The following is a 72,089-nucleotide window of genomic DNA, read 5'->3' as shown; positions in this document are numbered from 1 at the left end:
AGAAAATGTTCCTGCTGTTGGTTAGTTAATGTTAAAGCACCATGAAGCCATGCAGCAAGCAAATGATGTAAAAAACCCAAGGAAGTGAAAAGCAGAGTGGCCTAGTCGAAGTCTTGGCTTGAAGGTAAGAGAAACTGTCATCTTGCCCATGCAAGGCAAAGTGATAGTGTCTTTACAATGCCCTCTTCCCAACCCTGGTATATTTTCCTTACCAGCGCTACCCTTACGTTTCATCCTTCTCCACAGAGTATTGTAGCAGGCTGTGGAGAAGAATGAAGAGGCAAGGAAGCGCTGGTTAGGTGAGTATTTAGGGGTCAGGAGAGGGAAGGGGGGCAATATCTTTAAGCACCTTCAAACCATATAACATTCTGCATCTTACTTGTCTGGGTTTTTGGCATCATTAGTGTGCTGTTTAACTTCATGGTCTCTTTAACCTCCCTGGCGGTATTATTCTTTCGGATTTTAGGTGCTGAAAGCGGTACAATTATTTTGCATGTAATTCTTAAGAATGAGCAGCCCAAACCAACTATTTACATATGATTTTTTTTTTACTGTGCGTTCTTCTTTATAACATCTCAGGTATGATAAAGTTTGAAACACAAAATCATAAATTATAATATAATAAATAACTATAAATAAGTTAAAGTATGTATGTATGTATACATACTGTATATATATATATATATATATATATATATATATATATATATACATAAAAAGTACAGTAAAATTGCAAGAAAGGGCACTGGGGGGCAAACTAATGTGAATTTATTTTATTTTGTACTGTATCAGTGTTTTTGGTGTGTTTTACTTTTGAATTTTCCGCCGGCTCCACCCCCTGCGAACGTCACGTCGCAGGAGACGGAAGCCGGGGCACAGAGAGCATCGGGAGGAAGATCCGCCGCCACACACCGCAGGGATACATCGCTGGATCCCGGTGACAAGGTAAGTAACCCCTCTACCAGGATCCAGCGACCTTCCTAGCGGTACCCCGAGTGTGGCTCGGGGTTACCGCTTTTGGCACTGAAATTTAACACCGAGCCACACTCGGGAATACCGCTAGGAAGGTTAAAGCTCTACTCCAATCAAAAGAGGGAAATCTTTTTTTTTTTCAGCACACTGGGAAAAGGTTATAAATTCTGCCAGGTTTATATTGCATTCCCAATAAAGGGACTCAAAGTGATGAAATATAAATTTTGGGTGGACTAACCACTGAAGCTTTACTTTCCTTGTCTTCGCTCCCATGCTGTTCTGTAAAGGACTAAGCGCTAAAAGAAATACCTGGTACTTTTGGGTAGGGAGGAGCATGAGACTTACTCCATGTGACAGTGCTGGACTAGTCAGTGTGACATATGGGAATTCAATAGCCATGTATAGGTTAGGTCTATTCTAACTTGTAGCTTATACAGGGCTTTCCATTGTTCACAGTAGCTCCCAGATCACTTTAAAACCAAATTCCAGACAACATTTTTTTCTCAGTCTTGGACAGTGGGGAATGGATACATACAATCTATGTAATATCCTAATTTGCAATCTTTTTTTCACTGGGGATAGGAACAGGAAAGGATGGTGAGTCAGAAGAAATCTCTGCAACAGGGTAATGGATAGCCAGAAAAATTTGACAGAAGTATTTAGTCTTCCTAAGGCCAGTTTCACAATGCTGTGCTGCAGTTTGTGCGTGTATTCACAGGTTTCCCATGTTTTACCTGCCTGTTTTAGCCACAGTCCCATAGACTTTCTATTAGGGTGTTTTAGTGCGTTTTCTGAAAGTGCACCAAAGATGCAGCATGCAGAACATTTGATTTGCTTTCATAAAACCTGCCAAAATTGTGTGACCTAATAGAAGGTGACCATGGCTAACATCATAGGTAAAATGCGTAAAAACCTCGGATACACCCGTACTGCGGCCAAACTGCAGTGCAACAGTCAACAACTGAGATAAGTCTATCTAAAACTAAAATGAAAAAAAAAGTTAACACTGGAGTTGTACTTTAACCTTAAAGGTTTCACAGCCAGAGAGGAATATTTAAAGTGGTTCTAAAACCTTAAAGTGGAGTTCCACTAGTTTTTAAGTTTATTAAAAGTCATCAGCTACATCAGTGTAGCTGCTGAACTTTATTAAACACACACTCACCTGCCCCAGGATCCAGCAATGCGCCTGCCCGAAGACTAGCTCCTCTCTCTTGCTTCTCCCCGGCACTGGCATCACAAATGTGGGCACCCGGCTGTGACAGCTTGCGGCTTCACAGCCAGGTGCTCACTGCGCATTTGCACTGTGCCTTTGCAGTGGCCAGGCAATCTTCTGATGTGAAGTGTCCCAGAAGATTGCAAGGAGGGAGGGGGAGAGGAGAACTTTCACTCGAGTCACCTAGGCGGCCCGAGTAGAATTGGGAGCTGGGTACCTGCCAAAACTAGGTACCCGCTCCCCCCAAAAAACAATGACATGCCAAATGTGGCATGCAAAGGGGGGTGAGGAGTGCTCAAAATGGAAGTTCCACTTTGGGGTGGAACTCCGCTTTAGGGTTTTTTTACCTTATTGCATTCTATGCACTAAGGTAAAAAACCTTATTTGCTATGGAAGTGCTACAGGATCTCCTCCTCATCCCCCTTATACTTCCCTGAATCCGATTTCGATCCAGCACTGTGCCCAAAAGCAGCGGCTCTCTCTGTTCTCAAATCCTGGGACGAGGGAGTGAGATCAAGCCTGCATGAGTACCACTGTAGAAAGAAGATTTCTATGGGGCACTCCCCGAACAGGAGGAGCGAGGAGCACTGGTGGGGGACCCCAGTAGAAGAGAATCAGAGCTGCTCTGTGCAAAACCATTGCACAGTGCAGGTAAGTATGACATGTTTATTTAAAAAAAATAAAAAAATTAAATCTTTACAATCACTTCAAGGTAAAAACATACTATTATATGCTGCAGATAAAAGAAGTACTGACATTTGAATATTTGCCATTTAGCTCACTTTTATTTTCTTTCTTTCTTTTTTTTTTCTCCAAAAAAAAGCTTTTATTGATAAATAATTTGTTACATACAATCAACATCTTTCTTTTGTCCCCATCTAAAATACAACAGTATTAGATTTTGCACTAAACATGTAGAATGGATTTGACAACTGCTTGGCTTTAACCTTGCCAATTTTGTAACAATATTGGATATAAAAAAATCTAGCAGCCTTTAATAACAATGTAGACAATATATTTTAATTCCTGATCTGACATTGAGTGAAAGAGAATAGGAAATTTGTGTAACAGTGTATACAAGTCAAATGTCTACAAGCAGTACAGAGACTGAAACAACACAGGAGGAGATCTCCTTGGATAGAACTGTATCTGTTCTCTAATGGGATCATTGTGCATATATGATCAAATTATTAGTGCACAAACAGTTCCCCTTTACTACCACTTTAAAATATATATTTTTTTTTTTTATTGTAAGGTGTATTGAAATGCTAATTATCTTATGTGTACTGCTTTATTTAAAAAATATAATTTTATAATTACAAAATGTACCCATTTGGGTCTATTCACACTAGCGCGACTTGTCAGACGACTTGGTCGCCTGACAAGTCGCGGTCGGTCGCTCGCCATTGAATAGTACAGAACCCGTTCTAATAGGAGCGACACAAGTCGCTCCGACTTAGAAAAAAGATTTCTGTACTACTTTGGGGCGACCTGGAGGCGACTTGCATTGACTTCAATTCTATGAAGTCCCTGCAAGTCGCGCCAAGGTCACGGTGCACAGCTTCACAGGTCGCCCCAGCAAGTCGTGTCGCGCCAGTCTGAATGGGCGCTAACTGTAATTTTTACCATTCAAACGTAACTTTTTGTTTAGAAATAAATGAAAGCGAATGTTGTTTAAAGGGAATAGCTGCCTGGATCTTCATGACGTAAACCAAAGAGAAATATGCGCAAAGTGCAGTAACTCCCTGTAACCAATCCCACTGACCACACGAAACTGGTGAAAGCTTATATTTGAATATTTGATCGATTCCCACTATCTTGTATCAGTAAAACAATAAAGTCAATTACACTGATAACTGAATTACTAAGAAAACATACTGTATAATATACAGTGTGCAATGTGTGTGTGTGTATATATATATATATATATATATATATATATATACACACACATATATATATATATATATATATATATATATATATATATATATATATATATATATATGTGTGTGTGTGTGTGTATATATATATATATATATATATATATATACTGTATATTTATTTATCTATTTATTTATATATTATAGATAGATTTGCATTCATGGATATCAGCTGTTCTCGGGTATGCTATGTTGTATTTCTGAAAGTACTATATTGTTATTACAGTGTGCTGCCTACATTTTCAAAATTTTACTTGACTGACTGGCTATCTCTAACTTTAATACTTTTAGACTTTGACCTGGAACAATCATGCAGATTAGAAAACCAGGATGAAGTCAGAACTCCTCATCTGAAATCTTGCTGCAGGTCAAAGAGGTTTGCAGGTTTGCTAAAGGCTTTGCAATTGAATTTGCCCCAGAAATTAATAAATAAGGTGAGGCTCTGTTGACCTCCATCGTCCAATTATGTGGAAGCAAAAATTCTGTTTCTTATTATTTTCCTTGCACGTGATTGGATATTCTTTGCAAATTGAAATTTCACCGCATTTATTAGGCTCTGAGGCATAAACCCTTGCAAAGTGAATCAACCCCAATGCCTTGAAAAAAGTATTGAAGCTTTAGGATCAGCATGACAACCAGGGAATGAGCTTTTACAGAATGGAAGGTCAGCAGCAGAAGCTTATATAGTGAGAACTACATTTTCCCTGAGCAAATTTGCATGTAACCTCAGCAATTCTGCCCTCATTATTACACTGTGTAGCAGTATTCCACATTATCACTCCCAATATCCCTATTGGCCCTCATTGCTCAGAAAATTACCATATTGTTTTAGCCCTGGCAGAACAAAAGGCTACTGGGTTAGAAAGTATATATCTGTATACAATTAATAATAAATATATCTTTGATGTAAGTTGGTTTACGCATATAGATGAACAGAAGAGTTACAGGACAGGTTAATGTATACATTTCCAGCTAAATGTTAACTGCTGAAGTTAGAGCTTTCTTGTGATTGGGTCACCTCTCTGCCAAATTTGGTGAGCTTTCTTTGTATCCATTGTCAGGCATTGTGTATAAATAACACAAGCACTGCAGGACCTCAGTACAACCAGACGGATGGTGGCCAAGATCTTTTCTGAAGTACAAACCAGCCTTACAGAACATTTGCAATTCTTATTGCTGCTGACTTTTAAACTCATTAGCCTTCGGCATTCATTAAGAAACCACTTTTGATAATGGATTCAGACTGTCAGTCTAGCAGGTCCTCTTCACCAGAACTGGAGAGAAGCCAAATCCTCAATTTCAAATCTGGGCCAATGTTCCAAAAACTGTGTGTGGGTCAGCGCATGCCCACCCGAGGAAAGGTGAAATCCAGGAGAAGAGAGAATCAGGAGAACCTGCATGAGCTGCGTATGAAGGTGAACAGTCGTGAACGACAAAGAATGCATGACCTGAACCAAGCCATGGATGGTCTCCGAGAAGTCATGCCATACTCCCATGGACCCTCTGTGCGTAAGCTCTCAAAGATTTCAACTCTGCTGCTGGCACGTAACTATATTCTTATGCTATCCAACTCTCTTGAGGAAATGAGAAAATTGCTTAGTGAAGCTTATGGAGTTCACCGTCTGCCTGGCTGTACAAGCTCTTTGCATCAGCCACATATTGCACTGCCACCCCAAGGTATGACCGCACAGCCACTTTCAAACATCAGTGGTTACATGGGACTAATGACACCAGAAATCCATCACACCCCTAAAGCTGCTCCTCAGCATTTTCCAGGACCTCTCTGCCCTTGTGTCACATGCCAACCCTTCTCACATCAACTAACAAGGTCTGCTCCTAGTTTACCATTCTCAAGAACCAGAATATAGACCTATTATTTCATTTGAGGGACATTTCAGCTTCATATTTAATTAGGAGGATGCCACAGGAACATAGAACATCTCATGTAAATATCTTAAAGACAGTCTAAATAATTTTATATTTGACACCATGTTTTTAACTCATAGACATTATAGAGATTATATTTTTCATTCTATTTCAATGTCATTATTTTCTGTAAACTAGAAGTTTTGTGCTGTGTATATGTTTATTCTGACTATCTTTAACTTTTCAAAAGATTTTTTTATATAAATATGTTTGTTTTTAATCAAATTAAAACAACATAATCAGAGTAGGATTGTATTTTAAGTATATATACAATATGTATATATACAATGAAACATGGTTTTCCTGATATTCATGTCTACTACAATAATAAAATGTATTATTGAAATTCAGTTAGTAATACTGTATTGACTCTTTTATGTTGGGGATTTTGGAAAAAGGTGTATGAGAGATGAATATATTTATTTTTTATTTTATTTCAGGTACTTGTATAGCGCTGTCAATTTACGCAGCGCTTTACATATACAGGCATACCCCGCTTTAAGTACACTCACTTTACATACACTCGCGAGTAAGGACACAGCTTGTTCAGCTTGGCATGACACTACTCCCGATTTTTAACATTGGCGTCCATAGGAAATCTTGGTCAGCTTGACATGGCACTGCTCCCATAAGTGACAGGGATACCACCAAACTTAGGGAGCACCGAGAGGGGACCCAGGACTACAACATATCCTGTTTGTGGCTGGCCAGCTTGCCTAGGTAATCTACCATGTCATAGTCCTGGATCCCCTTAACATGCTCCCCAAGCTTGGTGTCTTTGTCACATGGTTTGGGAGCAATGCCATGTCAAGCTGGCCAAGATTTCCTATGGAGCTAGTGTATTTACATGCATTGAGAAATGAAAAAAGGTATTGCTTCACTTTAAGTACATTTTCGTTTTACATACATGCTCTGGTCCCATTGTGTACTTAAAAGTGGGGTATGCCTGTACATTGCACATTCACATCAGTCCCTGCCCTCAAGGAGCTTAAAATCTAAGGTTCCTAACTCACATTCATACACAATAGGGCCAATTTTTTATACAGGATCCAATTAACCTACCAGCATGTCTTTGGAGTGTGGGAGGAAACCAGAGTACCCAGAGGAACCCCACGCAGGCACAGGGAGAACATGCAAACTCCAGGCAGGTAGTGTCGTGGTTGGGATTTGAACCAGCGACCCTTTTTCTGCTAGGTGAAAGTGCTAACCACTACACCATTGTATATGCACTATCCTCAAAAGTTTATGGAGGTCAATGCATGGATCAAATAACTAAGACAAGAAGGTAAAGGCATGGGCATTTTAAATTATGATTAGAAGAATAAATTATCATGGCAAAAGCCAATTGCTTGGAAACATATAACTAAAGAGTCTGAATAATCTACAACAATAATTTTGCTCAGTTTATAGGCAATTTAAAAGTATTGTATGTTTTTCTGTAACTAGCAAATTTAAGTTCTTTAGTCTTAGAACACATTCGCCTGTAAGATCCATTTCCCAATATACAGGCTTGGTCCACTAAAAAATTATTTTTCCAGAAACAGTTGGGTTAACTTACTAAAACTGGAGAGTGCAAAATCTGGTGCAGTTCTGCATAGAAACCAATCAGCTTTAAGGCTCGGTTCACATTAGTGCGATGGCAGACATTGCATGTGATTCGGAGCGCACTGCTCTGAAAATCACATGCGATGTTTGTGCGATGTGAATTCAGCCATACAGATTGTATGGCTGAATTCGCATCTGATTCGGCACAAACACGCACAGGACCCTTTTTTGGGTCCGCACCAGAATCGGTTTGCATGGTGGTTCCACTTATGCGATCTGATTCATGTCCGTATGTCAGTTCGTACTGCGCTATGTGAACTGTCTCCGCTGACATCCGCTTCCCCATAGGGATGCATGGAGGATCCGGTCAGATCTGTCTAAAAAACTGACAAGCGGATCTGATCGGGACGCCCGTGTGAAAGGACCCTTAGAGCTCACCTGGGACAGCTGCAGCATACCGGTAAGTATGCATTTTTTTTTTTTTTTATGTTTATAAACTCTATACCTCTCCTTTTAATCAGCTGCTAAAAGCGCTTAAAAAACTGAGGATTCAGTGCCGGTTCACACTTCTGTGGTTTGCGAGATCGCATGTAATTAGGAGCGCACTGCTCCTTCATTACATGCGTTCTCATGTGCGGATGCGAGTTCAGCCATACACTTTGTATGGCTGAATTCGCAGCGCATCCACAGCAAACACACACATGAGGCTTATTACACTAGTGCGATCCGATTCTGTGGGAACTTGCAGATCGCACTGCGATATGTGATCGCGACTGGGGGTGTCGTTAACTTTTAATTGACACCCCCTGCGTATCGCATATGGCAGTGTGAACTGCCAGATGTGCGGATGCGATGCGGGAACACGCTGCATATTCGCAGCGTTCCCGCATCGCACAAGTGTGAACCGGCACTTAATATCACTTCAGAGAATAAGACAATCACTGCTGTATCACTTTATGGACAATTACTGCTGTATTGCTGTTGAGATATCTTAGGAAACATTTCTACAACTACTTTTAAAGATGAACTCCGGGCACAAAAACTTTCATTTAAACATAATTTTCAGTAGCCACAAAGGATATAAATCCATGTTGTGTGTAAAAATGCCTTTACAAACCCTGATATTACTTTGTTAAAGTAGCAGTGACATCATATTACAGGAGGGTTGCAGATGCAAGACCAGTCACCCTGCAAAAGTAGAGAGAGCAGCAATGAGCGGTCTTTACACAGGAAACTTCTGCAAAGAGGAAAAATACACCTTTGTATTCAGGCAATATTGACTTTTTCTTGAATACAGTTAGGGATTTGCTGGATTTATTTAGGTGGGGTTAACCAAAAAAAATGTTTTCCAAGTGGTTCTAAGGGCCAGTTCATACCACATGTGGTCTAAAGGGGTTTTTTTTTTCTGCATCTAAAACACATGGAAAGTAGGTTATATGATTTTCAATGGCATAGTTCACACCAGTGTGGTCAGTTCTAATGCTATCCAGTTCCAGATAAAAAAGTTGAACATTCTACATCTGTACTGGAACGGGGTAAAGCGCGTCAAAAACACCCTGGAACGTCCAGCTCAGATCGCCGTGGTGATCTACGAGCATATTCAGCCCCTCCTCCTCCCCCCCACAGTCTTCTGGGACACACACAGGATTCAGAAGACTGCGGGACCATTCACAAATCGCAGAGCCACTCATGCATGCGCAGAAGGAAACCGGCTGTGAAGCTGGAAAGCTTTACTACTGGTTTCCCTTACTTACAGTACCATCGCCTACACTCGAAGCCGACATCATTGGATCCCTAGACAGGTAAGTGTCCTTACAGTATTTGTAGCTGCTGACATTTAATTTTTTTATGTTCAAAATTGTTGTTCATTTTAGCATAGAAAAAACAGCAACATGGCAACAATGTCACATTGTCCAAAACAACACACGTAGCATTACTCCAGAACACAATGGTGTAGTTTCAAAATTACAGTCATGAGAAAAGAGACCTGAGTTTAAAACCAAGAACCATAAACTGGAAGCGAAAAAATGCATGGTAATGTGTATTGAAGATCTTGACTGAGCATGCTACGAAACAAGTCATTCTACGAAACATGCTAAGAAACAAGTAATTCTTAAGGACCTACCAATCAGTGCAAAATACTATTGGTCACCATCAAGCAATAAAGATAAAATAATGGTTATCAAAGGGGGTAACAAGGGGTCAAAGAAGAGGAAGAATGAAAAGAGAGAAGGAAGTTGAAAATCAGGAGAAAGGAGAATCCAGAAGACACAAGGAGACCTAGGCTGGAGAGGAGGTTGGGGTAGAAGGAGATGGGTCCCGTGTTTGTACAGCACCAGGTGTCAGGGGCAGTGGTATGTGTATATAGGTCACCCAAGGCTCCCAGGTCTGGTTAAACAACTTACTTTGATCATTAATAATACTTGCAATCTTTTCATGAATCATAATCCAAGAGATTTTGTGTTTCAATCATCTAAAACATAATGAGGGTGTCTTCCATGCTCCTGCTATAATAATCTTAGCTGCTAGCAGAATAAAGAAAATCAGGCGTTTCAGTGGACGAGGCCACCCAGATGGCAAGTCATCAGGTAATGCTAGATGGGGGTTGTTGCTCAATAGAGAACTCTGTTACTTTCCGGAGCATCAAAAACACCCTATTCCAAAAGGTCCTAATTTTGGGGTACTCCTACCAAATGTGAAGCATGGAGCTTTGCAAATTAAAACCCCTAAAGAATTTTGCGGTGGCTGTAGTATACATCCTAGCCAGGCACGCAGATACTAGATACCATCTGGTCAGTACTACGTTTAAGATGCCTTTGTAGGAACCTTGAAGTCTGGAATACCAAGACTCAGATCTTCAGCACAGTTAAGGTCCCTCTCCCAGGTCAGCATGTATGGTTATTTCTTTTTTTTTTTTTAAATCTTTTTATTTGGGTTTTTTCAAAGAAATTGAACATTCAGAAACATATGAATACAATGGTAATAATGCAACTGAAGTACATTGAGGTACAGAAATGAACATGCAAATTCAGTTTACGGCTTAGGATAAGACCTACCATGAGAGGGAACCACTCAAGTGCCAGACCCTCCGTAGCGATCACTGTCACATTTCAATCAAGTAAGTACAAAACCGCCCGGGGGGGGGGGGGGGCAAGGGCACCATGCATGACACCCGTAGCTACCAATTTACAAAAGTTGCAGGAAGGAGGGTGCCCCAAAAGGGGAACATACTGCGCCCACCTACTGAACCGTACCCCTACCTCACCCCCCTAGGGCTCCATCAAGTTCACCATTAGTATCAAGCAGAAATTAGTGGGGACAATGCTTCCTGACATACTCAATCCAAACGGACCATCTGGCCTGAAATTGTTGTAGTTTAAAGGCCGTTAACGCTAAGGTTTTTTCATATACATACGATTCCCCCACTATTTGGATGACTTCCCTCTTGGATGGGGTGTCATCACTTTTCCACTTGCGAGCAATGGACAACCTTGCAGCAAACAAGATATTCTGGACCACCGTCCTAAATTGTGGAGGGTATGGCCTGTTCCACTGACACTCTATGTATGGTTGTTTCTGAGGTGGAGTGAGCAAGGACTCGTATAACATAGAAATACCCCCTCTGGAACCCTGATCTTTAGTGCACCATTGCTCATATGCTGTTAAAGCGGAGTTCCACCTAAAAGTGGAACTTCCACTTTAAGTGCTCCTGGCCCCCTGCATGCCTCATTTGGCATGTCATTTTTTGGGGGGGGGAGTGGGTACCTAGTTTTGACAGGTACCCACTCCCACTTCTGCTCGGGCCGCCTAAGCGGCTCGAACAGAGGTTCTCTCCCCCTCCCTGCAATCTTCTGGGACATGTCACAAGTACCAGAAGTTTGCCTGGCCACTAAGGAAGCACAGCGGGACTCGCAAATGCGCAGTGTACACCCGGCTGTGAAGCCACAAGCTGTCACAGCCAGGTGCCCACACTTGTGATGCCGGCCGCATTGGGAGAAGAGGGAGAGAACTGGATCCTGGGACAGGTGAGTGTGTGTTTATTAAAAGTCAGCAGCTACACTTTTTGTAGCTGCTGACTTTAAATAAACACAAAACGGGTGCAACTCAGCTTTAAGGAAGGAGAATCCTTTGAGGGCCATATTGAAAGTAAAAAATTAGCTATTTAATTAAAAACAGAATCGGTCTGTTGGAGGAATCTCCAAGACCGAGGAACAATGGGAGAGTGAAGGGACCGCGGTGAGTAAAAAAGTGACCGATACAGTATAGGCCCCCAATCTGTCCACCACTTGAATGCCCCAATGTCCATACCTGGAAGAAAATCCGGGTTATGAAATATATGCGCTAGAGGGGTAAATGTGGAGGTCAGAAAGAGATTAAAATGCAAATGGTCCCATAGAGCAAAGTTATAGAATAGCGCGGACAACTGTATTAACGGTCTCTCTTTGAGACGGCGCCACAAAAGGAAATCGATATGTGCCTGCGGTACCATGTACTTGTATGAGAAAGTATCCTGTTATCTTTGTATTGCTTCCTTTGATGTGAAATCCCTGGTGTTCCTGCCAGTCCCTCTGCTTTCCTAATAAGAACTGACCACACTAAGCAGGAGAACTCATCTATTCACTGGGAAGCTCATTGTACTGGTGTTTCTCCTACCCCCAGCTCTTATGCAGCTGAGAACAGAGGGAATGTGATCATTTAGAAAAAAGGGTATTTATCATTTTTTTTATATCCATACACAAATGTTTTATATTTCATTTCTATTTAAACTGAATGGGTTGTTTTACACTGTGATTGTTTACAATCACTTACCTCTAAACTGGTAACTTGTAAAGACTTTTAAAGCTAATGATAATTTATTGTACTGTAGTTTATCTTGGTTCCACAGGCATACGCAATTTTTAAAGTGTGACATGTTAAGTATACATTTACTCAGTGTAACATCATCTTTCATAGTTTACCAAAAATGTGTGTGTTTGTGTGCACAAAATTTGTGTTTGAGAAACCGCTGTGCAACTATTGTGCGACAAGAAATTGCAACAACCACCATTTTATTCTTCAGGTACTTTGCTTTCAGAAAATATATACAATAATGTTATGGGTTCTAAGTAATTTTCTAGCAAAAAAATGCAGATTTTTTTACTTGTATGTGAGAAATGTCAGAATTGCCCTGGTAGGCTAGTGGTCAAACATTGTTGTAAAATGCAAATCATTATCACTGTAGTGAGGAGGGTGGACTGCAAGGAGCAGCACTGCAGGAAGGAGAGGAGAGGTGGATGTGAATGACAGTACACAACCATGATGTGATAAAAGAACCAATTGTCATGCGTCACTTTTATTTATTTGGTGCATAAAATGTAAAATAAATGTCTATTTAAAAACTGCTGCATTATTCTCCATGGAGCAATCTTTGCTGATTGTGACTCTATAGCAGAAGGACATTTTATCCACTTGCTGACCATAGGCCATCATATGACGTCCCTAGGTTTAAGTGGATATATCTGAATGGTACCTGCAGGCATCATTCAGAAATCTTTTTTTTTCAGCCGGCGATTCCCTGCAATGTAAAAGCTATCATAGTGGCTGTTTAGCCGCTTGATTGCTTTTACAAGTGGTGGGAGGGACAAAGTGTTTGTTGCATTTGTAAATTTCAAAAACCAGTAAAAAAGGAATAGTAGTGGTTTGACTAACATTTCTTTTCATATAATTCTCCTTTAAGGGGACGTGGTAGGGGGTGTGTCCTATGCCTATATACTTTTGCTAATAGGTGTCCCTAGTTCCCATTTTAAAAAGTTGGACGGTATGGGTTTGCAATAGAGCGGCCCTTTGTATGACCCTTGGAGGCAGGAAGGGGCGTCATGTCTCTTCCTGCGCCAGCAGATGTAAACACATCCTTTTTTTTTTTTTTTCGCTGGAAAGATGATTTTTTTTCAATGTCAGGCTTTCCAGCACAGAGAAGAGATGTGGGAACTTATAGACCCCAGGTCTCTCCATAAAGAGAACCTGTAATGCCCTATTCCTATTACAAGGGATGTTTACATTACTTGTTAAAGGAAATTAAAGTGATTAAAAAATAAAAAATTGAAAAGTGTTTGTTACCCTAAAAAACAGATCCTGTTTCTTTAAAGTATGTTATACAGCACAGTGTAATTTGGCCTCCTGTATCACCTAAAAAACCTGGATGATCCTGCCAGTTTCTGCCCTGCTCCCTGTACACTGACCACGGTGTATCATGGCTGCTGAGCCCTGACACCATGGTCAGTTTACGTGCCTCTGTCATCCGCAGCCCCGCACTGTCCTTCTCTGTCCTCTCTACCCCCTCCCCTCTCTGCCTGTCTGCTCGTGTCAGTGCCTGCCCCCTCCCCTCCTGCTGCTCTCATATTTAATATAAAATGATCCCATCCCCTCTGTAATATAACAATAAGTGTCCTTGTGCCTGTCATATAGAAAAAAATATGTGATCTGTACCTATATCAGAGTGGCTCCCGGTGATCATATGACCAGCCAGCTCTCTCTCTCCTCCCCGACTGACGTTAACAGCAGTGCTCGGCCCCACCCACTGGAGCTGTGAGGCGGGCAGAGAATAGAGCCAATGAGCCAGCTGAGCGTCAGGAGCCACTCTGATTTAGGTACAGATCAGCATATATTTTTTATAACACAGGCACAGGGACACTTATTATATTACAGAGGGGATGGAATGATTGTATATAAGTGGCTTAACAACCACTTTAAGGGAAAGTGTAAAAATAAAATAAATAGCAAAAAAAATCAAAGCGATCCATCCTCTCGTGCTCGCACGCAGAAGCGAGCGCATACATAGGTCATACCCGCATATGTAAACAGCGTTCAAACTACACATGCAAGGTATTGCTGCGAACGTTAGAGAGAGAGCAATAATTCTAGACCAAGACCTCCTTTTTACCTCTAAACTGGTAACCTGTAAAAAATTTTAGAGCGTCACCAATGGAGATTTTTAGGTTAGGTTTTTAGGATCATACTTTCGCCATTTCTTCCCAGCAGGCTCTAGGTTCCTCCTACACACGGCCCAGGATCTCCCCAACAGGCTCTAGTCTCCTCCTACACACGGCATGGGATCCTCCTAACAGGCTCCTCCTACACACGGCATGGGATTGTCCCAACAGGCTCTAGGCTCCTCCTACACACGGCCCAGGATCTCCCCAACAGGCTCTAGGCTCCTCCTACACATGGCTCCTCCTACACACGGCATGGGATTGTCCCAACAGGCTCTAGGCTCCTCCTACACACGGCATGGGATTGTCTCAACAGGCTCTAGGCTCCTCCTACACACGGCATGGGATTGTCCCAACAGGCTCTAGGCTCCTCCTATACATGGCATGGGATCCTCCCAACAGGCTCTAGGCTCCTCCCACATATGTCATTGGATCCTCCCAACAGGCTCTAGGCTCCTCCTACACACAGCCCTGGATCCTCCCAACAGGTTCTAAGCTCCTCCTACACACAGCCCAGGATCCTCCCAACAGGTTCTAAGCTCCTACTACACAGGCCTGGGATCTTCCCAACATGCTTTAAGCTCCACCTACACACAGCATGGCATCCTCCCAACAGGCTCTAAGCTCCTCTTACACACAGCCTGGGAACCTCCCAACAGGTTCTAGGTTCCTCCTACACATGGATCCTTCCAACAGGTTCTAAGCTCCTCCTACACACAGCCCAGGTTGCTCCCAACAGGTTCTAAGCTCCTCCTACACAAAACCTGGGGTCTAACAAACAGGCTCTAAGCTCCTCCTACACAAGGCCTGGGATCTTCCCAACAGGCTCTAAGCTCCTGCTACATACATTCTGGGATCTTCCTAAAAGGCTGTTGTAGCCTCCTCCTACATACGTCCTGGGGTCCTCCCAAAAGGCTCTAGGCTCCTCCTACATAAGTCCTGGAATCTTCCTAACAGGCTATAGCCTCCTCCTACTCACGGCCAGGGATCCTCCCAACAGGTTCTAAGCTCCTCCTACACAAGGCCTGGGATCTTCCAAACAGGCTCTAAGCTCCTCCTACATACGTCCTGGGATCTTCCCAACAGGCACTACGCTCCTCCTACATACATCCTGGGATCTTTGTAATGGGCTGTAGCCTCATCCTACATACTTCCTGGGATCCTCCCAACAGGCTCTAAGCTCCTCCATACATCCTGGAATCTTCCTAACAGGCTATAGCCTCCTCTTACACACAGCCAGGGATCCTCCCAACAGGCTCTAAGCTCCTCCTACATACATCCTGGGATCTTCATAATGGGCTGTAGCCTCATCCTACATACTTCCTGGGATCCTCCCAACAGGCTCTAAGCTCCTCCATACATCCTGGAATCTTCCTAACAGGCTATAGCCTCCTCTTACACACAGCCAGGGATCCTCCCAACAGGCTCTAAGCTCCTCCTACATACATCCTGGGATCTTCATAATGGGCTGTAGCCTCATCCTACATACTTCCTGGGATCCTCCCAACAGGCTCTAAGCTCCTCCATACATCCTGGAATCTTCCTAACAGGCTATAGCCTCCTCTTACACACAGCCAGGGATCCTCCCAACAGGCTCTAAGCTCCTCCTACATACATCCTGGGATCTTCGTAATGGGCTGTAGCCTCATCCTACATACTTCCTGGGATCCTCCCAACAGGCTCTAAGCTCCTCCATACATCCTGGAATCTTCCTAACAGGCTATAGCCTCCTCTTACACACAGCCAGGGATCCTCCCAACAGGCTCTAAGCTCCTCCTACATACATCCTGGGATCTTCATAATGGGCTGTAGCCTCATTCTACATACTTCCTGGGATCCTCCCAACAGGCTCTAAGCTCCTCCTACATACGTCCTGGAATCTTCCTAACAGGCTGTAGCTTCCTCCTACACACGGCCTGGGATCCTCCCAACAGGCTCTAAGCTCCTTCTACACAAAGCCTGGGATCTTCCCAACAGGCTATAGGCTCCTCCTACACACGGCATGGGATCCTCCCAACAGGCTCTAGGCTCCTCCTGCACACAGCCTGGGACCCTACCAATAGGTTCCTCCTACACGTCCTGGGATCTTCCCAACAACAGGTTCTAGGCCCCTCCTAGACACGCTACACTCGTCCCCGGATCCTCCCAACACCACACTCTTTCCTTCGTCACCCTCTAGACTCCGCCTAGCACACTCTAGGCACCTCCTACACACATTCTAGAATGCGCCCAACATACTCTAGGCCCCTCCCACATATGTTCGGCTTTCCTTCAAACTCTATACTTTTCTCTCAGCACTCTCTCTGCTCCTCCCAGCACCCATTGGGCACCTCCTACACACATTCATGAACGCGCCCAACACTCTCTAGGCTCGTCCCACACACGTTCTGGGTTCCTCCTTCCTATGCTCTAGATTCCGCCCACAAACTTCCGGCGTGATGGCCACAGGCGGATGTTCGGGGTCAGAGGTCGGTAAATATTGGTGATGTCACGGAGCCAACATGGCGGAAGGGTAAGAGTGATGTAGTAGGATGAGAGAGGCTGGAGACGGTGATTTGTAGTACCCGGGGCGCCTGTGTTCTCCTGCAATGGAGGTGTACTGAGCCCCTTCACCATCTATGGAGCACTGTAACCTGTGCGCCCGATGTCTGCCCTGTCCGGCTGTTCCATATTTAGCACTGAGACACTTGTTTATTCCTGTCTCCCTCCTCCCTGTATGAAATACACACGCCTAGACAGGTCCCCGGCAGCCTGAGCTCCTTACACATCTATTAGATTGCTGGAGAGCTCCGAGTATGTTCTTCTTAGAACCAGCCAGGGGTTTCATAGGTTAAAGCCAAAGATTTAACCCAGGCACGAAGGTCTCACATTAGCTTTAACACCTTCATGTTTTTTTAAAAGTCATTTTTAATATTTGTACATTTTCAGTTCAAATAATATCTGGCGATCCAGCCATGAAGATGCTTGTTTGGGCACTTGCTCTCATAGGTGACAACGATCGGTCCCAAAAGGGCGTCTGCATTGTTACCTTGTCACATGGGCTTCTAAATGAGAAAATCAACCCACATTATACATCAGGGGTCTCCAGACTTTCTAAACAAAAGGCCAGTTTACTGTGCATTAGACTGGGGGAGGGGGCCGGACTGAGGGCAGTGGGAATAGAAAATTTCCTGGTGTCAATGAAAGTAAACAATGCCCCATTGTTGGTGTCAGTGGGAGGAATGGTGCCCCATCACTGGTGTCAGTGGAAGGAATGGTGCCCCATCACTGGTGTCAGTGGAAGGAATGGTGCCCCATCACTGGTGTCAGTGGAAGGAATGGTGCCCCATCACTGGTGTCAGTGGAAGGAATGGTGCCCCTTCATTGGTGTCAGTAGAAGCAATGACGCCCCATCACTGGTGTCAGTGGGAGGAATGGTGCCACATCACTGGTGTCAGTGGAAGGAATGGTGCCCCTTCATTGGTGTCAGTAGAAGCAATGACGCCCCATCACTGGTGTCAGTGAAAGGAATGGTGCCACATCACTGGTGTCAGTAGGAGGAATGGTACCCCATCATTGGTGTCAGTAGGAGGAATGGTACCCCATCATTGGTGTCAGTAGAAGCAATGACGCCCCATCACTGGTGTCAGTGGAAGGAATAGCGCCCCCATCACTGGTGTCAATGGAAGGAAAAGCGCCCCATTGCTGGTGTCAGTGGAAGGAATAGACCCCCATTGCTGGTGTCAGTGGAAGGAATAGACCCCCATTGCTGGTGTCAGTGGAAGGAATAGACCCCCATTGCTGGTGTCAGTGGAAGGAATAGTGCCAGATCAGCAGAAAGGGCAAAATAACCGCTCCAGTGATAAGGTAATCCCAACCATCAAAAATAAGGTGCAGCAAGGATCCGCAGTCCAGGCAACTATAAAGTATAGAGAGAAATAGCCACACTCCAACTTGAAGGTGAAAAATATAAAATCTGTTTTATTCGTATCCAAAAGATAAAATCAATTTAAAGTGTATCCATAATATAGTCAGAGACAAGAGATGAACACATAGTAGTTGACGCGTTTCACGGATAAGCGTCCGCTTAGTCGTAACGGTTACGACTAAGCGGACGTTTATCTGTGAAACGCGTCAACTACTATGTGTTCATCTCTTGTCTCTGACTATATTATGGATACACTTTGAATTGATTTTATCTTTTGGATATGAATAAAACAGATTTTATATTTTTCACCTTCAAGTTGGAGTGTGGCTATTTCTCTCTATACATTATGGAAGGAATAGTGCCCCATTGCTGGTGTCAGTGGAAGGAATAGACCCCCATTACTGGTGTCAGTGGAAGGAATAGTGCCCCATTGCTGGTGTCAGTGGAAGGAATAGACACCCATTACTGGTGTCAGTGGAAGGAATAGACCCCCATTGCTGGTGTCAGTGGAAGGAATAGACACCCATTACTGGTGTCAGTGGAAGGAATAGACCCCCATTACTGGTGTCAGTGGAAGGAATAGACACCCATTGCTGGTGTCAGTGGAAGGAATAGACCCCCATTACTGGTGTCAGTGGAAGGAATAGACCCCCATTACTGGTGTCAGTGGAAGGAATAGACCCCCATTACTGGTGTCAGTGGAAGGAATAGACACCCATTGCTGGTGTCAGTGGAAGGAATAGACCCCCATTGCTGGTGTCAGTGGAAGGAATAGACCCCCATTGCTGGTGTCAGTGGAAGGAATAGACCCCCATTGCTGGTGTCAGTGGAAGGAATAGACCCCCATTACTGGTGTCAGTGGAAGGAATAGACCCCCATTACTGGTGTCAGTGGAAGGAATAGACACCCATTGCTGGTGTCAGTGGAAGGAATAGACCCCCATTACTGGTGTCAGTGGAAGGAATAGACCCCCATTACTGGTGTCAGTGGAAGGAATAGACCCCCATTACTGGTGTCAGTGGAAGGAATAGACCCCCATTACTGGTGTCAGTGGAAGGAATAGACCCCCATTACTGGTGTCAGTGGAAGGAATAGACACCCATTGCTGGTGTCAGTGGAAGGAATAGACACCCATTGCTGGTGTCAGTGGAAGGAATAGACCCCCATTGCTGGTGTCAGTGGAAGGAATAGACCCCCATTGCTGGTGTCAGTGGAAGGAATAGACACCCATTGCTGGTGTCAGTGGAAGGAACAGTGCTCCATTGCAGATTTCATTGGAAGTAATAGTGTCCCATCATTGGGAGGAATTGTGCCCCATTTCTAGTGTCTTTGGGAGGAATTGTACCCCTCCATTGGTGTCAGTGGGAGGACATATGCCCAGTTGTCGGTGTAAATTGGAGAACACATGCCCAATTGTTGGTGTCAGTGAATGGAGTAGTGGCCCCTAGGGCCAGAAGAGCAAGCAAAGGGCCACATCTGGCTCCCACTGTTATATAGGCATGGTCTACTGTGGTCACCATTTATAAACCTGCCCAGAGAAATGCTATGTAGCCATCACAACATACATGTAGACAGGAAGTGCTGCAAGAGATCAGCAGTGTCGAAGTAAAAAACATTGCTAAACTGAGGGGCCTGTTTATAGTGGAGAGTGGATCCACCGGACACCATAGTGTTATCATACAGCATGGCCCGCATTTTACATGCTATTCCTAAAATGCAGGCAACCACATCCCAAGGACTTAACTTTGCTTAAAGGATGTGTTTCCCTATCTTACCTAACCTGCCTCTCTACAGATACATAGATCCAGCGACCGCAGCCTCTGGTGATTGTTTATATCCAGTGATGCAAGTCCCATTCTCCTGACTGCGCCTGCGCATTACAGCAACATAAACTTCTGTGGGGTTGTCTCCTGCGGAGAGTGAGATTTGAAGCGCTGGATGTTAAGTCACCACAGGCCATGCCTGTCAGATCGAGGTAAGTATGTATTTGTGGAGGAGGGAGGGTGGGTTAGTTTAGGTCAGGACAGAGGGACAAAATTTTGTCTTAAAGTGCACTTATCCTTTAACACTGTGCGGTAGAGGCCAGTCACGATTGTCTCTCTCCTCGCCTCTTCAACATTCTAAAATAGGAGCGAGTTGTTCTCATGTAGAATGTAGAACTCTTTGTTCTGAATTGTAAATGGTGATATCAGAAAGTCTTTGACTGGCAGAACAGTGAAGGTAAGCATCTTCACCTGTCGCAGGTTGTGGTGGAAGCCTGCTAGAGCAATAAAAGTATCATAGCCTATTCTCTACCTCGAGACCTAAAGTGTTACTAAACCCACAACATTAAAATCAGTCTGTATATGCAGTAAAGCATGCTTGCTATACTCACTGTGGAAGCTTATCCACTGGGGTTAATCCTCTGCATTGTGTAAAAAGGCGGTTTGATCCTGTCTTCTTAGACCCTCCCCTTCTTCCACTGTACCCAAACCCACTTCTGATAGAACAGAGCCTTGGAGGCACTCTGCACATGCTCAGTTTGGTGTGTATTGCTAGAGTTTTTTTCTTTCTTGGGAGGGTGCATGTGATCAGCACAGTCCAGACAGAGGTTCAGGGGTCATGCAGCCTCATAGGACAGTCGGAGGAGAATGAAAAATCCTCCTACAAGCTTTAACCAGTGCTCGGCCGGACACTGATAGAAGTCACAAGACTGCTATATACTGCTGATGAGAAAAGGTATTTAGCAGTTTATAGGTATTACAATAATAAATGCGTTTCCATGTTCTGTGTACTGTGGGAGACCAGATATAGTGAATACAAGGTCCTGGGTTTAGTAACACTTTAAGCAGCTGTCTACACCTGCCAAATATGACTTTCTTTGCCCATGTACAGTAACCTAAAACTGTAAATGATGTTTGTTTCCACTGATAGTAAATGAGTCATGTTTCAACTGCACTGGCTTTCAGTTACAGTATGCTTCTTCCATTGTGGTATAAAACCTTAAACACTGATAATCGAAATGGCCACTCTTTTTTATGTTATTTTCCATTGTAACAATAGTAATCAGCCATTTTCTCAACCTCCGTTATCTGCCTTCTCTATTGTAATCACTTGGACTTTATTAAAGGAACACTTTGTTGAGGAAGTATGGAGACCACCAATGCTGAACCTCTGAAAATACTAGTTACCTGTTATTAGTTATTTTTAGCATCACCATTTTTATGTGCGATATCATTCACAGGTTGATACAACAGCTTCTTTTTTGTTGCACCTACCTGGCCTTAATGCTGATCTAATAACTCTGGTGTTTTGATTCGCTAACCTGAAATTTGCATGTCCATCAGGATTTTGGATTTTTTTCTCACTTCATTTGTTTATTCTAGGCTAGGGTAAGATACTCAGAAAATGTTGAATTTAGATGACCTGCATTACAGACAACCAGAACAGAATGAGGGTAGCAATGGCTGTCCCCACATTTTGCTCAACACATTGTTCCTTTGCTCCTGCTTAGTGGAGTAAGTTGCTATGCACATGCTTGCACATCAATTTAGCCTTGCAGTACAGTGCCCTAGGGGGCTACAAAACATAGGATGCTCTAGTATGCAAATAGCAGTTCAGATACTGTGACCAAGAGCTGGGCACTGCCTGGTTTGTGAGGTCTTCCTTCATAGAGATGGGCTAGTAGTGAAACGATAGATGGCAGGCCCTAGGTCTCCAACATGAGAAGTGCTTGCTGTTTGCATATCTGTGTCATGGAGTTTGAGGCATCTGGGGTGCTCTGGAAGATAGTTGACTGACTTGAAGGCATCTGGAATAGCTTAGTTCTCTTAGCACAGCCTTCCTGATGGAACCAAAGGTCGCAGCAAGTATTGGGAGGTCACACCTGGTATATTTATAGGGAAATCTCCTGGGGTAATTGTCACACAGCTGCTTATTACCTCCGTGCACTCTCAGCGGACTTGCACCACTGTACCCAGCAAGGGTCCCTATATACGCGTCAGCAGTCTTTGTCTCATTGATGGCAGAGTGGAAGGTGTTCAGAGGGTGAAGGGTCCCAAATACATTCCAAAGGTAGGGAGGAATGTGGATACTGCTCCCTATGCAGTGTGTCCTCGGGGAATTATTATTTTTTCCCTTTTTGCTTTGACTCCTTTCCCCTATCTGGTATTTCCACTACTATTTGGGCACCTTCTTCTAGTTCCTTTGAAAAAAAGGGAGGAATTCAAATCTGCTAAAAGCTTTCCAGAATATTTGCCCGTGTGGCCTACCTTGGTCAAAACTGGAAGCATTCCCCCTCTCCTCCCCTCTCCTTATTAATCGGAGGCAGAACCAGTAGGAACTGGTAGAAGGGGATGCAGAAGAATCCTTATCTAAGGAGTCTACTGAAGAACCCTAGCCTAATGCCTCGTACACACGCATTGATTATTGGCCGGGAATTTTCGGCCAACGTCCGATCGGCCAATTTTCGGCTTGTTAGTATGATGCTTTCGACAACCGACTCTGACTTTTCGGCCGAATAAAATCTGGTGTGCAGGCTATAAAATTTTTGTTGGCCGTCACCACAACGGCTGATTTTCCGTCAGTCAGTACAGATTTCGGCAGACAAAAATCTGATGAGCAAGACTGGGCATGCTCAGAGAAGAAAAAACACACGGAAAGTAAACCAGCACATGACATCACTTCTGAAGTAGATTTTTGTTGGCCGAGAAAATTCGTATGAAGTCTAGGCACATTCCAACCAACAAAACACCACAAAATTCGGCCGATCGGTCGGCCGATAATCGTTGCGTGTGTACGAGGCATAAGTCATGGTTTATTTCAGACCCAAAAGGTCTTTAAGTTTTCTTGCAGAAGTTGGAATAGGATTACACACAGTATCCTCAATCCTTCCTTGTACATCCTCATTAACCACTTTCTGTCCAAAGGACGTAGCCGTATGTCCTTGGAAGGGAAGGGTGATATCTCAGTCATGGCATTTTTTTTAGAGTCAGCGTTTCCCTTAAATGTAAAAGTAGTTCTAGCGGCTATAGAGCCGAACAGGACGACAAAGTAGTTGAATTCCTCAATGTCATTAAACCCTAGCACAAGACATTCTCCGTACTGGTGGTTTTCCTCGCGGATGCTGGAGATGGGGAAATCATTCCACCCTTTATCCTGGAGGGTGCTGATGACAGACGCCAGCCTGATGGGAACTTTTTTGGTCCAGGAAACGTGGTGACTTCAAGAAAGCTCATTGCCCATCAACATCTTGGAGTTGAGGGTGATTCACCTTGCCCTACTGCATTGGTCAGGCCTTCCTATAAGTGTTCAGTTGGACAATGCTATGGCAGTGGTGTATAAATGATAAAAGAGGCACCAAATGTTGGGCTGCTCAGGAGGAAGTTGATCTCATACCTGCCTATGGTCCACCTTTGAAGAGAGGAAAATTGGCAAGCAGATTTTCTCAGTGATTATCAACTGTCTCTAAGGGATTGGGCTCTTCACCCAGAGGTGTTCAAGGCATTTTGGTGACAGTGGGGCACCACAGATGTGAATCTTTTGACATCCAGGTTCTGTGCGGACTGGACAGGCTCATCTACAGGACCAGGAATCAAGTGTTTGCAGCAGATGCTCTGTAGACATTGTGGTGGCAGTTCTTTCTAATTTATGCCTTCCTACCATTACAACTTGTCCGTTTTGCAACATTCGAGTAGAAAAAAATTCTGGTGGTTCTGATGGCCTGACCCAGGGTAACTTGATACTCCAGCATTTTAAACATGTTGGTGGGTGACCCTTGGATCCTTTGGATTTACCTGACCTTCTTTTGTAATGTCCAATCTTCCATACGTTACGGCAGTGGAAGCCATGGTCTTGAGAGACAGATGATTCTCTAATTTAGCCTTTCTTACCCTACTAAAGGCTTGGAATACGACTTCAAGGAAGATTTACCATAGAACTTAGAAATCCTATTGTGCTTTGTCTGAGGCTAGGGGATTTCATCCTCACAAGTATGTCATAGGTCATATCCTGTCTTTTTTCCAACTTGAAGTTGATCTGGGACTGAACTTGAGTTTGAGTACAATCAATGGGATTTGACCTTAGCAGTCCTTTTTTAGAGACAGGCTGCTTCACATTCCTTGGCATGTGCCTTTGTGTAAGGCATCTTGTGTGGTGTTCCACTGGTCTGGACTCCGCGGGACCTCAACTTGGTACTTCTGACTGGGAAGGCTATCTTTCTGGTTTCCATTACTTTAGCTTGCAGGGTTTTGGAATTGGCTACCCTTTCCTGTAAAGAACCCTTTCTGGTGCTCCACTGTGATAAGGTGGTTTCTTTATTCCATCTCAGCCAGGACATTCTGTTGCCATCTCTCTGTCACAAGCTGCAGATGTGAGGAAACAAGGCTCTTCACACTTTGGATGTGGTTTGTGCTATAAGGTGTTCGCTAGAGTCAACTGCCGCTATTTGTCAGTCTAATTCCCTCTTTGTGCTTCCTAAAGGCCCAATAAAGGATCACACAGCTTCCAAGGCAACCATTTCTCAATGGATCTATCAGTTTATTTCTCAGGCTTATGATCTAAAGGGCACAATTCCATCATTTTCAGTGACCGCTCATTCCAATAGGAGTTCTGGAGCTCCCTGGGCTATTTGAATTCAGGCTTTGGTAGTTGAAAGTGATTGTAAAGCTTGGCTTTTTTTAAATTAAATGAAACATGTTATACTTACCTGCTCTGTGCAATGGTTTTGCACAGAGCAGCCCTGATCCTCTTCTTCTGGGGTCATCCATCGGAGCTCTGAGTTCCACTCTCCGCTGAGTGCCCCCAAAGCATAGCAAGCAACTTGCTCCATAAGACACATAGAATGAGGCCCTTCCCCGAACCAACTCTTTGTTACTGGCTCTGATTGACAGTAGGGGAGACTCTGTATGTGAGCCAATGAGGACCAAAAGAGCCTCGGCTCTCGTGCACATTGCTGGATCGAGATTGGGCTCTGTTTTGTAATTAGGGGGGCTGCAGAGGAAAGCAGCATGCAGAAGGCAAGATAAAAAAAAAACCTTCTGCCTTTACAGCCACTATAGATTTTTAAAGCTGCTACTTGGTCTCCAGTTCATACTTTTATGACATTTTATGGTGACTTGAAAAAGTATTCCCACCACTTTAAATTTTCCACATGTTTTATGTTACAACCAAAAACGTAAATGGATTTTATGTGATAGAACAACAAAAAGTGGCACATAATTGTGAAGTGGAAGGAAAATGATAAATAGATTTCAACTTTTTTTTACAAATAAATATCTGAAAGCGTGGCGGGCATTTGTATTCAGCCCAGAGTCCATACTTTCTAGAACTACCTTTTGCTGTAATTACATATTTTTTTTTAACCCAACCCCGCTTTAACCACTTGTCGACCGCCGCAAGTACATATACTGCGGCGGTCAGCCCCGACCAGGCAAAGTGACGTACCGGTACGTCACTAGCCTGTCACCGGCTTGTGAGCCAATAGCGGGCGAGCGCACGCCCGCCCCGGCTCGTTCCCTAAGAAGTCAGTGCGTGTGACCGGCGGACCCGATGTCTGCCGGTCACTCGCGATCGTTCGCAGGGAAGGGAGAAAGGCAGGCGGCTAATGTAAACAAAGCCACCTGTCATTCTCCCCTGGAGATCAGACGGTTCTACTATGTAGGACTGTTGATCTCTGTTTTTACAATAGTAGACCTGTCCCATCACAGTTAGAAACACGCCCCTAGGACACACTTAACCCCTCCCTCTCCAATACAGTTAACCCCTTCGCTGCCAGTGTCATTTTTACAGTAACAGTGCATATGTATAGCACTGATTACTGCAGTAATGTCACTGGTAACCCCAAAAGTGTCAAAAATGTCAGTCAAGCTTCCGATCTGTCCGCCGCAATGTCGCAGTCCCACAAAAAAAATCGCAGATCGCCGCCATTACTCGTTTAAAAAAAAAAACACCAAAAATGACAAAAATCTTTCCCTTTGTTAGTAAACGCAATAACTTTTGCGCAAACCAATCAAAATACGGTTTTTGCGATTTTTTTTTTTTTTTTTTTTACCAAACATATGTAGCATAAAACAAATTGGCCGAAAATGTTAAAAAATTTTGATTTTTACATTTTTTTTTGGGGGGGAATTTCATAAAAAAAATGTGAAAAATATTATTTTTGAAAAATTTACACTCTTTTTTTGTTTATAGCGCATGATCAAAAAATCGCACATGTGATCAAATACCACCAAAATAAAGCTCTGTTTGTGTGGAAAAAAAGGACTTCAAATTCATTTAGGTACAGCGTTGCACGACCGTGCAATTGTCCGTTAAAGTCACGCAGTGCCAAATTGCAAAAAAACCCCTGGTCAGGAAGGGGGTAAAATCTTCTGGGGCTTAAGTGGTTAAACTTCTCCACAACTTTATCCCTGACCTGTCTGGTGTGTTCCTTGGCCTTCATGATGCTGTTTGTTCACTAAGGTTCTCTAACAAACCTCCTAGAGCTTCACAGAACAGCTGTATTTATACTGAGAATAAATTACACACAGGACTCTATTAACTAATTAGGTGACTTCTGAAGGCAATTGCTTCCAATAGATTTTAGTAAGGGGTATCATAGTAAAGAGGTCTGAATACAAATGCACGCCACACTTTTCAGATATTGGTAAAAAAAAATTGAAAACCATTTATCATTTTCCTTCCACTTCACAATTATGTGCCACTTTGTGTTGGTCTATCACAGAAAATCCCAATAAAATACATTTACATTTTTGGTTGTAACATGAAAAAATGTGAAAAATTTCAAGGGGCATGAATACTTTTTGAAGACACTGTAATGAGCTAGTGAGGATGCCACCTTTGTTCAGGTTTTGCAGGCTGCTGCGTCAGGTTCTAGCCTATTCTGGTTTGGTTGTTTGGGCCAGTTAGCTTATTGACATGTTGGCCTCCCCTCATATGCAGTGCTTTGGGACATCCCTATCATCAAGGATCTGAAAATGTTCTGTGTTTTGTAATGTGCGATAAAGAAAATGGGATCCTGACCCTTTTCATTTTTGGTTCATAACGTGCTAAAAAAAACCTGAAGCCTTGTCTAATGCCTTGTTATACCTAGTAGGAAATTTTCCTTTTTTGCCAGTATCCAATCACTTGAAGGTGACAGCGTAACCTCATCGTCATGAATATGAAAATGCTTTGTGTTCTGTGATCTACTTTAACCACTTACTGACCATGCTATATCCAAATGACGGCTACAGAGTGGTCATCCAGTTCTGGGAGGGCATCTATTGATGTCGTCCTAGAACCACGCCCCCCTGGGTGCCCACTTTGCACACAGCTGATCACAGATCAGGATTAAGGGCCATTCACAGCAGCCATTTACCACGTGATCAGCTGTGTCCAATCACAGCTGATCACAATGTAAGCACAGTTGCCAGTTATCTGCATTCCTTTGTGACAGCGTGAGAAGAGATCCAGTAACCAGTAAAGTGTGAAAGGGGAAATCTACGCTGATAATCAGGGCACTAATCATGAGTGTTCTGATTATCAGTGCAGTTCCAACAGTTGCCCATCAGTGCAGCCTCATCAGTGCACGTACGAGAAGGAGAAGAATTACTTGTTTGCAACATTTTTTAACAGAAACTAAGAAATTTTTTTTTTTTTTTTTTTTAATTTATGGTCTAAAAAATTTATAAAAAACCCCAGTGGTGATTAAATACCACCAAAAGAAAGCGATATTTGTGTGACAAAAATGATAAAATGTTCATGTGAGTACAGTGTTGCATGACCGCGCAATTGTCATCCAAAGTGCAACAGCTCTGAAAGCTGAAAATTGGCCTGGGCAGGAGGGGGGTGAAAGTGCCCAGTAGGCAAGTGCATAAGAAAAGGATTTTACAGGTAAACAACCCATTTATTTTGAATAGCGTATGGAAGGGTTAGCATGCCTTTATTGCTGCCATTGAACACCTAGAAAGCAAGCGATTATAAAAAAATTTTGAATGTATAGTAGTTCCACTTAAAATTATTCTTCATTATGTAAAGGGTGAAGGCAGCTTACTGTAACTATATATTTTTATCTGTTCTGTACTAACGCAAACCTGTATACACATGAATTTGTATGTCTTTCTTGCCAGGGAGGATGGGGGCTGGTGGAGAAGCTGGCTACAGCAGAGTTACAACAATGTACGAGACAAGGTAAATGCTGAATCTCATGTTTCTGAACTCATGTAAAGTTGTAAATAGCAGTTGTTTTTAGAATAGTTTGTCAGGTATTTTAAGGTCTTGCAGCAAAAAACAGACTATGTCTATACACTTTTACAGTGATTCTATTGGCTCACCTTTTCTTGTATGGTTGCAACTTCAGATGCCTGCTTGTTTGGGTTGGCTTATCTTAGAAGGGGAAATGGCAGGGGATAGTAGGGGACAGTTAATGATTTGCTGATATAGCGATCTCTTACAGCTGTTATATATAGAGATCGACCGATTATCGGCAAAGCCGATATATCGAGGGCCGATCTGCACTTTCCCCGATATATCGGAATCGGCCCCTGAATTTACCGATATTGCAGATATTTTGGGAAAGTGCATGTACCGGAGTGATGCCTGCAGCTAGAGGCATCACCCCAGTACATAGCCGACGGTCGTCTGTCTTGTAATGACAACCGATGCCGCTGTCATTACAAGGAGTGGGAGGGGACGTCCCCCCTCCCGCCGCCTTCCACGGCTCACCCGCGTCTTCCGTACCACCGGGAGGCCCGGGCAACCAGCCTGCATGGCCACCGAAGAGAAGACCCGATCAAAGCTGCATTCGGCTCTGATTGAGTCTCCATGTAATCTCCATGTATTCTGCGCCTAATTTAAAACAATTACAGCATTCAAAACAGCCAAACGTGGCATTTTGAATGCTTTTAAGTGCAGAGGAGAGGTTTGGGGTCTTTTAAACCCCTAGATCCCTCCACAAGAGTACCTGTCAAGAAAAAAAAAAATTTTTTTTAATGTACGAAAATATCGGCCGATACCGATATGCGATGACCAAAATGTCGATATCAGCAATAAAAAAACTATATCGGTCGATCACTAGTTTATATTAGTATTTTTTCATTGTTTCCACAGGTTTGCTTAAGCCGGTGTTCTGTCAAAAGAGCCAACTCCTCAAAATCTCCAACCACGTCACTTCCGGTGACTCTCCAGCATCAGTAATTGGAGATTTCAACAAGTTGGCTGTTTTCACTGAACACTGGCAGCATATACACTACGGTACATGACGAGTTGGCAGTTTTGAGGCTCGGGTGATTGAGTACGCATAATTGCTACGACTCATTGTTTATTCTGACCACACCGGTCATGGTGGTTGTGTCTGCTCCTAACAAGTATCGGTTTCCTGCTTCCCACCCAGACAAATCGCCTAGACTTTTTATTTTGTACTTGTGATAAGCTTTTTTTTTTTTTTTTTTCTTCGTTCCTTTCATTGTTTATGTATTTGTAATTGCTCCCAAGTTGCATTTCTTTGTCTGTACTTTGTTTTATCTTCAATAAAACTTTAATGGATAAAAAAAAAAAAAAAGTTGTCGCTGCCTTGTAGACGGCCATGTTGTTGGTTACTAGCGAGCGGACTAACTGTCCATTCATTATATTGTGTACTGTAGTGCAGTGGTCCTCAACCCTGGCCTACAGGGCCCACTAACAGGCCAGGTTTGCAAGATAACTGAAATACATCCCAGGTGATATCATTTGCTGCTCAGTGATTGCAGTACTCTAGTCTGCATCTCCTCAAGGTAATACTTAAAATCTGGCCTGTTAGTGGGACCTGAGGACCGGAGTTGAGGACCACTGCTGTAGTGTATACGCTGCCGGTGTTCTGTCAAAACAGCCAACTCGTCGAAATTTCTAATTACTGATGCTGGAGAGTCACCGGAAATGACGGGGTTGGAGATTTTGACGCATTGGCTATTTTGACAGAACACCGGCCATACATGGATCAAAGTTTGGTCGGTTCAGCAGGGACCAGCTGAATTTCAATCCATGTTTAGGCACTACCGTTCTACTTCTGTACATTCGTCCTGTTGGATTTTTCCCAACTCAGTTAGTGCTACAAGCTATGACTGGCAGCGCTGATTAGTGTATTTCAGAAAAGTCTATCTGCTGTTAGAATACAATAGCTTAGCAGGAGGATTCCCCCGTCCACATCGAGTGAATGGGTGGAGTAATATAGTCAGGTTTTTTTCAACTCGCTGGTTAAACAAAAAAAAAAAAAAAACTGACTCCTCTATGGTCTGCCTTAGAGAAATCGTAATGTCTAAGGTTAAGTGTACTTTACTCAGGCATACATTATAGAAAGGAACTGGTACACATCAGAAAACATTATGTCTTTACTAACATGACCAGGAGCATACAATATGTACGTAAAAAAATAGACTGGTTATATTATAACATTGAACCACTACATGAGTTAATAAAAACAACAAGATATAGCTATTTGCACAGATATTGAGACCAACTGCACATCCTACGAATTTGCAATTAGTACAAATACATAACTGATTGCCTCTTTCAATAAAATAAGGTGAATCCTTATGGGTTGATGTGTTTCACATTTTCTACTTTCTCAGGACTCATGAAGAGAACAGCAGTGGTCACTATGTAAGACAGATGAAAATTAAATACAACCAATTTTTTCTCATTAGTCATATATTAGTTTGCAGCAATCATATGATTCTGTGTCAGTATCCGAGGTGCCAAGATATTTTGGCTTATGGTACCTAGCATGCTGGCTTTGGGTACTGTCTGCCATTAGCTACAGAATACAGTGCTAGTTGTAGGGGTGTCACTTCACTGTGTGTGATGTATACAAAGTTATGATTTGCCTGAAAACTGCCATCAATCAAGGAGTGAAGCAGTGACAGCTTTCAGTATTGGATGGAGTCTTATCTGTAATGTAAAGCAGGTGCCATAAGATGTTCCCTTCAGCCCATGTATAAGTTGCATTTTTTTTTTTTTGGGAGTACACAAACTTGTTTCCATTTGGATGCAACTAACCAATTCAAAACCGATAACATGTAAAGTGTGTCTTTTCTTTCATTGGGAAACCCATACTGACTTTACTGTGTGCTTAGTCTGCAGAGGCATTGGAGTTTATGAAAAGAGATCTATCAGAGTTTTCCCGGGTTGTGCAGCATGACACAGCTTGCACTATTGCTGCCACAGCCTCTGTCGTCAAAGATAAACTGGCGGTGAGTGTGAAACAATTCATGACAAGAATAAATAGTTATTATAAGCCGTTACTTAGTATGCATGTATTTACTGATCACTTTGCCTCAGATACTGTACCTGATCATGCGGCAACTTTGTACGATTAGGTGACAGATAGTGAATGAATAGTTCATATTCCCATCGCACACCATCCTGGATATAGGCACATGAGTGGTGGGTGCTGCAGCGATCACCAGCTGAACACTGGCTCTATCACAGATACATACATATTCGCCAGCACACCAAGGATTTTGCACAGCAGTCCGGTGAAACTTTTTATTCCAAAAGGATCACATCAGGATAGGTGCAACGTTTCAGAGTCACGCAGGACCCCTTTTTCAGGCATGCCTGACGAAGGGGTCCTGCGTGACTCTAAAACGTTGCACCTATCCTGATGTGATCCTTTTGAAATAAAAAGTTTCACCGGACTGCTGTGCAAGATTCTTGGTTTGCTGGCAGATATGAATGTATAGGTGACAGATAGGTCTTCAAAATATAATTGTGCAAATGTGTGATTATTTCTTCTATTTTCTATTGCTTGGAAATGGCAAGTAGCACATTTTGTGTTTGCAGGTGGAAGGATCTTCAGGCACCACGGAAAAAGTGAAGAAAGGTCTTTCAGATTTTCTAGGAGTCATTTCTGACACTTTTGCTCCATCTCCTGATAAAACAATTGACTGTGATGTTATTACACTGATGGCCACACCTTCTGGAACGACAGAACCATATGACAGTACTAAGGTATACATAATTGTACTTTTTTTTTGTGGTGAGCATGAGCAGTATTACCATTTTTTAACATATTTACATTTTTTTCTCTTTTCAGGCACGTTTATACAGTTTGCAGTCTGATCCAGCAACATATTGCAATGAACCTGATGGTAAATAATTCAAATGAAAGTTTTGACTTGAGAAATAGTGACCCAAATACTACCTGGATACACATTAGCAGCTCAATACAATCTCTAACTTCACTAAGGGATAGTTAAAGCTGAATTCCTGTTAAATTTTGACGCACATAATAACGTAGTTATACATCTATTATACTTAATAGGTGGAGGGGGGGTAACTATAGGAGCGAATCAGGTGTGCATGCATACGTGCTTACAAGAAATATGTTGACAAAGGGGCAGATCAGAGTGAGCAGCGATGGGAGCTGATTCTGCTCCTTCACTGTACAGTCACAGGCTGGGGACAGAGAGGCAATCTAGCTGTAATGTGTAACTACAGCGGAAAAAACATCAGGTCACTAGGCTGGCTGTGCTTTGTGGCAGGGCTGTGTAAGTTTCAGGGCTGGATAGACCGAAAAGAAAAAGGTTTTACAGGTAACACAATTCTCATATGTATTTTAAATACTTATTTAGTTATTTGCCTAGTGTTCAGTTTTAAACATCAACAAAAGAGCTTGAACCTGCAAAGTAGTTTCAGTTCATACTATTTAAGCTCTTTAAATGTATTTATCTGCATGGAATCCAGCATTTAGACTTTGCTTCCAAAAGGACCAGACCACCAAGCTAATAAACAGTGAGCTGAAGGAGTTCCAATGTTGTGTTTTCTTGCAAACCATAAGAGCATGTATAAAATATTCACTTACAATAGAAGGTGCCCCCTAATGGATATACTATTGTGCTGGAGTGGATACCAAGTGAAGCTTTTCACCCTCCAGGAGTTTCCTGCACTGTGACAGTGACTTCAGTTCCGGCTTTCGGTTTCCGGTATTCGTGCAATGTGGCACATGTCCCTTCTTGCTTGCATTGGCTCTTCTGATCTCACCTCCTCACGTTTTGCTTGTGTTGTTCTTCCCCTCTCTTATTTGATTGGTCACAGGCTAGGACACTATGATTCATCAATCCATAGTGGCAGCACAATAGACTATCCATGAGGGGGCACCTTCCAATGTAAGTGAACATTTTTGTACATTCCTCTATTGTTTGCAATAAAGAAGGCAGAGCATTGGAACTCCTTTGGTACACTGTTTATCAGCTTGGCAGTCTGGTCCTTTTGGAATCAATATAGTGTTTCCAATAGCCCCCATAATAGGATGATATGGAAGAGCAGTGACACAGAGACTTGGGTTTTTGGTTCATTATATTTGCTCCACCTTTACCAGCATTATACAGGTTGTCCGCACATACAGAGGATCCAGTATAAAACACTTCCACTAGACTGGCCCATTTGAGTTCCTTTTTACCGCTCCTGACGCTCCTTAGTTATTGCCAGCAGCACCAGTACAGTTGCTACTGTTTTGTTTTTATTTCATCTTGCACAATTTTGTCATAATTGTCTTTACATCATCCTTTACCATTGCATTCTGTTCTTTGGTGCCATTACATCATTTGTGTAAAAAATTGTTAGCAGTTGTCTGGCAGACTTTGTATATCTCTTTGTATATCTCTATATAGGGGATAAGCCTGACAGTGTTCAAGTATGCTCTAAATACTCGCACATTATAGCAACTTCTCTAGGAGTCATGCTGCGGATTAAGTTATACATCAATGGCCTCATAACAGAGTATTTTCTCCCTAGTAAGGATACCTGTACATACTGTAGTTAAGATGAGGACTTGTAGATATTCCAGCATTTGGCAGCACATAAAGACATAACCTTATGCAGATTGCTTAAACATCTACAAAGTGAACTGTGTTAAAAGGGAGTTGACTGTCCTGTCTGAGCACTGGCACAGTAGAGGAAGCTGTGAAGCAAGTTAGCTGTGACCAAGTTTGGATTTTCAGGTAAAAGAAGGGGTAGCTGTAAGTCACAAGCTAATCTCTTGGCTGGTTGAAAAGCAGAGATAATTTATTACAGCAAAAGGATATGGTTCAGATGGAATGTTCTGTCATTTAAGGGTTGGACCTTATATTGGTACAATTGTGCTGCTTAACAGCTTTTGTTACTTAGGGACTGGGTAGAATATACAGTATTTTGTGCAATCTATATGATATACCTTTGGTATACTTCTGGATTTAAAAAATATATACTTTTCTAAGGCTGGCAAGTTAAATATAATGCCTCATGACTTGACCCTGGTTACTGACATTTTGAGAAACTTGTCCAGACTTGCGTGAAGATTACAGCTCTTACAACACATCATTTCCATATAACAGGGCCTCCTGAGCTGTTTGATGAATGGTTAAGCCACTGGGACCCGGAGCAACGGAAACCAGAAATATCCGAACTTCTAGTTTCAAGCCCATCAATCCGCGCACTCTACACCAAAATGGTATGTGTGTTTTGTAGTTCTCTGTGTATGCCATTGTACATGCAAACCACTTGCTCAGCAGTTTTTAAACAGGGGAGTTCATAGACCTGCAGAGACATGGAGATTGTGGCTAAAACTCTTAAAAGCGACTTTTTTTTCTTGTTCAGAATCCTACTTACCTAGGTGGATGCAGTATCTGTCCCCCACCAGCTCTAACACTGAGAACGGAGCGATCATACACCACTGGTCACTCGGTTCTCAGGGCTCCCTGAGAAGAGAGCCGGTGATTGTCAGTCAGCTTTCTGCTCTGCCATATTTTGCTTTTTTTTTTTTTTTTCTTCTTACCAATATACTGTTTGTAAATTGTATTAGAGTAGTGAGCAGTAATTTTGTGTAGTATGTCAGGGCAAGCGTTACGCATTCCTCTTTCATTAAATTGACAACATGTGAATGATATCTAGTTGTTTTGAAATACTGTATTTTAAACATCATTGCCCTTTACACTGCCTTATTGAAAAGTTAGAATATTTGCTAATGTGTCAGTTGTCATATATTTTCCTTGATGTGTTCATTGATGTCTCTCAGGTTCCTGCTGCTGTTTCTCACTCTGAATTCTGGCAAAGGTATTTCTATAAAGTGCACCAGCTCGAGCAGGTACGTGTGCATATCTTACAATAGAGCAGTGGTCTCCAAACTGTGGCCCAGGGGCCAGATGCAGTCCTTTGCTTGCCTTTATCCAGCCCTTGGGGCATTATTCCTCCCACTGACATGAGACACTATTCTGCCAACTGAGATGAACAATGGAGCACCATTTCTCCAGCTGACAACAACAATGGGGTACTGTTCCTCCCTATGATACCAATGATGGGGCACTGTTTCTCCCGCTAATACCAAATGTGGTGATGTTTACTCCCACTGATGCCAGGAAAATTTCCACTCCCGCTGGCCACAGTCCAGCCACCCTAAAGTTTGAAGGACAATAAACTGGCCCTTTGTTTAGAAAGTTTGGAGACCCCTGCAATAGAGTGACACAAGCAGCTTATACGGACAATGTTGTTCTGTTTTCTCCCTAATTGATACATTTTTGTTCAAGGAAATTGTTTAAGGTGTGCAGTGTAATACCTGTATGATAGTTAAGTGACTGACATTTATACTGCAGTGATGGTGGCTGAATGGTAGACAGAGAGCTCTGATTTCTAGGTGATCAGGCCAAGAAGATTTTTCAGCTAATATTGCCACATTTTACTCAGTGATATTCAGGGGTTCAGGGGGATCACACCACACAGGCTTTAATACAAAACAGGTTTTATTCAACTTAAATAGTTTGTTAGCCGCAAAATAACAGGCCCAAACAGCAAACAAACTCAAAGGCTTCTCTTGAGGTTAGCATAAATTCAAGATAAACAGAACTATGCTTACTTCAGCATGAAGGCCACAGAAGCCCAGGAGCCCAGCCAGCAGCAGAGGTTTCCCATAACTCCACACAGGTGCACACTTCCAAGCTCTCTCCATTCCCTCTATATCAGCTCTCTGGTGTGTTAACCCTTACTGTTTCTCAAAGGGCCCAGAGCATACTGAAAAAAAAGTGAGGGTATACACAGCTGCCATCTAAGATGCATCAATACAACCTTCACAATATCACCACTGAACAACGCTCACACACCTGAAGGCACAGAAGATTAGGTCATAGCATGAGTGCATTTTTAAAGATAAGATTACTAATATTGCTTCTGTTAGGGATCATTTATTTTCTTCCCTGTGGGTTAGCAGTTTGCCAGTAGTCTGTGCTGGGAGATCCCTGGACCTCTGATATGGCAGATTGCCCAGCCTGCTGAAGGCCAGTGTCAGTGCAGGTGGTACCACAATCGTTGCCTGAGGTTTGGAGACCAGGTTGCAGCAGACAGATGTACTTCTTCCATCTCTGAATCCAGCTCCAGGGAAGCAGCCACTGAGCAGGTAATTTGGATACAGAAAGTTATGTTTCCAGCGCAGCCATAATCTCTGAACAGAAAACCATGCTAGTGAGCAGATTCTGAGACCCAGGAAACTGCAAGAAGTCCTGTGCTACTTAATATGAGCTTGGAGGTCATCTATGTTAGTGGTGCTGTAATGGGCTGCACAGTTTTCCTCACCTTACTATTTAGTGGCTAGACTAGAAAAAGTATATCCTTCAAAACAAAGTCAGAATTGAATCCGCACCAGTGATTCATTCAAACAAAAATGTACATCACAGATTTCACAAAGCAGAAGTTTACAATAGGACTGCTATTCTAAATGGTTTATATTGTAGGCGCTTGCACAGATACACAAGACCTGGTATAAACCGTGCAGAACCAGGATGTGTGCAAAGGAAGTTTAAAGATTATTATCTGATGTTTCAACCTGTACCAAACACTAAGGCAGGCCATTGACGGTGCAAAGTTCTTTCCTGCAACCATGGGTTGCAAGAAAGAAATTTACACTACTCTCCATCATCAAAGACAGTGTTGACAGGGTATTCCCTCCTGCTGAGCAAATATTTGCTCCCAGTGGGGGAAGACAGCGATTATGGCTAGCGCCTATAGCAGCCGTTTGTGCTAATCGCAAGCGAATCCGGCAGGCTGGATGTACCCAATTTGCGATGAACTTTGTACATTTAGCCTGCCCATTAATGGTCCAAATCTTGGCCGGTTCACAACTGATTCCAACCATGAATGGCCGGCCTAAGACAGGTTTATGTTTGGAGAGAGGCAAGTGATGCCTTCAACACAGAGTCTGTTGTGAGCTATTATGGTGGGAGACCTATGCTGGTATAGGCAATCATATTGTAGAACATATTATTCCTGATGACTGCTCAGGATAGTTTTGTAAAGGTCAAGAAATAAAATGTTTTTTATAGGGCTCTTTCATGTAACCACTGTTCCCTCCTGGTATCTCTATTCTTGAAGGCTTTTGTAAATGTACAAACTGTTATGATTTCCCTTATGAGTTTCCTAAATTGCAGGATGTTAATACACTCTCCCATACTGCCAAACTGTTTTCATGAACAGTTCATGAAAGTAACCCTGTGAACATCCACATCCACACATCACTGAACTTTTATGGGAAATTCTGGAATGCAGAGTACAATGTATTTTTTAGCTTGTTCATCCTTTAATTAACCGGTGGCTTCCTTTTTTTTTTTTTGGTTCAAGGATTCAAAATACCCACACCACCTAGGTAGTTCAGGATCTGCATATCCCTTCAAAGTTAATGGAAGCAGTTGTGAAGGCAATGGTGGATCCTACTCGATATTATATATCCTTGGGTTTCTGTTATTTTGTCAAATCCCTGTAAATAAAACAAAATAGGTTTCACATTCTTTATTGGTATATTTTTTATTTCTAGTAAATTAAGAAAATGGGGGCACTAATCATGTAAACCTAATATCAGTGTATGAATCTAATGAAATACTGTATTTTCTGGCGTATAAGACTACTTTTGAACCTCAAAAAAATCCCCCAAAAATGGGGGGTCGTCTTATACGCCAAGTATAATATCTCCAAGGTAACCTAAGTATAAGTATTACCGGTAGATGAAAATTAGGGGGGTCGTCTTATACGCCCAGTTGTCTTATACGCCGGAAAATACGGTATTTCAAACAATCATTTGCTAAACAAACATAATGTCCGTTTGAGAACCTCAAGGAGTGAGAATCCTTTTGAGTGAATTATTAATCCTTTTCAGTGATGGAATAAAAGTGTATATCCATGTTCATAAAGGAATCCAATAATTATGGATAGGATTATGCAGGTGGAAGAGATACCTATGCTGTATTTGCAATAGCTATGGGCTCCCCTCTCCAATGCCATTTTCTGGTGTGATGCCTTATGTTTCTATATTATGCCTACTAGGGGGTGAATTGCATTGTGGGTGGGATGGTGGTGGCGACTGGACAGTCTTTGTTAAGCTGGATACACACTATACAATTGTCTTTAGATTTTTTTCCTTTAGATTTTCCCAAACCACCATATAAGAAGAGGTCAAACCTAAACACTTTCAATTTGTATGCGATCTGGCTGGCCCTTGCACTACATAGTTGAAGGTAAATATAAAGGAAATCAAACAACAAAAGTTGTATAGTGTGTATCCAGCTTTATGTTGGCCATTGGCCACTTTGTGAGTTGTATCGTTTCTGTTTTCTTTTGTTTACTTTGCTTTATTCCATATCTCTTTTTATTTTTTTACCTCTTGGTTTTCTCAGTGTCACTCGATTCCATTGGGCACTTTTGTGCCACTTTATGTTATTAGATTGTGTCCGTAACTAGCTTGTAGTGCCATTGACATTGCTCTGCATTATAGGCTACATTTGGGACGGTGTAATGTATTCCTCGTATGCTTTTACTTGAAATGTACACCCCAAGCTTAACTTCAATGTCTTCATGGTAATGCAGTGTGATTTTGTTTTATTGTTGATGTAAGTTTATCTGACTCAATAAACCTTTCTCTGATTTAAAAAAAAAAAAAAAAGGAATCCAAACAGAACGGTGCTCAGACAAATGCCTTCACCACGTATACACACCGCTTACCAGAAATTGTGGATCTGAAGTTATAGAGATCACACACGCCTTAATTTATCTAGATGGACTCAGCAGCCAAGCTGGGGAAGATGTCTGTTCCACTGGTGTTCATAAGTATAGTTCCATTGAGTCGAATGGTAAGGCAGTCAGCTGGTAATAACTCCCCATGTGCATAGATAAAAGAGAGAAACCTTGTAGTGTAATATGTTTAAAAAAGCATTTATTAAAAAACACGGGCTACACTTACGAGAATGAAGATTCAAATCAGCGTTGTTTACACATTAGTAACACACGGCGGAGGTCAGCACCAGCCTGCTCGTGTGGAATGATATCATAAATATGGCTCCGCCCAACCCGTTTCTCCGTTACAGGCTTCGACTGGGAAAGGAGACTCAATTATGGTAAGCGGTGTGTATATGTGGTGAAGGGATTTGTCTGAGCACCATTCTGTTTGGATTCCTTTATGAACATGGATATACACTTTTATTCCATCACTGAAAAGGATTAATAATTCACTCAAAAGGATTCTCACTCCTTGAGGTTCTCAAACGGACATTATGTTTGTTTAGCAAATGATTGTTTGAAATATTTCATTTAGAGTCTTAGACCCCGTTCAGACATGGGCGACCTGTGCACCGCGACTTCGGCACGACTTGCACGGACTTCATATCATTGAAGTCAATGCAAGTCGCTTCCAGGTCGCCCCAAAGTAGTACAGGACCCTTTTTCTAAGTCGGAGCGACTTGTGTCGCTCCTATTAGAACGGGTCCTGTGCTAATCAATGGCGAGCGAGCGACCCACCGCGACTTGTCAGGCGACCAAGTCGCCTGACAAGTCGCGCTAGTGTGAATGGGGGCTTACACTGATGTGAAAGTTTACATGATTAGCGCACCCATTTTCTTAATTTACTGGTTTTATGGTTCTTGTGTTTGGACTATATTGGTTGCAGCTTTTCTAGATATTTTTTTAGATATTTGTATCGTTTTAATTGTATCACAGGTTAATTGCATCACTGGTTAATTGGTTTATTTGTGGCGGATAAGAGTTTGTACTTTTTTATATTTTTTATTTCTACTTTAATGAGGCAATGGGGATGAAATGTGTTACTGCTTTTCTATTTATCAAGAGGATTAAAGACAAATGGTAATTCTTTCAGGGCATCGCTAAGACACCGTTACTATTTCTAGATGTTCCAGCAAGATGACATAGCGTCACCTTTTGATTTTAGGTCCACTTTAAAGAAGAGCTGCCTCTGGAAGCTGTGCCCAAAAAATAACGTGCAAAGGATAAATGATTAGTCATTAATATTGCCATTAATCTTATCTTGTTACTTACCATGCCTTGTTCTGCACTGTTCTCTGATTTACTTCAGATATACAGGATGCACAGAATTGCCTAGGTACCCTCACATACCAGGAAATACACTTCCAATTTTTAGATATTTCCATTTTTAAATTTTCCTTTTAAGATAGCAAATCTCCACTTTTGAAGTTGACAAATCTGCCGATTTAAACAAATTGAAATCAGGTTTGTACTGAAATAGGTGCCTGGTAAATTTCCCAATTTCCAACATATGTGAGATTTAGAGGTGTTTAAATATCCTGTGTATTGCTGTATCTCTGAAACCAACTTTCATTTTATATCACTTTCCCAGGAAGAAGCAAGGAGAGATGCTCTGAAGCAGAGAGCAGAACAAAGTGTACATTCCGAGGAGCCGAGGTGGGAGGAGGAAGAAGGTGAGCGATACGGCAATCCAATACCTAGCAGACTTTTAAAATACAAGTTTGTGTATCTGTCCTTGTGGGGGTTAGTTCAGTGTGTAGTGTGAAGAGCAGGGATACACAGTAACCAGTGAGAAGTACACATATATTAGCTTTCAGTGGTCTGCTACCTCTAAATTTTTGAAAGATGTTTATTGACTGATTGCTGAGGATTGCCACATATCATAGGTTTTTGCGCCACATTAACTGTTTATCCAATATGCTTTTAGAGTGGTTTGAAACGTGATTAAAGTGCTTGTTACCCTAAAAAAAAAAAAAAAAAAAAAGGTTCCTGTTCCTTAACCACTTAAGCCCCGGAGGATTTGGCTGCTCAAAGACCAGGCCATATTTTGCGATTCGGCACTGCGTGACTTTAACGGACAATTCGTGCGACGCTGTACCCAAACAAAATTGACATCCTTTTTTTCCCACAAACAGAGATTTCTTTTGGTGGTATTTGATCACCTGTGCAATTTTTTTTTTTTTTTTTTATTGCGCTATAAACAATAAAAGAGAGACAATTTTGAAAAAATAATATTTTTCACATTTTTTTATATGAAATTCTCAAAAAAAATGTAAAAATATATTTTTTTTAACATTTTAGGCTAATTTGTTTTTTGCTACATATGTTTGGTAAAAAAAAATCGCAATAAGCGTATTTTGATTGGTTTGCGCAAAAGTTATTGCGTTTACTAACTACGGGAAAGATTTGTCATTTTTTATTGTTTTTTTTTTTTTACTAGTAATGGCGGCGATCTACGATTTTTTTTTTTTTTTTTTTAATTTTTTTTGCGGGACTGCGACATTGCAGCGGACAGATCGGACCCTTGACTGACATTTTTGACACTTTTGGGAGTACCAGTGACATTACTACAGTAATCAGTGCTATAAATATGCACTGTTACTGAAAAAATGACACTGGCAGGGAAGGGGCTAACTTTATTGGTGATCAGTGGGTTAAATGTATCCCTAGGGGCGTGATTCTAACTGTGGGGGGGGGGGGGGGGGCGCGTGGCCTGTGATGTAACCACAGAGACATACGATCCTACATAGCAGGATCGTATAGTCTCTGCACCTACATCAGGGAGAATGACAGACGGCTATTTCCCAAAGACAACCTCTGGATATGAAGCGGAGAACGTGCACTCTTTGGTCGACCGTGGCGAGGCCTGTTCTGTGTGGAACCTGCCCTGTTAAACTGCTGTTTGGTCTTGTCCACTGTGCTGCAACTCAGTTTCAGGGTCTTGGCAATCTTCTTATAGCCTAGGCCATCTTTATGTAGAGCAACAATTATTTTTTTCAGATCCCCAGAGAGTTCTTTGCCATGAGGTGCCATGTTGAACTTCCAGTGACCAGTATGAGAGAGTGAGAGCGATAACACCAAATTTAACACACCTGCTCCCCATTCACACCTGAGACCTTGTAACACTAACGAGTCATGTGACACCGGGGAGGGAAAATGGATAATTGGTCCCAATTTGGACATTTTCACTTAGGGGTGTACTCACTTTTCTTGCCAGCAGTTTAGACATTAATGGCTGTGTGTTGTGTTATTTTGAGGGGACAGCAAATTTACACTGTTATACAAGCTGTACACTCACTACTTTACATTGTAGCAAAGTGTCATTTCTTCAGTGTTGTCACATGAAAAGATATAATAAAATATTTACAAAAATGTGAGGGGTGTACTCACTTTTGTGAGATACTGTATTTGTATGTTAGTTTTTGTATGTACCCGTAGTACAGCCCAAAAACAATAGTGCCCATTTTTTTTTTTTTTTTTTTTTATCCTAACTAAAACACACTGACACTAATTGACACTGATACTAAAAAGAAAAAAAAATACTGACCCTGACCTTGACCCAAACACTAACCCTGGCACTGACCTAGATCAAAACTTGATCAAGGTATCTTTTCTTTTTTTTTCTGCAAGGAGAAAGAAATACAATGCATCGCTCTCCTCTATTCACAGAGAGAAAAAAAAACTGGGGCAGGCTCCACAGTGACTGATCACTGTGATAGCCAATCAAAGGCTATCCCGGGTCCCGATCGTTAGTATGGGGCCTGGGGCTCTCCGGCATGCTCCCAGCACAAAGGGAGATACACAAATATGCAGCCCCGTGAAAAAAAAGCCCAGTCCAGTGGGGCCGCATATTTGCGTACGGTCGGCGGAAGGGGTTAAGCTAGTTATACTGCAGAGAGAACAAGAGAAAATCAGGAGATTCCCCCATTCTGTTACAGTGGATGGAGAAATCTACACTACTGGTTATTATATTCAAGCAGCCTCAGCACCCTGCTGTAAATATGGCCTGTAAACATTTAGAAAAATCAATTTTCCTGTCTTTTTTCCCCAGAGGACTTTATTGGATCTGGATCACCACGTGTTTCGAATATTGAGGAGAAGTTTAGGATATCTTCAGCTGCCATTCCATCCCTTAATGTGCAAAGCAGCTCTGCGGAGCCAAACATACAGTGCAAAGAAACTGTTTGTGTGACAAGCCCCTCTGAGAGCAGTGAAAGCATCTCCCCAATCACTCAGATTGACAACCCTGCTTACCATGGACCCAAAGCTCCAGCTGAATCCTCTGCCATTCCAGCTGCAGTAACTGATGAGGTACAAGAAGACAAATCAGATGTGAACTTAGTCCTAGACTCCGAGGAACATTCAGTGGCCAAAGTCAATACACAGAGCTCCATTCGAAAAGAAGATCAACCCTCTGATCTTCGTGTGTTTGAACTTAACAGTGACAGTGGCAAATCAACGCCTTCTAACAATGGACAGAAAGGTGAATCTAGTAAAACAAACATTTATTTGGAGTTATATTATAAATATAGCCATGTAGCAGGCTTCTGTTTTAAGTAATCATTCCCAGTTACCTATGTTATTCACTTTTTTGGGGTTATGCACTTGTGGGTTCCAGTTAAATCGTTTTCATCTCTATTCTCAGGGTCCAGTACGGACGTCAGTGAGGACTGGGAGAAGGACTTTGATATGACAGAGGAGGAGGTACAGATGGCCTTGTCTCGTGTAGAGGTGTCTGGAGAGGTGGGTATATACTTACAGATATTGTTAGGACATTGGTGTATGACAGTGTCTTTATATATAGAAAGTAGCATTACATGAGAGATATATTATACTGATTCTGAAAAAAAAAAAGAACCACACACATACCTGTTTCAAGTGTCATTTTCACATTTAATAGATTGAGGATAGTATACGATAATTAATAAATAAATAAATATAAAATATATATAAGATTTTTTTAAAAGCCATACTGATATGGGCTGTAAAATTGTTTTAGGTGTTTTATTTATTTATATATATATATATATATATATATATATATATATATATATATAGTATTTTTTTTTTTTAAATATATATTATTGTGTTAAAAAATCCCTCATAGACCCTCTGATAGCCTTGTTGGATTGTATTCGTCCCTTGCTCCCTTATGTTCTTTTTCACCTGGCTTTTTTCTTTTCTTTTATATCTTTAAACAGAAGGATTTCATCTGGCTTTTTAACCACTTGCCGACCACCGAAAGTACATATACTGCGGCGGTCAGCCCCTCACAGGCAAAGTGACGTACTGGTACGTCACTGGCCTGTGAGGCTCTGGGAAGCGGGCGCGGTACGGACCCCCCCCCGCGCGTGTGAGCAGCGGACCCGATGTCCGCCGCTCACTCACGATCGCCCGTGACAGCGGGAGAAAGGCAGGCGGCTAGTGTAAACAAGCCGCCTGTCATTCTCCCCTGTGTAGAAACAGTGATCATACGGTTCTAGTATGTAGGACCGTTGATCATTGTTCCTACACTTCAAGCCACAGCCAATCACAGTTAGAATCACGCCCCTAGGGACACACGCAGCCCCTCCCTCTCAAATAAAGTTAACCCCTTCACTACCAGTGTCATTTTACAGTAACCGTGCATATGTATAGCACTGATTACTGCAGTAATGTCACTGGTAACCCCAAAAGTGTCAAAAATGTCAGTCAAGGGTCCGATCTGTCCGCCCCAATGTCGCAGTACCGCAAAAAAAATCGCAGATCGCCGCCATTACGCGTTAACAAAAAAAAATAACAAAAATGACAAAAATCTTTCCCTTTGTTAGTAAACGCGATAACTTTTGTGCAAACCAATCAAAATACGCTTTTTGTGATTTTTTTTTTTTTTTTTTTTTTTTTTTTACCAAACCTATGTAGCATAAAACAAATTGGCCGAAAATGTTAAAAAATTTTGATTTTTGCATTTTTTTGGGGAATTTCATATAAAAAAATGTGAAAAATGTTATTTTTGCAAAATTGACGCTCTTTTTTTGTTTATAGCGCATGATCAAAAAATCGCACAGGTGATCAAATACCACCAAAAGAAAGCTCTGTTTGTGGGAAAAAAAGGACGTCAAATTCGTTTAGGTACAGCGTCGCACGACCGCGCAATTGTCCGTTAAAATCACGCAGTGCCGAATCGCAAAATACCCCCTGGTCAGGAAGGGGGTAAAATCTTCTGGGGCTTAAGTGGTTAATTCCCTTTTAGTCACATGTTGTTCAGGGGCCTTGTGTTCATTCTTTGTGTCAATTGACATTGTTCATATAGGACAGCTTGTGATCCCTTCAGCATACTCCTCTCTCAAAAATAACAGTGTTTCATTATATTTCTTGATGCCCTTCCCGTCACAATGAAGTGCCTTATGTCATTTTTGGTGCCTCTCACCTGTATTGCTACCCTGCATCTCTTAATTTCATTACAACTACCTGTACCTCTGATTTTTGAATATTTGATCTTAAATTTTCTTATGAGATTGTCATTTTTCTACCTTTATTATCAAAGCAGACTTTTGCTTGCATTTTTATATGTGTTAACCTCTCTTTGTATTTTTTATTAAAATCAGATTGAACTAAAAAAATCCCACATAGGTTACAAATTCCCATTGATCAAAAAACTACTCAAGATCAGGATATGAAATATGAAATTCATTTACGAGATCCCATTAATAGTGATGGGTCCAATTTCTTATTAAGAAACCTGTTTCAAATATGTTGGTCCTAAACCCTTTCCCAAAACAGAGGAGTATAATCCAGCTAGGTTAACCAAAAAGGAAAAATAACTCCCTGTAAAAAGCGTATTAGAGGCTTTTTTTATGTGCAAAACACACACACTCTCTGACCATCTGTGTGTGCTTATATGGTTGCTTGTGTTTTGTAAATGGCTATCCTATTTCTTTTTTCTTTTTTTTTTTTCAGTTGGAAGACGAAGATTGGGAAAACTGGGAATAACTAGTGTAGAGAGATCACTGCTAATTCATCATGATTACAAGGGATGAGTCTAAACCTTTCACCTCCTGACCCTCATCTACCTGTCAGTCTCCCAGATGTAACATGTACCATTGACCCACACTCAGCTCATGAACAGACAAGACCACATGTATCATCTGGATTGCACTGGCATGGCGGGTCTTCTAGGACATGGCTGATTTCTTTATTCTGTTCTCTTTATTCTTTTGCTGCCAGAGTCCTGCAGTTCCATTTAATTTAAGGAAGCTAATTCCTGTATGACCTGTTCCTTGCTGTCTGGGTGTGATTGCTTGCAGCCACTGTGTCTTTTGGCAGGGCTGCGTTGTAAATGCTTTTTTTTTTTTTTTCGTTTGTTGTACAGATTTAGATGCACTCATCAATTCAAGAACTAAGCAAAGTTTTAGTCACTAATGTGGCCATATATTTAGTCTGCCCTGCTGCCCTGAATGGCTGATTCTGGTGCAGGTGCAATTTGCATTAAGACTTTTTTGTCCAATTGCTGTGTTAGCTTAAGGTAAATTATGCAACAGTAGGCAGAACAGGTGTCAGTGCTAATGGGTGCACCTGTGTTCTCCCATAGCAGTGTAAGTAGAAGCTGTTCAGCCCTTTTCTAATGTGTGCTGGACTCGATAGGAAACATACTGTGTAGCTCAGATTCAGCGCCAAGTGGAAAGCAGTAAACTACACAACTGGGGTTGATTTACTAAAACTGGAGAGTTCAAAATCGGGTGCAGCTGTGCATGGTAGCCAATCAGCTTCTATCATTAGCTTGTTCAATTAAGCTTTGACAAAAAAACCTGGAAGCTGACTGGTTTCTATGCAGAGCTGCACCAGATTTTGCCGTCTCCAATTTTAGTAAATCAACCCCAATCTGTCAAAGTCTTCATAAGGAAATCTGTGAACCCTGCAGTATTGTCCATTCTGCTGCAAATAGAGCTGAACATAAACAGCAGACATTCAGAAGGTTCACATGTATACACATACCCTAATGTAAGCAGGACGCTTAAGTTACCTTGGCCCTTTGCTTTCAGCATGTTCTATTATGAGGATTGTCTGGTCGGAGGTAACTGTTGATTCTGCAAATAAGATGAATATACCAGTCTGTGTCCTCAAACGGTGTGACCGGTTAGGAGTCCATATGAACCAGCTATGAGGAGTTCTGAGATAATAGCTGGATGGATTAGTCTCTTAAAGGATAATTCCACTTTAAAGTAGAAGTGCTGCTTCAGAGCCCCATCTCCCCATGGTGACAATTTGTTATATAGTACACTAAATTACCAAAAGTATTGAAGCACCTGCCCTACACGCACATGAACTTTAATGGCATCCCAGTCTTTTTCCATAGGGTTTAATATTGAGTTGGCCCACCCTTTGCAGCTTTAACAGCTTCAACTCTTATGGGAAGGCTCTCCACAAGGTTTAGGAGTGTGTCTATGGGAATGTTTGACGATTCTTCCAGAAGTACATTTGTGAGGTCAGGCACTGATGTATACTAGAAGGCCTGGCTCACAATCTCTGCTCTAATTCATCCCAAAGGTGTTATTTTGAGTTGAGGTCAGGACTCTGTGCAGGCCAGTCAAGTTCCTCCACCTCAAACTTGCTCATCCATGTCTTTATGCACCTTGCTTTGTGCACTGGTCCGCAGTCATGTTGGAACAGGAAGGGGCCATCCCCAAATTTTTCCAACAAAGTTGGGAGCATGAAATTGTCCAAAACGTCTTTGTATGCTGATGCCTTAGAAGTTCCTTTCACTGGAACTAAGGGGCAAAGCTCAACCCCTGAAAAACAGCCATAATCCCCCCTCCACCAAATGATTTGGATCCGTGTACAAAGTAAGGTCCATAAAGACATGGATGAGCGAGTTTGGGGTGTAGGAACTTGACTGGCCTGCACAGAGTCCTGACCTCAACCTGATAGAACACCTTTGGGATGAATTAGAGCGCAGACTGCAAGCCAGGCCTCCTCGCCCAACATCAGTTCCTGACCTCACAAATGTGCTTTAGGAAAAATGATTAAACATTCCCATAGACACTCCTAAACCTTGTGGAGAGCCTTCCCAGAAGAGTTGAAGTTGTTATAGCTGCAAAGGGTGGGCCAACTCAATATTGAACCCTACTGACTAAGACTGGGATAGCATTAAAGTTCATACTTTTGGTATTAGAGTGTATACATTTACCTAAACCTTGGGTGATCATTGAGGTGCATTTTTCATTCATTTAGGTGGAAATCTGTCAATGTTTGGAGATGGGCATTTCCTTGAAATGAACTGAATCTGTGGTATGCATTATCAGAGGATGTATTGGCCTGCTGGATATATTTTAAATAAAGCCATGCATCCTTGGGAAGCTGCACAGTGAAGATTACATGAGACTGGGATTTAGGTGAAGTAAATCCAGTCTAACAAATGTCACCACAGTGAGATAGAGCTTTGAAGTGTAAATGCAGGAAATGTGCACTTTTCCTTCAAAATCTACGTGGACCCCAGGCTGAGAAATGACGGCCCTTGGAGTTCTGTGATGACAGGTTTTGTTTAGAGACCCTTTCGTATATCATCATGGAGGAGTTCATCCTTACACACACCTAACGTTCTGGGGTATGATCAATGGGGATTTCATCTATAGTACTAAAGCAAGCATTGTAGTGTGGGGCACCTATTGGATATGACACTCAATTGAAGTCTTTTCGTGCTAAGGACAAACTAATTTCTCCAAAGAAATATAAACACAAGGAGACTCACATTCTGCTGCTGCTTGGGAGGGTTGCCATAGGTTGGGAGTCTTTCATGTTACTTTATAAGGAGGGTCTGAATTATGAGTCTATTTTTTAGTTTAAATTGGAAAACCCCTTTATTTTAATTGCAAGTCAGATCTGTGCTGCATTATGCTGTGAGATGGATTTTCTCAATACTAGTAATGTATGCTGGCTCTTATTAGGTTCTGCTCCCTCTCTTATTTACTAACACATCCTTCATTCCTGTCAGTTGTGTGTGCAATATATATTATCTATTTAAGTTGTGTGGCAGCAAGGAGGATGAGAGAAGGCAGCAGTTTGGGGGAAAAGAGAAACTTCACATTAAATCATACATGCTTTCTTTCTCTTTTATAACTATGATATTCTCCTGGACCTTACAAATTTTTGCACTTAGCTGCTATGAAAGAAATGGTGGCATGATCTCTTAATTCTCCTTGTGTATACTGCATAGACATCCAACAAAAAATGCTCTTTATTTTATAGTGAATAAATTACATTCTGCAACCCTATTTATCTGTATGTGATGTTTTTATTGATTCTAGTTCATCAAATCTAACTAATTTAGGTTCCTATGAATATAAATATGTAGAATGGTGCAAATTTAATGTAAACAACCATTTTTATTGGCTTTTGGGGTGGATCCTGACTGCAGATAGAAGTGAGTGATATGGGGTACCGGAGTTTCCATTCAAAATCCTTAAAAATATTAAAGGAAAGCTTATACAGAGGAAGCATGGAAGCTTTTGTTGCTGTCTTTTCCTCCTGAAGATGCAAGTTGGGCTACCATACTGATCCTGCAGCTTAAATACTTTTATACGCACTAATCCATGACAAATATGCAGATTAGGAGCTTTGCCATGCCTGCCAGCACCTTTCAGGGTTTGTTTTTCCAATGTTATATGAATAAAGCCGGCACACGAAAAGTCTTCTTCCAAGTAAAATACTTTATTCCAACATGGATAGCGGTGACAACATGACAAATTGACGCGTTTCGGCTTTACGCCTTCCTCATAGCATTTGTTTTTCCAATGCACCCTCCTTTTTCTTTTTCTTTGCACCTCCTCTGCACCCAATTTAAAAATTCCCAGGATACATACCTTAAAGAGTCAATGTAGTCACTTGACGAGCCTGGGTCCCTGTTTGTTCTTTTCAGCATTGACAGCCCTCTGCTACATAGGAGAAGCGTGGGTTGAATAACACTGGACATCCTAAAAGGAAGAGCATATGTCCTGGAAGATGGTGTGGTGTGTTATGAGGAGCATTGGGTTTGTCAGCCCATTAATTTTGACTGAGCCCCCAATGTGCAAACAAAAAACAGTTGCAATGCATTGTAACCCCATATACAGTATGTTGTCCTAACCCACATCATATGGCATGTTACCATATGCCCTACAGTGTGAAGAAGCATTTAATCATTGGGTTTTGTGAATTGCTTGTCCATCATACTTATCCTTGGCTTCCCTCACCCAGACTAATGTAAAAAGCTTGGAATTCCACCTTTTCTGACTTGTTCTCTCTAAGTGACTCACTGAGTAGTGAAGATAAAGGTAATTTCAGTCAAATAGCAATACCTAAAAAAAAAACTCTGCAATGGCAGAATCTACACCACCCACCTAATATTAAGTAGGCCCTCCTTTTGCCACCAAAACAGCCCTGACCTGTCAAGTCATGGATTCCACTTGACCACCAAAGTTATGCTGTGATACTCAGCACCAAGCCGTCAGTAGCAGATCCTTTAAGCCCTTGCTGGTTTTCCTTCTTCCCATAGTGCATCCTGGTGCCAGCTCTTACCCAGGTAGGAGATTCACACTCACCCAGCCATCTACATGATGTAAAAAAACATAATTCATCAGATCAAGCCACCTTCTACCTTTCTTGCTCTGTGGTCCAGTTCTGATGATAATGTGCCCAAGGTAGGCGCCCTTGGCTGTGGACACGGTTTGGCATGGGCACCCTGACTGGCCTGCGACTGTGTAGCTCCATATGAAATAAACTGCCATACACTGTGTTTTGGCACCTTTCTATTAGCAGCAGCATTAACTTTTTCAGCAATATGAGCTACAGTAGCTCTTCTATTGGATCAGACTACACGGGCCAGCCTTTGCTCCCCACGTACATCAGTGAGCCTTGGCCACCCATGCCGCTTTTACCATTTCTGCTTCCTTGGATCACTTGGTAGGTTCTGATCACTGCAGACAGGGAACATCCTGAAGCTGCAGTTTTGGAGTTGCTCTGACCCAGTCGTCTAGCCCTTGCAAATCTGGCCGTTGTCAAAGTCCCTCAAATCCTTACACTTGCCCATCTTTTTCTGCTTTCAACAAATCAACTTCAGAGGCAATATGTTCACTTGCTGCCTAATATATCCCACCCACTTTGAGGTGCCATTGTAATGTGATAATAAATGTTATTAACTTTATCTGTCAGTGTTCGTAATGTTATGATTGATTGGTGTACATTTCTTACAAGACAAGGGTGTCTGTTTAATAAGCCTCTCTATCAGAGCTGAGTTTCACTGCTGCTCTGAGGCTGTTTAAATAATGGTAAAGTGTATCTTGAGCTCTGTGAAGAGCTGTGATACCCAGCAGTGAGTCTTCAATGTTATAGAGAGGGGAAGGTTTAACTAGCTGCACAGCAGCCATCCTGTGTGGGGAAACCTATGACTCAAAATAAAGGATCACAGATTATTCTTCAGAACTGTTTAACAATAAAAAACCCCATGTAAAAGCACATGCACACCCTTACTAATTCACTGCTCAAAGAAATTAAAGGAACGCTTTGAAAACACATCAGATCTCAATAGAGAAAAATCTCATGCTGGATATCTATACTGATATGGACTGGGTAAAGTGTTAGGAATGAAAGGATGCCATGCCATTTGATGGAAATGAAAATTATAAACTGACAGAGGGCTGAATTCAAAGACACACAGAAAATCAAAGTAAAATAATGATGCAGCAGGCTAGTCCATTTTGCTGAAATTTCATTGCAGCAACTCAGAATGGTAATGAGATGACGGATGGTGTCCTGCGGTGTTTCCTCCCAGATTTGGACCAGGGTATCACCGAGTTCCTGTGATGAATAAGCACATGGTGTGAAACGCGTTTGCTGCTATCCTATTTGTCTTGCACATGTCGATGTTGGACTTTTTGATTTGAAGAAATAAAACTCAAGTTTCTTCTTTCCTGAGACTGGAAGTGCCACTTTCTTTCTACATGCATATGGACTTCTTAGGTTGCGGACCTTGGTGAGCACCCAGTCTTGCAGGACTACTACAGTTTACTTGGGAATCCTACTGGCCCAGCTGTCAGCACTTTGAGCGGTGATTTGTTTCTTTGCTCCTTATCACCGAGTTCCTGAACAGACTGAGGTTCAACCTGGCGGCATCGGATGGACTGAAACCTAATGTCCCAGAGGTGTTCTATTGGATTAAGTTCAGGCGAGTGGTGGGGGCCATTCAATGGTATCAATTCCTTCATCCTCCAGGAACTAGTCATGCTGAACGATGTTACAGGCAGCAAAATGTTCTCTGTGGCTTCTCCAGACCCTTTCACCTCTGTCACCTGTGCTCAGGGTAAACCTGCTCTCATTTGTGAAAAGCACAGGGCGCCAGTGGTGGACCTGCCAATTCTGGTGTTCAATGTCAAATGCCAATCAAGCTCCACGGTGCCAGGCAGTGAGCACAGGGCCCACTAGAGGATGTCGGGCCCTCAGGCCACCCTCATGAAGTTGGTTTCACACCAGAGACATTTATTCACACCAGTGGCCTGCTGGAGGTCATTTGTAGGGCTCTGCCAGTACTCATCCTGTTCCTCCTTGCACAAAGGAGCAGATACTGGTCCTGCTGATGGGTTAAGGACCTTCTTCTACCCTGTCCAGCTCTCCTAGAGTAACTGCCTGTCTCCTGGAATCTCCATGCTCTTGAGACTGTGCTGGGAGACACAGCAAACCTTCTGGCAATGGCACGTATTGATGTGCCATCCAGGAGGAGTTGGACTGCCTGTGCAATCTCTATAGGGTCCAGGTATCGCCTCATGCTACCAGTAATGACACTGACCCTAGCAAAATGCAAAACTAGTGAAAACCAATCAGAAAAGGTGAGTAGGGAAAAAAAAATGTCAGTTACCTCTACCTTTAAAACCATTCCTGTTTTGAAGGTTGTTTCATTCTAGTGCACCTGTTCTTAATTTCATTAACATCAAAGCAGCTGAAACTGATTAACAACCCCCTCTGCTACTTAACTGACCAGATCAATATCCCAGGGGTTTAATTGACTTTATGCTATACTCTGATTAAAAAGTGTTACTTTAATTTTTTTGATCAGAGTATAGCATAAAGTCAATTAAACTTCTGGGATATTGATCTGATCAGTTGAGTAGTAGAGGGGGTTGTTAATCAGTTTTTTCTGTCGCTCATTGACAGACGTAGTCCTCGTTGATTACTAACAACTCGGGTTATGCTGCCCTCTACAGGAGTAGGACTAGACAGGAAAGAAAACATTCTTGCCACACCTTAGGGGCAGTCCCAGAGGGTATATCCTCTCTCTCTCTGCTACAGCAAATCATTTTTTTTCTGTCTAGTTAGGAGTAAGGACCTAGATGCCTTGCTAGGATCTTCGGTCCTGGCAGGATTTTTTTCTTAGAAGGATTTTTTAGACAGCTTTTTTCTCCAGTGTTCCTGTGAGATCTTCAAGCAAGAAAGCTGGAACTGGGCGACGGGCTGGATGTTGAGATCCAGTGGTCACCCCAGTTCAGCCTACGAGCGCGTGCAGGCCATAGCTCCGCGCTGGGTCGGCCGCGACATAGTCCCACTGGACGGGGACTGACCCTGCGAGTTAAACGACTTGCTTAAACGCCAATGACCATGAGTCACGGCGTCCGTATTGGTCGACAGCCCTCTCACCCCGGTGGAGAGGGGTACTGTCAGGAGTTGGCGCCCGCCTGGTTCCGGTATGGTGAGTAGTATGTTCCCCCTTTTCCCCCTGACGGGTTTGTGGTGAACGCGGGCCCCTCTCTGAAATGGTAAGGATGGGTCTCCCCTCTATCCTATAACATGTCACAGATCCCCCTATTTGAGTGTGATTTTTGTGAACAAGAAACCAGGAGACTTGGTTTGGGAGCTGACAATCTAATGTCATTTCAAAACTGTAAAGACTGAAGTCAGTGGCAGTACTAGAATATTACTGTGATAGCATAAGGTATCCTACCTGTCAGAGGTGTTCACAGGGCGATGTCTATGCATGTATAACTGCAGTCCAGATCGCATTCCTCCAGCAAGGGCAGGCTGCCTTCCGACTGCCCACGGACCGCATGTGGCCCGCCAGGGTCCGGTACCGCAGCCCAGGCTGATCACCATTAGGGTGAAGGTTTGGGGGGCGAGATACTCCCGCAGGCCGTCAGACACGCCTTTATCCTGTACAGGCCGCCGCCATTGTCTGGCAGATCGCACGAGGCCGCCGTATTGGCGTAGCCTCCTGTCTCCAGCATGGGGGCGGCCATGTTTGAGGTGACCAAAACACCTCGTGGAGCTAGGGGAGGCGCCGGAAGGCGTGCAAAGGGGCGGAGCCGCCTCCTTTTTACCCGGGAAGCCAGCCAAAGACTTCCTGTCTGTTATAGACAGTGCTGAAACAAGTTGCATTTGAAACTCTGAGCATCAAGTGGTGAGCCTTGGGGTCTATCTCTCTCTCTCTCTCGCTCTGTAGGGGTCCCTAAGCAGGTAACACTGAGGGGCATTGTGGCGCTGGGGGTCTGAAAAAAAAAAAAAGTTTTATTTTTTTTGGCAATTGATTTTTTTCCGGGTAGTGTCTGGAATATCATGGACCCTGCCACACAGGTACCCCCACCTGTTTCCCTCGAAGTGGCCGCGGGACCCGCCAGTGCACAGAGTATGGATGCATTTACAGCAGTTTTGGAGTCTTTGGTGGCTCGGGTGGAGACGGCCTGTCAGGAACGGGGGTCAAGAAAGCGACCCCCGCCTACCCCTATATCATCTGATACTTCAGATTCTGAGATGGTCATTGCAGCTGCAGGTCCCTCTGCAGGGGCTGTTGTCTCAGGTAAAGATCCCTCAGACAGTGAGGAGGACGTTCTTGCTTCCGCCATAGCACAAGAAGAAGCATTGGTGGACGCACTAGTTGTGGCGGTTCGGGAAACCTTAAGACTTGAGGTTTAACCGGCAGAGGCAACTGAAATGGAAATTCCCTTTGGTACTAGCAAACCTACCAAGACGGTGAAGGTTTTTCCTTTACCTAAATGTTTTGGTAATAAGATTAAAGAGGAATGGGATCATTCTAAGCGTACCTTTACTACTTCCAAGCGCATTGCTAGACGTTATCCGTTTGAGGAATCCCTCATTAAGAAATGGACGGTACCACCAGTGGTGGATCCACCTATTTCCAGACTGAATAAAGCTACGGTTATTCCGGTGGAGGACGCTTCGTCCTTTAAGGATTCGGTGGATCGGAAGATAGAAGCGGAGTCCAGCACTATCTTTTCCCTGATAGGGTCAGCCTTTAGACCAGTAATTGTCATTGGTCTAGTTTCTCAGACATTAACGGAATGGGCGAGATTGGTGCGCCAGGACCTGAAGGGGAAAGGTATCCCCCAGGCAACATCTGATTTGATGGAACAGATTATACAAGGACTACAGTTTGTCTGTGACGCAGCCTTGCATGCCACCCCCCTATTAGGGCATGCATCTATGTCAGCGGTAATCCTCAGACGTGTGCTGTGGTTAAAATGCTGGTCAGCGGACCTAGGTTCCAAAAAGACCTTGGCGAATCTCCCCTTTCAGGGGAATCGCCTATTTGGGGCCACCCTAGATGAGATCATTAAGGATGTCACTGGGGGCAAAAGCACTTTTTTTCCACAGGCTGCTAAAGCTAAAGGACCTCGTAACAAGCGTGGACCTTTCTTTGCTGCTCATAAAGGGTTCGTTCGCTCTGCTGGAGCGAGCGGGAAAGGCAAAACCCCTCTAGGAGGGTTCAAGAAGCGCTGGTCGGACAAACAAAAAACCGACTCAGCCAAACCTGAAGCTAAGGCTTACACAGCCTGAAGGTGCGCCCCCACCCGGCTTGAGGGTGGGGGGACGTCTTCACCGGTATTCAGAGCACTAGATCGAGCATCGATCACTGCTACCGGTGCGATTCTTCCCTTCCAACATTTAAGTACTACAGGGAGCGGTAGTTACCGTTCCCTGAACAGATCATTTTCTTTACCTTTTCCAAAGATTAGTCTCAGTTCCCCACAGGAATCGGATCCGGTTGAGCAGACAGACCAAGGAGCCTTTAGCCGGGTGACTTCGGTCTCTAATGTTCAACCAGGAGAAATCATCACTCCTGATAGGAATCAGGTGTCTGATAAATGTGTGGGAACAGAGAACGATCAGACTTTGTCGGATTGCCTGGGCCAGGTAGCTCTAGGGCAGCCTGGTTCGGATCCAGTCAGACAATATCAGGGTGATGACTTAAGTCGATCATCAAGGATTTCACCATCTGTGTCTTCTTCAGAGCATCCCAGAGGCGCGGAGATTGGTAACGCGCGCCCACGATCCTCCAGCGGACGCAGCAGACGTGCTGAACGGCCTGTTAAGGCAGTGTCAGCTATTAGATGTATTCCCTCCTCTCAGATTGCTGCTGAGATTTCTCCGCAGGATGGAGATGGAGGGAACTCCAGTTATCCTGGAAATTCTAGGCTAGCCTCGTCAAGCCGGTCAGGCCGACTTGGACATGCTAGTCGCGAACGCTCCTTGGAGACTTCCTCTCAGGGAGGGTCTGCGGTCTCAAGGACCGATCTTCCATTGTGCTTTACAGTCGCTGGTTTTAATGGCCTGGCCATTGAGACCCAGGTACTGAAGGACAGAGGGTTGTCAGCTTCAGTTATTCCTACTCTAATTAAGGCAAGGAAAGCGACTTCCAGCAAGGTCTATTATCGCACATGGAAGACGTATATCGCGTGGTGTGAATCTTTGGGATTTCCTCCACGTACCTATTCGGTGACCCGGATCTTGGCTTTTCTGCAAAAGGGGGTTGAGCAGAAACTATCCTTGAGCACCATCAAGGGTCAGGTTTCAGCATTAGCAATCTTCTTTCAGAAGCCCTTGGCTACTCATTCCTTGGTGCGGAATTTCATTCAGGGGGTGCGGCACCTGGCTCCACCAGTCCGCGCGCCCTTACCGCCCTGGGATCTTAATTTGGTTTTGTCGGTTCTGCAGAAACCTCCCTTTGAAAACATCAGGGAGATTCCCTTGCTTACTTTATCCCAGAAGGTGGCCTTCTTGGTGGCTATCACTTCTGTACGCAGGGTGTCAGAACTGGCTGCATTATCATGCCAGTCCCCATATTTAGTGGTTCATAGGGATAAGGTAGTTCTTCATCCAAAGCCATCCTTTCTTCCAAAGGTGGTTTCAGACTTTCATCTGAATGAAGATATTGTGCTACCTTCCTTGTGTCCTCAGCCCAATCAGTAAAACAGATTCACTTTTTGTGATAACGGATGGCCCCAGAAAGGGGTTGCCTGCATCTGCCGCGACTATCTCCAAATGGATTAGACAGACGGTGGTACAGGCTTATTCTATTAAGGGTCGGAATCCTCCGTTCCCGGTTAAGGCGCACTCCACTCGAGCGCTCAGTACTTCCTGGGCCTACCGCCATCAGGCGTCAGTGGTCCAGGTGTGTAAGGCGGCCACCTGGTCGTCGGTACATTGATTTTTGTAAAATCTCACCGTAAAATCCTTTTCTCTTAAGCTCATTGACAGACGTAGTACCCGCCCCTCTGTTTTTGAGTTGGGTTGGGTTAAATTCTCTAAACACTGCTTTGTGACATAACTGACTTGCTGTAGCAGAGAGAGAGAGGATATACCCTCTGGGACTGCCCCTAAGGTGTGGCCAGAATGTTTTCTTTCCTGTCTAGTCCTACTCCTGTAGAGGGCAGCATAACCCGAGTTGTTAGTAATCAACAAGGACTACGTCTGTCAATGAGCTTAAGAGAAAAGGATTTTACGGTAAGATTTTACAAAAATCCATTTTCTCTATCGCTTATTGACAGACGTAGTCCTCGGTGATACAGCACCTTCGGGTTATGTTGCCTCCACAGGAGCAGGACTAGACAGGAAATAAAATGCTCTGGCCACACCCTAGGGGCAGTCCCAGAGGGTATATCCTCTCTCTCTCTGCCACAGCAAATCAGTTTTTTTCTGTCTAGTCAGGAGTAAGGACCTAGATACCTTGCTGGGATCTTCGGTCCTGGCAGGATTTTTTTCTTAAAAAGATTTTTTTAGACAGCTTTTTTCTCCAGTGTTCCTGTGAGATCTTCAAGCAAGAAAGCTGAACTGGGCGACGGGCTGGATGTTGAGATCCGGTGGTCACCCCAGTTCAGCCTACGAGCGCGTGCAGGCCATAGCTCCGCGCTGGGTCGGCCGCGACATAGTCCCACTGGAGGGACTGACCCCGCGAGTTAAACGTCTCGCTGAAACGCCAAGGACCATGAGTCACGGCGTCCGTATTGGTCGACAGCCCTCCCGCCCCGGTGGAGAGGGGTACTGTCAGGAGTTGGTGCCCGCCTGGTTCCGGTATGGTGAGTAGCATGTTCCCCCTTTTCCCCTGACGGGTCTTGTGGTGAACGCGGGCCCCTCTCTGTATGGTAAGGATGAGTTCCCCTCTATCCTATAACATGGCACAGATCCCCCTACTTTGAGTGTGATTTTATGTGCAAAAAGCCAGGAGGCTTGGTTTGGGAGCTGACAATCTAATTGTAAACATGTTAAAAAAGATTGTAATTAGTGGCAGTATGGGTATCTTACTGTGATAATATAAGTATCCTACCAGTCAGTAGCCACGGACATGTAGACTGCTTTCCTAGTCAAGTCTCCAGCGATAGCAGGCCTTCCGAACGGCCATGCGGTCCGCTAGGGCCGGTACCGCCGACCAGGCTAAATCCCCATGTAGAGAAGTTGTTGTGATGCTTTGCAGTCACGCCGCTATTCGGTACTAACTGCCGCCATTGTTTGCTAGATCGCACGAGGCCGCCATTTTGGCGTAGCCTCGTGTCTCCAGCATGGGGGCGGCCATGTTTGAGGTGATCCAAACACCTCGTGGAGCTAGGGGAGGCGCCGGAAGGCATGCAGAGGGGCGGAGCCGCCTCCTTTCTTCCTGGGCAGCCAGCCAAAAGACTTCCTGTTTGTGAACACAGCGCTGTAACCTGTTGCAGTGAACTCTGAGCATCAAGTGGTGAGCCTGGGGGTCTATCTCTCTCTCTCTCTCGATCGATAGGGATCCCTAGCAGGTAACACTGAGGGGCTTTTGTGGCGCTGGGGGTCTGAAAAAAAAAAAAAAAAAAAGTTTTTTATTTAAATTTGAATTGTATTTTCCGGGAAATTACTGGAATAATCATGGACCCTGCCACACAAATACCCCCACCTGTTTCCCTCGAGGGGGCCACGGGACCCGCCGGTGCACAGAGTATGGATGCATTTACAGCAGTTTTGGAGTCTTTGGTGGCTCGGGTGGAGGCAGCCTGTCAGGGACGGGGGTCAAGAAAGCGACCCCCGCCTACCCCTATATTATCTGACACCTCTGACTCAGATTCAGAGATGGTCACTGCAGCTGCAGGTCCCTCTCCAAGGGCTGTTTTCTCAGGTAAAGCTCCCTCAGACAGTGAGGAGGACGTTCTTTCTCCCGCTATAATTCAGGAAGAAGCATTGGTGGACGCACTAGTTGTGGCGGTGCGGGAAACCTTAAGACTTGAGGTTTCACCGGCAGAGGCAACTGAAACAGAGATTCCCTTTGGTACTAACAAGCCCATTAAAACGGTGAAGGTTTTTCCTGTACCCAAGTGTTTTGGTAATAAAATTAAAGGAGAATGGGAGCATTCTAAGCGTACCTTTACTATTTCCAAGCGTATTGCTAGACGCTATCCGTTTGAGGAATCCATCATTAAGAAATGGACGGTACCACCAGTGGTGGATCCACCTATTTCCAGGCTGAATAAAGCCACGGTTATCCCAGTGGAGGACACTTCGTCCTTTAAGGATCCGGTGGATCGAAAGATGGAAGCGGAGTCCCGCACTATCTTCTCCCTGATAGGGTCAGCATTTAGACCAGTAATTGTTATTGGTCTAGTTTCCCAGACACTAACGGAATGGGCGAGATTGGTACGCCAAGACCTAAGGGGAAAAGATATCCCCCAGGGAACATCTGATTTGATGGAACAGATTATACAAGGGCTACAGTTTGTCTGTGACGCAGCCTTGGATGCTACCCCCCTATTAGGGCATGCATCTATGTCAGCGGTAATCCTCAGACGTGTGCTGTGGTTAAATTGCTGGTCAGCTGACCTAGGTTCCAAAAAGACCTTAACGAATCTCCCCTTTCAGGGGAATCGCCTATTTGGGGCCACCCTAGATGAAATTATTAAGGACGCCACTGGGGGCAAGAGCACTTTCTTGCCACAGGCTGCTAAAGCTAAGGGACCTCGCAACAAGCAAGGACCTTTCTTTACCGCCCATAAAGGGTTCGTACGCCCGGCTGGAACAAGCGGGAAAGGCAAGACTCCTCCAGGAGGGTTCAAGAAAGGCTGGTCGGACAAACAGAGGACCGACTCAGCCAAACCCGAAGCAAAGGATTACACAGCCTGAAGGTGCGCCCCCACCCGGGTTGAGGGTGGGGGGACGTTTTCACCGGTATTCAGGACATTAGATCGAGCATCGACTACTACTACCGGTGCGATTCTTCCCTTCCAACATTTAAGTACTACAGGGAGCGGTAGTCACCGTTCCCTGAATAGATCTTTTCCTTTACCTTTTCCTAAGATTAGTCTCTATTCCCCACAGGAATCGGATCTGGTTGACCAGACAGACCAAGAAGCCTCTAGCCGGGTGACTTCGGTCCCTGAGGTCCAACCAGAAAAGATCACCGTTCCTGATAGGAATCAGGTATCTGATAAATGTGTGGGAACAGAAAACGACCAGACTTTCTCGGATGGTCGGGGCCAGATAGCTCTAGGGACGCCTGGTTCAGATCCAGTCAGCGCCAGTGGTCCTAGAAATTCTAGGCTGGCCTCGTCAAGCTGGCCTGGCCGACTTGGACATGCTAGTCGCAGACGTTCCGTGGGAACTTCGTCTCAGGGAGTGTCTGTGGTCTCAAGGACCAATCTACCATTGTGCTTTACAGTCGCTGGTTTTAATGGCCTGGCCATTGAGACCCAAGTACTGAAGGACAGAGGGTTGTCAGCTTCAGTCATTCCTACCCTTATTAAAGCAAGGAAAGCGACTTCCAGCAAGGTCTATTATCACACATGGAAGACTTATATTGCGTGGTGCGAATCTTTAGGATTTCCTCCACGTACCTATTCGGTGACTCGAATATTGGCCTTTTTGCAAAAAGGGGTTGAGCAGAAACTAGCCTTGAGCACCATCAAGGGTCAAGTTTCAGCATTAGCAATCTTCTTTCAGAAACCTTTAGCTACCAAGTCCTTGGTGCGGAATTTCATCCAGGGGGTGCGGCACCTGGCTCCACCAGTCCGCGCGCCCTTACCGCCCTGGGATCTTAATTTAGTTTTGTCGGTTCTACAGAAACCTCCCTTTGAAAACATCAGGGAGATTCCCTTGCTTACTTTATCCCAGAAGGTGGCCTTCTTGGTGGCTATCACTTCTGCTCGTAGGGTGTCAGAACTGGCTGCATTATCATGCCAGTCCCCATACCTAGTGATTCATAGGGATAAGGTAGTACTTCATCCTAAGCCATCCTTTCTTCCTAAGGTGGTTTCAGATTTTCATCTGAATGAAGATATTGTACTACCTTCCTTGTGTCCTCAGCCCAATCATCATCGGGAACATGCGTTGCATTCCTTGGATGTGGTTCGGGCAATCAGGGTATACCTGAAAGCTACGGAATCTTTCCGTAAGACGGATTCACTTTTTGTGATCACGGATGGCCCCAGAAAGGGGTTGCCTGCATCTGCCGCGACTATTGCCAAATGGATTAGACAGACGGTGGTACAGGCTTATTCTATTAAGGGTCAGAGTCCTCCGTTCCCTGTTAGGGCGCACTCCACTCGAGCGCTCAGTACTTCCTGGGCCTTTCGCCATCAGGCGTCAGTGGTCCAGGTATGTAAGGCGGCCACCTGGTCGTCGGTGCATACCTTTACAAAATTTTATAAAATTGATGTGATGGCATCGGTGGATGCCTCTTTTGGCCGCAAAGTGCTGCAGGCCGCAATTTGAGGAGACCGGTGGTCTACCTCGAGGGTTTTTTTTCTGTTGAAAATTTTTTTTGTTGAGTCTCATCATAAAGGATGAGCATTGTAAACTTCTAGTTGGCACCGGTTGGGCCTTCTAGATTTGGATTTGATTTCCATTTTCCCACCCCTCATTTGTGATACTGCTCTGGGACTTCCCGAAGGTGCTGTATCACCGAGGACTACGTCTGTCAATGAGCGATAGAGAAAAATGGATTTTTGTAAAATCTTACCGTAAAATCCTTTTCTCTTAGCTCATTGACAGACGTAGTACCCGCCCCTCTGTTTTTGAGTTGGGTTGGGTTAAATTCTCTAAACACTGCTTTTGTGACATAACTGATTTGCTGTGGCAGAGAGAGAGAGGATATACCCTCTGGGACTGCCCCTAGGGTGTGGCCAGAGCATTTTATTTCCTGTCTAGTCCTGCTCCTGTGGAGGCAACATAACCCGAAGGTGCTGTATCACCGAGGACTACGTCTGTCAATGAGCTAAGAGAAAAGGATTTTACGGTAAGATTTTACAAAAATCCATTTTTTAGCTGCTTTGGTGTTAATGAAATTAACAGGTGCACTAAATGGGCAACAATAAGACAGCCTGCAAAACAGGAATGGTTTTAAGGCGGTTGTATTCCCCCCAAAAAAACAAAAAACCCGGCAGGACAATTGCATAATGTGCTAGTATGCATTGCATACTAGCACATTATGAAATGCCTACCTTAGAACGAAGCCCAGACATGGTCGCCCTGGACATCGCTGAGGCAGCTGACATGTTCCCTCTGCGTCTCTTCCGGGTTTGGCGGCTCCGTCGCTGTGAGTGACTGGAGCCGCAAAGACGTCACTCCCGGGCATGCGTGTGGGAGTTCACATTCCGGCAAGGAGCTCTAAAGGTCCGTTGAGATAAGCCAGACCTTCAGAGCGCATGCGCCGCTGGTGTCAGCGGCTGCATGCAGAGTGAATAGCTCCTAAATCGTGCAGGTTTAGGAGATATTAATTTTACCTACAGGTAAGCCTTATTCTAGGCTTACCTGTAGGTAAAAATTAAAAAGCGGAGTACACTACCGCTTTAAAGGTAGAGGCAACTGACATTTTTTTCCCTACTCACCTTTTCTGACTGATTTTCACTAGTTTTGCATTTTGCTAGGGTCAGCGTCACTACTGGTAGTATGAGGCGATACCTGGACCCTATAGAGGTTGCACAGGCAGTCCAACTCCTCCTGGATGGCACATCAATACGTGCCATTGCCAGAAGGTTTGCTGCGTCTCCCAGCACAGTCTCAAGAGCACGGAGGAGATTCCAGGAGAGCTGGATGGGGCCGTAGAAGGTCCTTAACCCATCAGCAGGACCGGTATCTGCTTCTTTGTGCAAGGAGGAACAGGATGAGCACTGCCAGAGCCCTACAAATGACCTCCAGCAGGCTACCGATGTGAATGTCTCTGACCAAACAATCACAAACAGACATTAAAATGATCGCCTGTGGGCCCAGCGTCCTCTAGTGGGCCCTGTTCTCACGGCCTTGCACCGCGGAGCTCGATTGGCATTTGCCATTGAACACCAGAATTGGCAGGTCCGCCACTGGCGCCCTGTGCTTTTCACAGATAACAGCAGGTTCACCCTGAGAACATGTGACAGACATGAAAGGGTCTAGAGAAACCGTGGAGAAAGTTATGCTGCCTATAACATTGTTCAGCATGACCAGTTTGGTGGTGGGTCAGTGATGGTCTGGGGAGGCATATCCATTGAGGAAAGCACAGATCTCTACAGGCTAGACAATGGCACCCTGACTGCCATTAGGTATCGAGATGGTATCCTTGGACCCATTATCAGAGCCTACGCTGGTGCAGTGGGTCCTGGGTTCCTCCTGGTGCACATCAATGTCCGGCCTCGTGGGGAGAGTATGCAGCCAGTTCCTAGAGGATGAAGGAATCGATACCATTGAATGGCCCCCACATTTGCCTGACCTAAATCCAATAGAATATCTCTGAGACATGTTTCAGTCCATCTGACGCCGCCAGGTTGCACCTCAGTCTGTTCAGGAGCTCAGAGATGCCCTGGTCCTGATCTGGGAGGAAATGTCCCAGGACACCATCCGTCGTCTCAGGAGCATGCCCCAACATTGTCAGGCATGCATACAAGCACTTGCAGGCCATATAAACTACTGAGTACCATTCTGAGTTGCTGCAATGAAATTTCAGCAAAATGGACTAGCCTGCTTGCACCATTTTTTCTATTTGATTTTTGGGGTGTCTTTGAATTTAGCCCTCTGTAGGTTGATAATTTTCATTTCCATCAAACGATGTGGCATCCTTTTTGTTTTTAACACATTACCCAGTCCATATCAGTATAGATATTCAGCATGATTTTTTTTTCCCCCAATTGAGATCTGATGGGTTTTCAAAGCGTTCCTTTAATTGTTTCGGGCAGTGTATATAGTACTGTGCAAATGTTTTAGGCAGGTGTGAAGAAATGCTGTAAAGTAAGAATGCTTTAAAATATATATATCAATTCATAAAATGCAAACTGAGCAAACAGTATAAAAATCGAAATCAGTATTTGGTGTGACTACCCTTTTGGCTTCAAACCAACATCAATTCTTCCACTCGCACAGTTTCTACACTTGCACAAAGTCAGGGATTGATGTAGGGTCAGAGTCAGGTGAATGATTAACCGCTTTCTGACAGTATAACTTATATATTGGACGGCAAGTCGGCTCGGCTACGCAAGGATCATGTACTTGGGTGGGGGGAATGTGCCGCCGGCGGCCCGCTGATCGGGTGGTACGGGCAGACTCGATGTCTGCTGGCACCTGCTGATGCTTTGGTACAGGCGGTCCCCGGGTTACAAACATCTGGCTTACAAACGACTCCTACTTACAAACGTAGAGAGACAACAGGAAATGAGGAGAAATCAACCCGAGGAAGGGAAATTCACTCCTGTAAGAGTTCTCATGGGGAAAATGTGTCTTCACTAAAGCTTTACCACCAACCCTTCTGTTATATTCTCCGTGTTGTGAGAGACACAGGACTCTGATCTGGAACAACGGATGTTTATTCAGGACTCCCTGTACACTCCAGCATGCATTACAGGACAGCTCTGTATATCAATACATCTCTACATGTCTCTAAGATGGCCACTCTGCACCTTGACCCTTGTCATCACTCCTGGGTGGAGCCAGCCTTAAAGTAACAGTACATGTGAAACCCTTCAGGTATAACATGTTCTTTCCACATCATCCCAAAATGTTCAAAGTCCAGTTGTCATAGGGACAGAAAGTAAAGTGAAATCTTCTGAACAGGGGTAGAGACAGTAAACAGGGGTGTTAACCCTTCCCTATGCTATCCAAAAAACTTAGAAATTATTATTTTGGCCTGAGCTAAACTTAAAAAAATGTACCTGTTCAGACTTACAAACAAATTTGACTTAAGAACAAACCTACAGACCCTATCTTTGTTTGCTGTAGTAACCCGGGGACTGCCTGTACAAAGGCAGAACGGTGGTCTGCTTATGTTAACAAGGCAGACCGCCTTTCTGACAGTACAGAAGGCATGGATCCTGTGTGTCTGCTAAGCAGGGCCACTGTTCCATGCCTTCCCCTAGTACAAGCACCTCCCCCACAGTAATAAAGCACTGGTCAGGCACACATTTAACCCTTTGATCGCCCCTGATGTTAATCCCTTCCAGGCCAGTATCGTTCGTACAGTGACAGTGCATATTTTTTAGCACTGATCACTGTATTAGTGTCACTGGTCCCCAAAAAGTGTCAGTTAGTGTCCCGACTGTCCACCACAATATCGCAGTTCTGCTATAAGTTGTTGACCACTGCCATTACTAGTAAAAAAAATAAAAAATCCCATAGTTTATAGATGCTATAACTTTTGCGCAAACCAATCAATATGCACTTTTTGGGATTTTTTTTACCAAAAATATGTAGCAGAATACACAAAGGCCTAAATTGAAATAATGTTTTTTCTTTTTTTCAAAATTGTCATTTTTTTTTGTTTTCTAGCACAAAAAATTAAAAACCACAGATGTGATCAAATATCACCAAAAGAAAGCTCTATTTGTGGGGAAAAAAAGGCATACATTTTATTTAGGTACAGCGTCACATGACCGTACAATTGTCAGTTAAAGTAAAGCAGTGCTGTATTGCAAAAAAAGACTTGGTCACGAAGGGGGGTAAATCTTCTGGAGGTCAAGTGGGATATTAATTTCACATGTAGGTTGAAACGCTGTCATTACCAGAAATAGCTGTGTAGGCTGTTCAAAACTGGGCGAGGAACAGCCAAACTCTGCTACGAAGGTGAGGCTGTGGAAGAGCGTTTCATGTCACAGGTCATACACCATGCTTACTTTCCTTCAACATCAGATGATGTTTAGCAGTGCCATAAGCACAAAACTGGTGGAAACCAGTGGGACCCAGGTACACCCATCTACTGTCTGGCTAGAAGTGGTCTTAATGGAAGAATAGCATGTAAAAAGCCATACCTCTGACGTGGAAACAAGGTTAAGCGACTCAACTTTGCACAAACACATAGAAACTGGGGTGCAGTAAAATGACAGCAGGTGCTCTGGAGTTATAAGTCATAATTTGAATTATTTGGTTGTAGCCAGAGGCAGTTTGTTTGCCGAAAGGCTGGAGAGCAGTTTAATATAGAGTGTCTGCAACAGTGAAGCATTGGGGAGGTTCCTTGCAATTTTGGGGTTGCATTTCTGCAAATGGAGTTGGAGATTTGGTCAGGATCAATGGTGTCCTCAATGCTGAAAAATACAGGCAGATAATTATCCATCATTCCATACCATCAGGGAAGCGTGTGAGTGGCCCCAAATATATTCTGCAGCAGGACAATAACGCCAAACGTAAAGTCAATATCATTGAGAATTAACTTCAGTGTAAATAAGTACAAGGAGTCCTGGCAGTGATGGTTTGGCCCCCACAGAGCCCTGATCTCAACATCATTTAGTCAGTCTGGGACTACATGAAGAGACAGAAGGATTTGAGGCAGCCTACATCCACAGAAGATCTGTGGAAAGTTCTCCAAGATGTTTGGAACAACCTACCTACTGAGTTCCATCAAAAACTGTGTGCAAGTATCCCTAGAAGAATTGATACTGTTTTAAAGGCAAAGAATGGTCGCACTAAATATTGATTTGATTTCAGTTTCTCTTTTGTTCATTTTCTTTTTCCATTTTGTAAATTGATAAGAAATAAACTATTAACACTTTTATTTCTGAAAGCATTCTTAATTTACAGCATTTTTTTTTTTTACAACTGCCTACAACTTTTGTACACTATTGTATGAATGTATTTTTTTAATCTACTATTTCCCTGCCTTCCCTCACCCTATGTACCTGTTCACACCTGTGCATCGCACTCGCATGCATTTTTTCTTTATTTGAATGGGCTTCACCATGTGTGATGAACGGGAAAACTTAGTTAGTTGAGCATTTTTCTGGTTTGCTTGTTTTTGCCACACGTTTTCCAGCATTTGTTGCACATTTGCCCTCCACATTTTGCTTGCCATTAAATGAGGGCACCACAAGTGCAACGTGCATTTTTTGTGTGCATTTCGGGAATGTGTGCAGAAATCCATGGTTCTGTGCACGTTCCTGGAACTTGCAGGTGTACATGGAGCCTAAAGGGCAATAGGTTATTCCTCAGAATTGATATATGGCATTAAATAACAAATTTAGATGCATGCACACACCTTTATTAAAGTGAATGGGCTGCTCTGCGCATGTCAAATGTGGCAAAGTATCACATGGAACATTTCGCTGCGATTTGCAGGTTTCTTTCTGCATGTTTTGCTGCATTTTTATGCATGTTTTTGCATGCAGCAAAATGTGTATTTGCTTCCCATGTTAAAGCGGCGTTTCATCCTCCCCTCTCCCCCTCCAAAAACATACTGTAGCTGCTGACTTTTAATATTAGGATACTTACCTGTCCTGAATCCAGCAATGTCGACACCGCAGCCGATGTTTCCAAGCCTTGCGGCTTCACGGGTGCGTCCCTAATGCGCATGTGCGAAGCGCACTGCACATTCAGATTGGCTCGGTGGCGGGGGAAGAAGGAGGGGCCAAACTTCAGAGGGGCGGCGCCGTCTCCCGGAAGTGGGGATGGGTACCTGTCAAAAACAGGTAACCGTTCCCCCCTCCCCCCTGAAAGGTGCCAAATGTGGCACCGGAGGGGGGGGGGAGGAAGCAAATGAGCGGAAGTTCCACTTTTAGGTGGAGCTCCGCTTTAAGGGTGCCATTAACAATCAGTGAAACTGGCGAAAAAAGCGTATTCCTGTGTGCATTCCCAGAAAATGCAAGTGTGAAGGATTATAGTTTTATCCTCAGAACTGAGTTATGGGGTTAAAATAAAAATAAAAACACATTTAAAAGCATATACACACCTTTATTTAAGTGGATGCACTGCCATATGGGCAACAAACATGGCAATGTAGCTCATGAAGCATTTTGCTTCATTCTGGTTTGCACGTTTTTTACTGTATGTTTTTTGCTGCATTTGTCGTGCGACAAAATGCATGTTTGCTTCCCACACTTGGGGTGCCATTAACAAATAATATATTAAAGTATAGATGTATGTATTTAAAAAAAAATTATATTCCCCTGCCTCTCAAAACAGGATTCAGGAACCGACAAGCTAGGGCTACTTTTTACAATAATGTGGGCACTGGAGGGCTCAAAATTACCACTTTCAATGTTCAGGTAATTGAACACTCCAAGTAGTTCTACCATATCTGGAATGCCAAGGGGCTCAGTATTCTCTGCAATTAGGTTATAAACCCCAAGGGTCCCCTGGCTGTTCATTCTAAACATTTCCTCCACATCCATATTAGACAGATCATCCAGAAAGGTGCATGTCTTAACACACGAGTTCTCCTGAAGCCTTCCCTGCTAGGAGAACAAAGCGATTATTGTTAACGGCTTCAGCCACTGGCTATAATCGCATGCTAAAAATCTGACATGCTGGTTATACCCAAGTTGATCAATGGATTGACTTACAGCTGCAAGAAAAAGTATGTGAACCCTTTGGAATTATATGGATTTCTGCACAAATTGGTCATAAAATGTGATCTGATCATCATCTAAGTCACAACAATAGACAATCACAGTTTGCTTAAAGTAATAACACACAAAGAATGAAATGTTGCCATGTTTTTATTGAACACACCATGTGGAAAAAGTATGTGAACCCTTGGATTTAATAACTGGTTGAACCTCCTTTGGCAGCAATAACTTCAACCAAATGTTTCCTGTAGTTTCAGATCAGACGTGCACAACGGTCAGGAGTAATTCTTGACCATTCCTCTTTACAGAACTGTTTCAGTTCAGCAATATTCTTGGGATGTCTGGTGTGAATCGCTTTCTTGAGGTCATGCCACAGAATCTCAATCGGGTTGAGGTCAGGACTCTGACTGGGCCACTTCAGAAGGCGTATTTTCTTCTGTTTAAGCCATTCTGTTGTTGATTTACTTCTATGCTTTGGGTCATTGTCCTGTTGCAACACCCATTTTCTGTTGAGCTTCAGCTAGTAGACAGATGGCCTTAAGTTCTCCTGCAAAATGTCTTGATAAACGTGGGAATTAATTTTTCCTTCGATGATAGCAATCCGTCCAGGCCCTGATGCAGCAAAGCAGCCCCAAACCATGATGCCCCCACCACCATACTTCACAGTTGGGATCAGGTTTTGATGTTGATGTGCTGTGCCTCTTTTTCGCCACACATAGTGTTGTGGATGCTCTCTCCCGAATGTTTCCGGATACCAAATAGCGGAACCGGGTACTATCCTTTCTGCGCAACATTTTTTGCTTATCTAGCCTGACTTGAAGACAGCAATTAGACAGGCCTCTGCCCAGTGTGCTGAACCAGAGGAGTTCTTTGAGGAGTCAAGAGAGGTTTCTGTGGTATTAAGGCAAAATTTTTGTTCCACTACAAGTAAGACTTCAAGTTTTAAGGACTTTTCATTAGCACAAGCTTACCAGGCATTTCGGGATATGGAAAACCTCTGAACTTGTTCTTCTGGTGGCCCAGCCTGAAACAAATTTTCAAGGATTATGTCAGCTCCTGTATCACTTGCCAATGCAACAAAGGGTCCAATGCCAAGTCTGGGGGTCTACTGAGGCTGTTACCCATTGCTGAGCAGCTCTGAAGAAAGATATCAATGGATTTTATAGTAGACCTGCCTCCCTCTGAAGGGTTTACCACCATGTTGGTGGTAGCGGATCGCCTTTCCAAAATGGCACAACTAACGTGTTTATTAAAGCGATAATCAGATTACAAATTCCACCTGGTATTTTATGTTTCTTTGCTTAAGGCGGCTGTACCAAGTCCCTTCTCCGGGAAAGAGTTGCCCCCACCTCCAGTCTTAGTAGAAGGTGAAACAGAGTTTGAAGTAGAGATCATTATGGATTGCTGGAAGACAGATAGACAAATTCAGTACCTCATCAAGTGGAAGGGGTGCCCCTCTGAAGATAATTCTTGGGAGCCTGCAAGAAACATGCATGCCCCTAGGCTGGTGAAAGATTTCCATAACAGATTCCATAGAAAGACTGGCCCATTTGGGCATTCAGAGGCTGCCCCTTGGGTGGGGGGGGGGGTTAATTTCAGGGAAATGGCTGTGGAGGAACTGGCATTATTGCCAATGCTAGAGATGGGCACATCCGGTGCACTGGCAGAAGAATGGCGAATTGGTGCACGCAGGTGTGAGGCGGCGCGAATCAGCAAACGCTTGTGTGCAATGGTGCGTGCATAATGCAACAGATGTAGCCACTTGCTGGCCTATATAAGACTGCTGCTGATTCCACCAAATTGCTGGATTGTCATCGGCCTTCCTGTGTTCCTGAGCCTCTGTGTGTATTCCTTGGATTTCCTGTTGTGACTGGACTTGTTTTCAGACCTGTCTGATCTCTTCTCCTGGCTTGGATCACCTGTGTATGACATTGGCTTGCTTTATGGACTTTGCTACTACTCACCTGCTTGCCTTCCCGTGTATGACCTAGGCTAAGATCCTGCTTCTGCTTCTTGCCTCTGCCTTCTGATTGATCATCTGTGTTTGACCCCCAGCCTGGCTTCTACTCCTCTTCTCTGTGTGCACTGTTTGCCAAGTACATCTGGAGTCTCCCGAGAGACTTCTGCCTTGCTGTGTATCCTGCCACCTCCAGCATTCACCACGTGATTACCGGCCCAGCTCTTCAGTACCCTATTGGCAACCTGTGCTTCTTTGGGCGCTACACCTCTTGTACCACCTTCAAGGGTGAACTGCACTTAGCTGCAAGGGGAGCCCTCGGCACATTGGCCTCGGATCAGGTACGTGACAGACTCGTTTTGTTTTTCACCATTTATTAAACAGGTACATTCCTATTACTTTCTCTGTAGTTACAGTGCCTTGAAAAAGTATTCATACCCCTTGAAATTTTCCACATTTTGTCATGTTACAACTAGGCTTGTGACGGTATCAGATTTTCATGCTGCGATTAATTGATTAAGGTTTTGCCACGGTATACGGTATTATCACGGTATTCTATTATTAAATTTAAATTATTAAATTTCTACCTCACTTGAATTTCATTGCTGAATTTAGGGGCTTTGGTTCACTTATGCACATTATTATATAGTCAGTCAGTACAGACTCTGTGAACC

The 72,089-nt window shown here is 43.5% G+C and overlaps 2 protein-coding genes across 3 annotated transcripts; both read left to right on the top strand.

Moving 5' to 3' along the window:
* Window positions 1-5,336: 5,336 nt before the first annotated feature.
* Window positions 5,337-6,108, top strand: LOC309545198 (oligodendrocyte transcription factor 3-like). The gene has a single exon (XM_082244335.1). It carries the CDS (start codon window positions 5,361-5,363, stop codon window positions 5,994-5,996), a length of 636 nt encoding a protein of 211 aa, XP_082100461.1. The 5' UTR covers window positions 5,337-5,360; the 3' UTR covers window positions 5,997-6,108.
* Window positions 6,109-17,006: 10,898 nt separating this feature from the next.
* On the top strand, window positions 17,007-46,910 carry BSDC1 (BSD domain containing 1). 2 transcript variants are annotated; one of them, XM_082248446.1, is made up of 12 exons: window positions 17,007-17,079; window positions 28,563-28,623; window positions 31,542-31,658; window positions 32,251-32,418; window positions 32,504-32,558; window positions 34,782-34,897; window positions 35,462-35,530; window positions 36,644-36,832; window positions 41,069-41,150; window positions 43,529-43,960; window positions 44,123-44,220; window positions 46,417-46,910. In XM_082248446.1, exons 1-12 carry the CDS (start codon window positions 17,069-17,071, stop codon window positions 46,447-46,449), a joined length of 1,431 nt encoding a protein of 476 aa, XP_082104572.1. In that variant the 5' UTR covers window positions 17,007-17,068; the 3' UTR covers window positions 46,450-46,910. The 2 variants fall into 2 exon arrangements, with proteins under 2 accessions (XP_082104572.1, XP_082104573.1); XM_082248447.1 differs by lacking the exon at window positions 36,644-36,832 and having other exon boundaries at window positions 17,008-17,079; window positions 46,417-46,909.
* Window positions 46,911-72,089: the final 25,179 nt, after the last annotated feature.

This window comes from Pelophylax lessonae (assembly GCF_965119305.1).
Source record: "Pelophylax lessonae genome assembly, chromosome: 2".
In the NCBI taxonomy this organism is placed as follows: Eukaryota; Metazoa; Chordata; class Amphibia; order Anura; family Ranidae; genus Pelophylax; species Pelophylax lessonae.
Note: the sequence above shows the minus strand (reverse complement) of the source record. Positions and strands in the feature narration are given on the sequence as shown.

What these genes read in the sequence shown, in the direction of transcription:
- LOC309545198 (XM_082244335.1), top strand. Translation starts at nt 5,361, where the DNA reads ATGGATTCAGACTGTCAGTCTAGCAGGTCCTCTTCACCAGAACTGGAG.
- BSDC1 (XM_082248446.1), top strand. An exon ending in ATATTGCAATGAACCTGATG is followed by an intron (nt 32,559 to 34,781) that starts GTAAATAATTCA and finishes TCCATATAACAG; the next exon opens with GGCCTCCTGAGCTGTTTGAT. An exon ending in AAGTGCACCAGCTCGAGCAG is followed by an intron (nt 35,531 to 36,643) that starts GTACGTGTGCAT and finishes CCTGTGGGTTAG; the next exon opens with CAGTTTGCCAGTAGTCTGTG.